The 71,501-nt window shown below is 48.1% G+C and overlaps 3 protein-coding genes across 6 annotated transcripts; 2 read left to right on the forward strand and 1 right to left on the reverse strand.

Annotated features, from left to right (window-relative positions):
* Window positions 1-12,957: 12,957 nt before the first annotated feature.
* LOC136527008 (cyclic nucleotide-gated ion channel 1-like) lies at window positions 12,958-29,801 on the reverse strand. 4 transcript variants are annotated; one of them, XM_066519605.1, is made up of 8 exons: window positions 29,611-29,800; window positions 28,830-28,931; window positions 27,252-27,789; window positions 26,043-26,255; window positions 16,611-16,894; window positions 16,406-16,517; window positions 14,654-14,890; window positions 12,961-14,241 (listed from the first exon to the last, which is right to left on the reverse strand). In XM_066519605.1, the coding sequence occupies exons 2-8, from the start codon at window positions 28,859-28,861 to the stop codon at window positions 13,543-13,545; spliced, it is 2,115 nt and encodes a 704-aa protein (XP_066375702.1). In that variant the 5' UTR covers window positions 28,862-28,931; window positions 29,611-29,800; the 3' UTR covers window positions 12,961-13,542. The 4 variants fall into 4 exon arrangements, with proteins under 4 accessions (XP_066375703.1, XP_066375702.1, XP_066375701.1 ...); XM_066519604.1 differs by having other exon boundaries at window positions 28,830-28,982; XM_066519603.1 differs by having other exon boundaries at window positions 28,830-28,987.
* Window positions 29,802-32,420: 2,619 nt separating this feature from the next.
* On the forward strand, window positions 32,421-35,905 carry LOC136528878 (pentatricopeptide repeat-containing protein At3g57430, chloroplastic-like). The gene is made up of 2 exons (XM_066521873.1): window positions 32,421-34,246; window positions 34,815-35,905. Exons 1-2 carry the CDS (start codon window positions 32,516-32,518, stop codon window positions 35,730-35,732), a joined length of 2,649 nt encoding a protein of 882 aa, XP_066377970.1. The 5' UTR covers window positions 32,421-32,515; the 3' UTR covers window positions 35,733-35,905.
* Window positions 35,906-40,008: 4,103 nt separating this feature from the next.
* LOC136526111 (uncharacterized) lies at window positions 40,009-43,374 on the forward strand. The gene has a single exon (XM_066518877.1). It carries the CDS (start codon window positions 40,009-40,011, stop codon window positions 43,372-43,374), a length of 3,366 nt encoding a protein of 1,121 aa, XP_066374974.1.
* Window positions 43,375-71,501: the final 28,127 nt, after the last annotated feature.

A 71,501-nucleotide genomic window follows, 5' to 3' on the forward strand; every position in this document is an offset into this window, starting at 1 on the left:
CTCCCGGCAGATGCCCAAGCTGTTCGATAGGCTCAGGCGGCCTGATGGCCTCTCCTCGATGGAGATTCTGTGGTTTTGGCTCGGGGTTAGAATCGAACGAGAAAAGGTTGAGACGTCCCTGTCCGCTTCTGAGCGGGGTCGGGTAGGGCCGCTGGGGCTCATCTCGGTTACTTCTCCCTGGCTCTTGTTTGGCGCGAGGCGGCCTTGAGCCCTTTGTGGGCCGGCCTTCAAACCTCAGCCTACTGCCACCTATATCGAATGAGGCGACGGCCGTTTCGTGACGCAACATGAAGCGTTGCAACGTTTTGCATATGTATAATATAATCGAAATGAAGGCAGGGTCGATAATGTTACCTTGGTAGTATGAGTGATGGAAAGCTCCTACCAGATGTGTCCGTGCGGGGTTCAGGCCCTGATGTTTGTGATGAGGTTGGAGTAACCTGCATAAGAATCGCTATTCTCTGTTTTTTGTATCTTGGTGGCGGTCCGAGCCGTTTAATTAACTTGGGCAACCTGACAGCTTCTCCTTTGGGGGAGATTCTATAGGCGGACCCCTCCGAACCCTTCTTGAGAAGGCAGACGTCGAAGCAGGAGACGCGAGGGGCATTGAGTATGATTTTTCTGGTGAACAGAAACACCATAGCTACCGAGGCGTAGGGTCTGCTAGTTCGTCTAGTTTTACTCAAAGTTCTATGCCCGTATTCCGCACCCCTGGTTTCAAGCGTACGGAGGGGTCGGGTGAAGAGGATGTCTAGACTGGTAGACATCCTTGGTAGCCCCCGAGTGATGTTCGTGTCCCCGCCGTTTGATGGGGTCGGAAGTTCGGTAATAAATCTTTAACGCGTAAAGTAAGAAGGCAGAGATGCTTATCTTTCTTTGGATATTCATTCGTCGTCTCTCCTAGGCCACATGGTCAACCCAGGAGAGCCGTTGGGCTCCCCTTTACAGAGGCCCTATCGTCGGATCGTTCCGTGGTCCTGCATGGGGAGGCGAAGGGTTGTCTGCCCATGCGGTCGCCTTAATTGCCGCATCCAGAGCAGGTCAGTGGCGGGCCATACCCAGGCAGTGTCCAGTTTGATCGGGGGGGGGGGGGACGCCTCGTCGACCAGGGCATGTCCCGTCAGTTCCGGTGCGTCCCCTCATGTATCTATTAGCATTGATTCTGTATTTAAGGAGGGGAAGGGAGAGGGTTTTTCGTCCAACCTTTCGCCTTTCCTTAGCTGCAGCGCCTCCTCTTTAAATAGGGAGGGGGAGAGGAGTTCTCATCCCACCTCTTCTTCTGCCTCTGAGCCGCTACTTCTCCTTCTTCTTCCTTTCCGCCAAATGCGTCCGTGCGTCGCGGCGGTTCCTGAGTGAGGAAGAGTAATGCCAGAGAGAGAGAAAACTCACAAATCTACTCGTGGATCTGGAGCGTGATGTCGAACCGGAGGTCATCCAACGTAGATGAGATGGTGCATGCCGCCCTTGCTGAGGAGTCACTGCTACCGAAGGAGAAGGAGCGCGGGTGGGCGCCGTACGTTGTCTACTTCACCGTCGTTTGTTGTGTTCCTCCTTTGGCGGGAGGCATTTCCTGCCCTGACGCCATTGTTAGGGTTATGGCTGGCGACGATGGCGTAGTCCCCGGACACCCTGGCAGAGGCATTGCAGATGGCGGCGCCTTTGAGGATCCCGCAAAGCGGCGGGATGTCGCCGATGGAGAGTGTGGTGCGGTGGCCGCAGTAGGCGAGCTGGCCCATGTGCACGCCCTGGGCGTCGCCGATGGAGAGCGTGGCGCGGTGGCCGCAGTAGACGAACTGGCCCGTGTACATGCCCTGGGCGTCGCCGATGGAGAGCGTGGCGCGGCGGCCGCCGTAGACAAGCTGGCCCATGTACGCGCCCCGGGCGTCGCCGATGGAGAGCGTGGCGCGATGACCGCAGCAGTACTTGTAGTAAAGCTAAGCAGGGACTGTAATTGAATAATTTTGTGGGGAAGCCCTCGAGTAATCAGTCCTCTAAATTTATAAGTATATTAGTCCTTTTTGTAAAGAAATCATTTTGTAAGTGGCGAATTTGTGCAAAAAATGAACAAATTTTCATATTTTGCTTATGGCAAGCAATCTTTTTATCTTTCTCTTTTTGGTAGAAACGGTTTTAGTGCCCTCCGACCCTTCTCACGGTCCAAGTCGTAAGAAACTAGGAACGTGGGTGAACTAATTCTGATTGAGCTGGTGAGCAAAGAGGTTGCAGCTGCTGGGGCGTAGGTCTCCCGCAGTCCTACCAATTGTATTCAGAATTTGTTCCCCAAAATCTTAGCCCTTAGGACTTGTTTTTGAGAAGAATGGAAAAATTAGAGAATGTTTGCAAATATATAACACAGGAGGTTTTTGCAAGCGTAATATTTGTATTACTCATTTCAGCCCTCGAGTGAGGTCTGACCCCTCGTGATTTGTAAGGGTCAGAAGTCACTAAGGATCAAGGTTTTGTAATTACAAAAACTGATAAGGAAGAGTATATGCTTATTTTAAGGGTAAAAGCGACGTAGCTGCTCAATGTTCTAGGCGTTGGTGAAGACCTCGCCGTTGATGGTTTTCAACCTATAGGCGCCCGGGTGAAGTACTTCCGCAACGACGTAGGGCCCTTCCTAGGGCGAGGAGAGTTTGTGGCGGTCCTTGTTGCTCTGCATAAGGCGGAGGACGAGGTCCCCGACGTTGAAGGCTCGACCCCGTACCCGTCGGCTATGGTACCATTGCAATGCCTACTGGTACTTAGCTGAATGGAGGAGGGCGATGTTGCGGGCTTCATCTAGCTAGTCCATGGCGTCTTGGTGAGATGCCTTGGCCCCCTATTCGTCGTATGCTCTGATTCTTGGTGCTCCATAGTCGAGGTCCGTTGGGAGAACGGCCTTGGAACCATAGACCATGAAGAAAGGTGTGTAGCTGGTGGCCCGGCTAGGAGTTGTCCTTAGGCTCCAGAGCACGGCCGGGAGCTCAGCGAGCCAGCGCGCACCGAACTTGTTCAATCGGTTGAAAATTCTAGGCTTGAGGCCTTGAAGGAGTATGCCATTTGCGCGCTCGACCTACCTGTTCGTCCGGGGGTGCGCGACGGCTGCCTAATTGATCCGGATGTGTTCATCGTAGAACCGAATGAATTTCCTACCGGTGAACTACGTGCCATTGTCTGTGATGATGGAGTTCGGTACTCCGAAGCGATGGATGATGTCGAGGAAGAATAGTATAGTTTGCTCGGATTTGATCGTGGATATTGGTCGAGCTTCGATCCATTTTGTAAACTTGTCTATGGTGACAAGCAGGTGGGTGAAGCCCCCGGGCACCTTTTTGAGTGGCCCAACCAAGTCGAGCCCCCAGACCACGAAGGGCCACGTGATGGGGATCATCTGGAGTGCCTGGGCGGGGAGGTGTGTTTGCCGAGCGTAGTACTGGCACCCTTCGCAGGTGCGTACAATTTGCTCAGCATCGGCTACTACGGTGGGCCAGTAGAAGCCTTGTCGGAATGCATTCCCAACCAAGGTTCTTGGTGTGGCATGATGACCATAGATTCCACCGTGGATGTCGCCCAGCAAGAGTTTTCCCTGTTCACCAGGGATATAGAGTTACAGAATCCCGATGTGACTTCGTTTATAGAGTTCGCCCTCTACAAGAACGAAGGACTTGGCACGTTGTGCGAGTTGTCGGGCTTCCGTCTTGTCTGCCGGTATTATGTCGTGGAGGAGGTAGTTGAGGTAAAGCGTTCTCTAGTCATCAGGAGGGTCAGACTCTGCTGTTGGGTCCTCCTCAAGCTCCATAACCTCAGGGTCGGGTGGAGCAGTTGGCGGATCGGCCCTTGGGGTTGAACTAGATAGGCCATCATCGGCTTGTTCCGACCCCGCGTAGCATACCGAGGGTTTGTGTTGATTGCTGGCAAAGACGCCTGTCGGGACTGGCTCTTGGCCGGACGCTGCTTTCGCGAGCGTATCGGCTGCTTTGTTGAGGCACCTTGGGATGTGATTGAGTTCGAGGCCGTCGAATCTGTCCTCCAGCCGTCGGACCTCTTGATAGTATGCCTCCATCTTTGCATCATGGCAGCATGACTCCTTCATGACCTGGTTGACGACCAGCTGGGAGTCACCCCTGACGTTGAGGCGTCGGATGCCCAGCTCGATGGCGATTCGTAAGCCATTGACGAGCGCTTCGTATTCTGCAGTATTATTTGATGAGGGGAAATGAAGCCAAACCATGTACCTCATGTGGACCCCGAGGGGAGATACAAAAACTAGTCCTGCTCCGGCGCCCTTCTTCATTAGTGATCCGTTGAAGTACATTGTCTAGTAGTCTTGATCGACGGCTGCTGGTGGCATCTGGACCTCGGTCCACTCCGTGATGAAGTCAGCCAGTACCTAAGATTTGATCGCTGTTCGAGGGGCATAAGAAATGCCCTGATCCATCAGCTCGAGCGCCCACTTTGCGGTTCTTCCCGTAGCGTCATGGCTACGGATGACCTCGCCGAGGGGGAACGATGTCACTACTATTACAGGGTGTGATTCGAAGTAGTGGCGTAGCTTCCTCTTGGTGATGAGGACGGTGTAGAGGAGTTTCTAGATTTGGGAGTAGCAGGCTTTGGAGTCGGATAACACCTTGCTAATAAAATACACAGGGCGCTGCACCTTGAAGGCGTGCCCCTCTTCCTCTCGCTCTACCACCAAGGCGGAGCTGACCACTTGGGTGGTGGCTGATATATACAGTAGGAGGGATTCTCCATTGCATAGAGGAACTAGGACCGGAGGTTTAGTTAAAAATCGCTTAACCATGTCAAGCGCCTCCTGAGCCTCGGCTATCCATTCGAAGTAGTTAGATTTCTTCAGGAGTTGATAAAGGGGGAGACCTCGTTCGCTAAGCTGCGAAATGAATCGGCTGAGGGCGGCCAGGCACCCTGTGATCCGCTGAACCCCCTTTATGCTTTAGATCGGGCCCATCCTTGTGATGGCTGATATCTTCTTTGGGTTGGCTTCGATGCCATGCTCAGAGACGATGAAGCCGAGCAGCATGCCCCTCGGGACCTCAAAAATGCATTTTTTGGGATTGAGTTTGATGTCGTTTGCCCAGAGTTTCATAAAGGTTTGTTCAAGGTCAGCGACAAGGTGGTCAACTCGCTTGGACTTGACTACGATGTCATCGACATAGGCCTCAATGGTTCGCCCGATGAGGTCTCCGAAGCAATTAAGCATACAGTGCTGGTAAGTTGCCCCAGCATTCTTCAGACCAAACAGCATTGAAATGTAGCAAAACGATCCGAAGGGGGTGATAAAAGATGTCGCGAACTGGTCAGACTCTTTCATCGCAATTTGGTGGTAGCCGGAGTATGCGTCAAGGAAGCAGAGGGTTTCATACCCTGAGGTGGAATCGACTATTTGGTCTATTCGTGGCTAAGGAAACGGATCCTTTGGACACGCTTTGTTGAGGCCGGTGTAATCGACACACATTCTCCATTTCCTGCTCTTTTTTTGCACAAGAATAGGATTTGCTAACCACTCTGGGTGGTATACTTCCTTAATGAATCCTACGACCAACAGTTTGGCTATCTCCTCGCTGATGGCCCTGCGTTTCTCCTCGTCGAAGCGGCGTAGGCGTTGCTTCACCGACTTGGAGCCCGGGTGAATTTTTAAGGTATGCTCGGCGACCTCCCTCGGGATGCCTAGCATATCTGAGGGTTTCCATGCAAAGATGTCTTTGTTATCACGGAGGAAGTCGATGAGCGTGCTTTCCTATTCGGAGGAGAGTGCGATCCCGATATGGACTTTTTTGCCCTCAGAGTTGCTAGGGTCCAAGAGGACCTCCTTGGGTCCTTCCACCGATTCGAACGACCCGGACGACCTCTTCGCATCAGGTGCCCCTTCAACGACCTCCTCCCTGAGGGTGGCGAGCTCTTCGGAGGTGATGACTGGGGATGCGTGTCTGCAGCATTCGACTTCGCACTCGTAAGCACGCTGGAAGGAGGTGCCAATGGTGATGACCCCGCGAGGGCCCGGCATCTTCAGCTTAAGGTACGTATAATTGGGAACAGCCATGAACTTCGCGTAGCATGGTCGTCCCAGGATGGCGTGGAAAGTCCCCGGGAGCCCCACTACGTCGAAGGTGAGGGTCTTAGTCCAGTAATTGGACTGATCCTCGAAAGTGACAGGCAGATCGATCTGCCCCAGTGGCACGGCTTGCCTACCAGGCATGACGCCATGGAAAGGCGCTCGGATGGGACGGAGGTTCATTCGGTCGATGCCCATCTCATCGAGCGTCTTGGCGTACATGATGTTGAGGCTGCTGCCTCCGTCCATCAGTACTTTGGTGAGCCGCTTTCGACCGACGATCGGATCGACGACAAGCGGGTACCTTCCCGGGTGTGGGATGGCATCCGAATGGTCGGTCCGGTCAAAGGTTATGGCGGATTCCGACCACCGGAGGAAGGCTGGCGTGGCCAATCCGGCTGTATAGACCTCGCGACGCACGACCTTCTGGCGGCGCCTGGAGTCATAGGCCGTTGATCCTCCGAAGATCATGAGGGCGCCGGTCGACGTTGGGAAGGCATCGTCCTTCTCCTCTACGTCGTCTGTGGCGGGAATAGGCTCCTTCCCTCTGCTCCCCTTTGTTAAGGCCCCCGGAAAAGTATTTGCGCATGAGGCCGCAATCCTTGTATAGATGCTTGGCGGGGAAGGCGTGGTTTGGGCATGGCCCCTCGAGCATTTTCTCAAAGTGGTTCGGAGTGCCCTCCGCGGGCTTCTGGCCACCTTTACGATCAACAGCGGCCACAAGCGAGTTGTCGCGCCGTTGCTTCTTATTTTTCCTTTTGGCAGGACGGTTGGAGGCGCCTTCGCCGGCGTCCTCATCCCGCCTCGTCTTTTCATCGGAGCGATCAAAGATGGCTCTGACCACCTCCTCTCCAGAGGCGTGACTGGTGGTGATGTCCAGGAGTTCCTTGGTAGTCCATGGGCCCCTGTGTCCTAGCTTGTGGACTAGGGATTCACAGGTTGTCCCGGATAGGAAGGCTCCTATCACGTCGGCGTCGGCGACATTAGGAAGCTCGTTGCACTGCCGAGAGAAGCACCGGATGTACCCGCGGAGGGTTTCATCGGCCTTCTGGCGGTAGTTCTTGAGGTCCCATGGGTTTCCAGGGCATTTGTACATGCCCTAGAAGTTGCCCATGAAGATCTCCGTCAGATCCGCCCAACTCTGAACGGCATTGGACGGTAGGTGCTCCAGCCATGCTCGTGCCGAATCGGCCAAGAACAGCAGGAGATTGTGAATAATGAAATCGTCATCACTCGCACCACCGGCCTGACATGCAAGCTGATAGTCTTCAAGCCAAAGCCCGGGATTTGTTTCGCTAGAATATTTAGGGATGTTGGTAGGCGGTCGATACCTTAGGGGGAACGCAGCATTGAACATGTGTCGACCAAAGGCCTGAGGACCTGGCAAGCTAGGGCTCGGGCTTCGGTCCTCGTTGCTATCGTAGTGTCCACCACGTCGGGGATGGTAGCCGCGGCGTGCTGCTTCTCCATCGTCGCCGTGGGCGCATTTCTGAGCGTCGATGATGCTGCGTACGTCGCAGCCATGGCCGAGGCGTTGATGCACTAGGACGGCAGAGGGCTGCCTGCCGCCTGCGTTGTTTGGTGGATGGACGCGTCCTTGGTGGGACGCACTAAGGGCATGTGCCGGCTGGTGTTGGGTTCACGTCGTCGAGACAACGAACTTTCCGCCTGCTACGCCGCCGCACGCTCGAGCAACGTGTGAATTTCTTGGCGGGCGCGGCGATCCTCGGACGTCGCAGCCTCTGGAAGGCCATGCAGCAATGCGGTTGCTGCGGTGATGTTTTGGCTTGCTCGAGCAAAGTGAGGAAGGGTCCCATCGTCGGTGAGGATCCTTTGGTGTATGGTGCGGGCCATGGCGCGCGTGCGCCCCCTGTCTTTGCGGCGTTCAATCTCACGATTGATGTCCGCGTACTCCCGGACGAGCCCTTGCCCTGCCTCATCGATCTCTTGCTGACGGGCCCTTAGCTGCTCCATCCTTAGGCGAGATGGGGCTGTCGTCTCTTCCCCGGATCTGCCGTCAGGATTGTTTGTAGGGGTGACCTCTTCCTCGGAGACACTTTCGACATGACCCTCGGGGGTCTGCGCCATGAAGCATTCCTGGGAAGGGTGGTGGCTCCCCCTATTGGAATCCGAGCTGGAGAACGATCCTGGCTCCTCATTGAGGAGCCCATAGAGAGTCTCCGTATCATGCTCAATTGTCCCCACGAACTCACTGTCTGTGGGCGACTGAACCATACGTGGTGCCAGAAGGTGGCCAGTGGTTGCCGCAGCGTTGCGGAGACCGAACGGAAATGTTGTCGGGGTGCTCCGTACGGGTCCTTCTAGAAATAGGGTGACATTGCGCGAGGCCTCCCTTGATGGCTGGGATCCAAGGGAGTTGCCCAACGGGCCCTCAAGCCTCAGACGGCTAAGGTTGATGGAAGGGAGAGACTGGGCGGCCGTGTGAGTCAGCGCCAGCTCTCCTCCTAGTGTGACGATGACATCTAGGTCGCCGAAACGCACGTGTGTGCCTAGGGCCTAGCTGATTGCGTGGGTGGCCATCCGAGGCTTAATTTGGAACGCGCAAGTCCCCTACCTGGCGCGTCAACTGTCGGTGTTTCGTACAAGCATCGGCAAGTAAATTTATAGTAATACGCGTTAGGCTCGGATGGTGCGCTAAAGGACACAAGATTTATATTGGTTCGAAACGAATGTCCCTACGTCCAGTTTGTTGCTGCTCGTGTTATTAGCACCGTGAATGGTTCGTAGTAGGAGGTATAAATGATCGAGAGAGGGACTGGTCCCAAGTCTCTGATGGAAGGGTTGAAAGGAGGCCAAGAGCTTGATCGCAGCTTGACTGTGTGAGTGTTGTGTGCTATGCCATCAAAGATCGGTCCCTTCGATGGAGGAAGCACCTCCCCTTTTATAGATGAAGGGGCTGGCTTTACAAGGGTGAGGGCTTTAGGATGCGTATTCTACCTAGTCTTGTGGCTCACGTCTACCCGGCCTGGTCCTTCATTCTGATGAGTGCGAAGGAAGATAAGCGCCTACAATACTATCGATGCCTCTGTAGAATGTCAGGTTGGTTACAGAATGCTGCCCTACACAGGGTATGGGCTGCAATATAGTGGTTTTGACTTATGAGTCTCCCTCAGCCTTGCTCCGCACGCCTTCTGGTTCCTATGAGTCTTTGTCGGAGGGATGAGGGGTCGGGGTCTGGAGTAGCGCCGTGGCCAAGGTCTTCTGACTTGGTGGACCTGAGGGGTCGGGAAGCGGGCACAGCTCCCTTGGGTCCATAGCATGGTGATGGAATATCCGTCGTTCGTGGAGATAGCAAATCCTTTTTTGGAGCGTAGCGGTTGTCGTATATCTTCATCGGGTTTCGTGTCCCAGGGCTGAAGGCGGTGCCTACAACTCTACAGGGCGAGGGGCACGCACCTGAAATACCTTTCGGACTCTGCGGCGCCCAGAAGGGTCTAAAGCACCTGTCCCATCGTTCCCTAGCAGTACTTTTCCTGCCAGGACGTAGGATATGGTCCTTGGAGCCATGGTTGACCCGGACGTCTTGTCTTGCCCTGTAACCATCACCATGAGGGAACGGGGAGAAGTTGTCAGGTAAGATGGAATCAGTCTTTAGATATCGAGCAGGGCGAGGCTCGTTCCTGGCCGTCGGGTGAAGCGGAGGCCAGTCCTTATCTCTTGATCGAGACCGAGCTCGCCCCTCTAGGATCGGGCGAGGCGGAGTCTATCCCTCAGCCCTTGGGCGAAACTGAGCCCGCCCCAAAGGCGTTGGGCGAGACTGAGACTAGCCCTGAGCCCTCGGGCGGGGCAGAGCTATCTCAAAGGCGTTGGGCAAGGCGGAGTCTATCCCTCAGCCCTCGGGCGAGACCGAGCTCGCCCCAAAGGTGTCGGGCGAGGCAGAACCAAACTCCTGTCATTTGAGCAAGAGACGTTATGGCGCCCTTATCCGTCCAGAAGTTTTTAACGCTCGGTGGTTATTGGTTCCACCTTCTGGGGTATCCCGGTATTAGGTCCCCGACAACTCCCTACCTCAACTCTCAATCTTTCGGCACTTGGGAAATTCGACTAATCGCGCGGATAAATACGCAAGCGTATCCATGGACCAATCTGAAGATGGAAGGACGTGGGAAAGAACAAAGAGCAGGACAGGATTTCTGATGCAAATATACAAGAGAGAGAGAGAGAGAGAGAGAGAGAGAGAGAGAGAGAGAGAGAGAGAGAATATAAAAATGGTTAGCGTGATTTATAAATAGTCTGGGATTGCTGATGTAAAATTGTCTTCTATATTTTAGAACCGAGATTTTGTGAACTGTTAGAGCAACCCAACAAATATGCTCTCTACTTTTTTTAGCCACATGGAAAACTCATTGATTTGCCAATTGTTGTTTTGGAACTATTGGAGATGTTCTTAGATATACACTATATCTAGAATTCTAGATATGTAATAAAAATATTGTATCTAGAAAAATAAAAATATCTTGTAATTTGAAACAGCAAGAGTAGCTTTGCTTGTAAGCAAGCTTGCTATTAATTCTTTCCAATACACTGAAGGGTCCATGAGATTTCGAGTGGAGTTTGATGATACAATGCAGACTCAAAGATGTTTACCGGTATGTTGTTTTTTTTAAGAGCCACCTACAAGAATACGCTGAGCATGTATTAATACGAAAGAAGAATTTTACAAAAAATAAAATAAAAACAACAACCTCACAAAAGGAGGCATCAACAAAACTACTGACGCAAGAAACACAATACCAATGATCCTCGTAAGCAACAGTTGTCTAACATCACTCTACACGGCATAGCAAGCAAGCGATGTAAACTAGTAGGGGAAGTAGGTTTTCCACAGTGATGCCTCTAATAAGGGGAACGACGTCCTAAGATGCCATCAACGCTGAAAGGAGAACCAAGGTTTCTGAACCAAACTCGTAGAGGGTAGGGGGACTCACCACAATGCCTCCAACGAGGGATGTGCTGCCAAAGGCGTCATCATTATCAGCCAAAGCCAAAGGCCTAGCAGGGACCCCCGACACCCAAGCCCAAACCAGCCACATCGTGGACGACCACAGCCCACCGCCACCAGCAGGAGATCATTGTAGCACCGACAAGGTCACTAACCTGCCGCTACCACGCTAGCCCACAAGGGTCGCCTCCATCCCACATGGCACCGGCCACCTTATTCCTGCATCATGCAAAGAGCGCCGCCAATGTCGTTGCATATCGATGCCCAACAAGCTTCTAGGGAAACCATGAGAATCCCCGCACAAGCCATCGTCTTCAACAAGCCACCATTTGTAGGTTGTCGCAGCAGCGGCGAGCCGACCACTAGCATGTGTGGCTAGTCACAACCACACCGGTCAACATAGACCATAGCCAACTAACAGATACCAACCCACTACAGATCGCCTCTGGTGGAAATACGTCGCGCCACTATCCACTTCTACCTAGCACCACAACCGAACCCTTCTGCAGTGGCTACGCATTGTTGCCACCATTGTAACCAAAGTACCTCACCAAGAATAGGAGCCACCGTGACCCCACCGAAACTGACCAACGCCAAGCGAGGCCAATCGTCGTGGCCACAGCCGTCATGAGTCGCCCTAGGCCAGCCGCCGCCACTGTGTCCAAGATGCACCGCCAACACACAGGTCAACTTGACGCAACGTCAATCGTCAGAACCGTCATCAACTTGACCAATGCCGGCCACCATGAGATGCTCTAGGATGGAACGAGGTAACCCCTGCGGAGTAGCCCCTTGCGCAGAGCTGCGCCACCTCTTCTTACAGGCTGGGTTGTGGCATCCAAGCCCCTCAAAAGCCACCGTTGTGCTATTGCTGCCACTGAGCCGTCGTGCAAGCCGCTGATGCGCAGACTGGCGGGGGCGAAGAGCTCACTGCTCCTAGTGCCAGCAGATGCAAGAGCTCCACTCCATCGAGCCCCATCCGCCGCAGCCCACCTCCACGTTGCTGCGCCCGCTAGGACCATTGCGCCATGCGCGCACCCCAAGCGCCGCCGCCCACCTCCATATCGTAGCTCCTGCAGACCGCCGCGCTACAACCCCTCTGCATGCGTAGGCCGGCAAGACCCTCCAGGGCGCTAGATTTGTCGCCGGAAGCGAGGGCCACCACCAAGGCCCTCGCCGCCGCCATCCTTGCGGCCACCCGCATCCGGTAGCACGCTTTGGTGACTGCGAGGTGGAGGGATGGAGGGAGGAGGGCCCCCGGCGTCGAGGACAATGGGTCTGCCCGAGCCGCCCAAGAGTGGCGTCGCGGGAAAAAGTGCTCGATGCGAGCAGCATGTGTGCCGGTATGGTTGGATCTTTAGATAAATCATATGTCCCGCCTTAAAACTTCTCTTAGATCTGTGCTTGTTAGAGCAACTCCAAGAGAAGACGTATCCTTACCGTGGAATTCATATTTGACTATTTAAAAAAAAGGGAATCCAATAAATATTATATCTAGCATTCTAAAATAACAAAACATCTATCCCAAAAGATCTCGCATACTAGATATAGCACACCGGCACCGCTAGCCATCCGCCTCCCGCGCGCATGGTGCCTCACGCCGCTCGCAGTTGGCCCTTTTGAAAACACATGGCGTGGCCCTTTTAAAAATATATAAAATCATAGTTGAAAAGGCTATTGGAGTTTTCTATTTTTTTAATGGGTTTTCTATTTCAGAGGCCAGCTAAATCATGGATTTAGCCATCTAATTTTACAAATTCTCTTGAAGTTGCTCTTAGCATGGCTCTTAGTGCGTGCCTACGCTTTTAGGGGGTGTTTGAATAAACTAAACTAAACTAAAATTTAGTCCATATTTTGGATGCCGAATAGAAGGTCTAAATATGAACTAATCATGGATTAATAAGAACTAATAAAGGCTAATTGATGAGTGAAATTCACTAGAAAAAAATAATTCGTCCATGTTTAACCTGTTATTCAATAACGGACTAAACTTTAGTCCGATGATACAAAAGGCACTTAGAAGACTTTCTTGGATTAGCTATTGAGCTAGTTCTCCGTTCTGCAGTAACTGTCTTGCGATGTCATCAGGCCAGTCAGGAAGAGGAAGCACTAATTCAGCCATCACTGGGGTGACTGACGATGTTTTGTAAAGATTTACTAGCACTCACCAGCTGCATTTACAATGTGCAAGCACGGAAATGGTCGCTCCCTATACATACTTTGGTGGATGTATATCACTACATTACTACTTCCTACGTTTCAAATTATAAATCGCTGTAACTTTGTTTGGATCATCCATTTTGCTACGCATCTAGACATAATATTATATCTAGATGCATAGTAAAATAGATGTAAAAAAAAAAAATCAAAACGACTTATAATTTAGAATGGAGAAAGTACTATCAAAGCACATACAAACGCCGCTTATGCAACGCTACTTGAACGCTCTTGAACGAGCAGTAGGACTCGGATGTCACAAACAATTTTACATATCTGTATCTGCACACGGGAAGTCAGAAGTGAAATGTTACTGCTCTTCTGCGGAAAAGTTGGGTTCTGCTGGTTTCTGCAGCAGTCTTGCAGGCACTCTTTCCTGCAGCCTGGCCTTGCGCGTGGCATTTCTCCTCAGGATCCGTATCATGTTTCCAGCGAAACGCGAAGCATATAGTGCTGCCATGAAGCTGAGCGAAGTGGAGCTGTCGTTGGCAATCGCGAATTGCAATCTCTTCTCCTTCTCACGCAGAGAATCTTCAATCTTCTTTCTGCAGTACCGGTGCCAGGCTGCTTGGATGAAACAGGCAGCCCAGGTTCTCCATTGCTGCGAGTAGAATCTGAAAGTGTGCTGGAGTTGTTTGCTGTGGAGTCGTCGGAACTGAGTTGCTACAAACCTTAAGTCTTCAGCCCTCAAAGCAAAAGCTTCGACTTCAGACATTGTCTTCACTGTCCGTGTTGAGCTGGGGAGGCTGGATGTTGATGTGGGGTCAAGAGCCCAGGTGAGGAGCTCTTCGCCACAGAAATCTCCAGCTTTCAGAACATCAGAGTTAAAGAAGCCAGTTCTTCCACCATTTGTCGTCATGCTCATTAGATTTCCCCTCATGACGAAGAGCATTTCGTTTACCGGATCTCCTTCACGAATAACACAGCTACCTTCTGTGTATAGAATGGGCTTTAGGCAGTCACACATGGCATCCAAAAGCTGATCGTCCATATTTTCAAACATTGGAACCTGGAAACGATGAACGCAGCAAGGTAAAACATTCAGGAAGATCAATACATACATCAAAATACAAAAAAAAAAGTTTTCTGCTGGGCTAAACTCGAGGGCCCCTATGGAAGTTATTGTCCAAATGGAGTGCTGCTAAGCTAAGACCAAGTCGTGCTATGGTGCTTGTAGATTTTACAGGATTGTGTAAAATCTAAGGAACAAAAATAAGATTACAGCATTGTATCTGATTAGCCCTTTGCCTGGAAACATCAGCAATATAGAAGCCATGAATTTACGAATCTAAAGGAGATCGTGAATTCTTAAAAGAACTGGCTCAGCCTCAGTTTTTTTTATAAGGAGCATCAGGTGAATGATTACTGATAAGTGATGGTCAATAGGGTACTATAGGGGGGAAAAACAGATGAGAACATACTCTCATGAGAAGCGATAAACAAAGATGTCGTTTTATATCCCTCCTAAGATCTTTGGGGAGGTTCATAAGGAGTTGCTCTTCATCAACACCGCTTGTTTCTTGCCATCTATACTGTTCATAACGCCGTATTCTTTCCTTGAGGTTCTCAGGAAGATGTCGATATGACATCCACTGATCTGTGTCACGGCTTTTCACTCTCATTTCTTCTATTCTTAGAGAGGCTGACTGCAAATAGGTCTGGAAATAGGGTTGAAACATTGTTAGAAACATTGTCAAGACTCAAGAGTAAAAAACAAACACATTAATTGTGAATTCTCTAAAGTAAGGATTCTTCTTCCAAACTCTTTTATTGCATAAAAAAAGGGCAGACCCAGTGCCGGGGGCTCCCACATGAGTGGGGTCTGGGGAAGGGAAAAACAAAGGCAAGCCTTCCCCCCGCAAAATCTTCAGAGAGGCTGCTTCGAACCCGCGGCCTGGTGACTCAGTGAGACAGCTCTCACCACTGCACCAGGCCTGCCCTTCTAAACTCTTTTATTGCATGATTCAATAATTTAGCTTCTCACTATATCCAATATGGAAACATTTTTGGACAAACACTATTGCTGGTGTTGGCCTCAAAGATTATGTTGGCCAAAGCCACTCTGCGCCAGTAATAGTGGCACAATTTTCTTAAAAGAATCAGTTGTGTAATTTAATCACAGATATATTCTATTTGTCCTAGTATATATGTTTTTGGCACCAGTCTAGCAGCCAAGTAATCTCCAATAGATCACGTGTCATAACATGTGACACAGTAAATTGCAAAAGGAAAAGGAAAACCATAAGACAAGTCACAGGGGTTCAAATTTATAGGAAAAGGAAAACCATAAGACAGATCATAGGTTTCAACAATCGAGGATCGATGGGCAGGTTCTATGTCTGTATGTTCGAGGAAAAAAAACAGAAATCAGTCTATTACAATGAGATAAGTTGAGTGCCCTATCAGTAGTAGTCCCTATTCCTAGTTGGATAGGACTCCTAATTTGAATGTATTGTAATTCCAAGTACTATAATAGATACGAGGTTCTAATGGCAGCTGCCAGCATGGTGGCATGCTATTTTCTCCAAAATTCTACATGGTATAACAGCCCAACTTCTATCCTAGGAATAACTCAATGCCGAAAAAGTTATCACTCACCACAACTAGACCCTCCTATCTAAATAACCTCTGAGTAGACCAACGTTCTCAACTCTCACACAATGTGGCACTGCCTCAGCACAGATCTGCATGCGAAATGCAGGGTGGTTATTGTTGCTAGTGTCATGCCGGCTGCCACAAGCTTCAGCGTCAGCTACCTGTAGCTACTTAGGGACACCTACATCACTAAGAAAAAGAAGGCAGGAGAGGAGAAAAGAGAGTTGCTGTTCTGAGCCTTTGGTCAATTGGGTACTTGTTGCCATTGATTGACAACCTGATTTAAGACCTGCTTTATGTACATGATAATCAAGGTTATGTTGAATGTTGCTTTGATTTGTTAATGCATGACTACCTAACAGAATCTGAGCTTTAAGTTTGCCACCAGAGTACATTCTAATTCGAGTCCATCATAATCTCAAATAATATAAATAAAGGGTGTGAGGATATGAAAGGCCAACATATAATTTTCCTCTCCTAAATATCTATAGCATTTTATTATCTCATTCCAGGATAAGTTCCTGCAAGTAAAATCAACACAATGGAAGTTCCAAACTATCAGTGTTCAATGTGTTCACCTGGACATTTCCAATCAGCAATGCAAACAGAACTAAGCCTGATATTGAGACAAAAACTGCGAATAAGTTCTCCCATGCATAAGTGCTTGTTTTCAGGTTTTGGCCAAGAGAGCTGCATTGATTATAGCAAGAAACAAATATAAATGTCAGGCTATCCATATCTTGGTTTAAAACATAAGTTTGAAGGTTTGCCCTTTAGACGCACCTAAGATTTTGAAGACCCCACCAAACACAGAAGAACAATTTGGCAAAGAAACTTTTTGACTGTGATACATTTTTTATAGCTGGTGCATAAATCCCAAAGTACGGATCTGGAAGGTTTGACTGATTACTTAGTAGGCAAGTTGTAGATAAGAAAGCATTCCCCTTGTTATCATGATCTCCACAGTACAAATATGCAAGATCACATCTCGAATTGTTTCTACATTGCTGTCTCCAGCAGGAATCTTGGCGTTGAATGGAAAGCAAGTACCAAAGAGCTCCAAGGACCTGAAACAGTTGAAAGATTGATGTCATTGTTGAGGTTTTGTTAAAATGCACTTCTGAAAGGTAGCCTACAGTATTTCCCTAAAAAAGAATAGCATATGCACAATGCTACAGATAGCATTATGAAAGGTGCTAAGCATGCAGAAGGGTGGAGCATAGCACCTAATCACCATATAGCAGTATTTCAAAAAGCACTAGGCAGGTGTGCCTACGCGACACCTAGGCATTGCTAAGTGTTTATACTGTCTATGGACAATTAGAGTAATTCCATGCCAAATAGAGGAAATTTAGCATGTCACAACAAAAATATTAATGGTATCTTGCATCCATGAGTAATAGAATTGTAGTTCATCTTCAATCTCTAATTGCCCCACTTTCATGCATACATCAAGCCCAAAACACCTCTATGCGGGAAAAGCCTAGAAGAAATGCCTTGGTGCTAGCAAGGGCAGGAGGAGCTAGGCATCACCTTTTTAAACAGAGCTACCTAGATGCACTAGATGGCCATGTTTTACATAGCTCGCCGGCCACACCCACAACACTGCCCCCTGTTGGCCAGGTAAACACAAAGTGGATCTCAGATTTGGGTAAGGCCAGAGGGCAGCTTAGCCCTAGGCCGCTTGGATTGAATTGAAATGCAAAATATCTGAATACAAAGTGGTCTATGCCACTGCTTTTATAGAGCAGATGGCTTCTCTCCCTCTCACCCACTCCAGCACTTTCCTAACCACTAAAGTGGGTGCTGAGCATATTCCTAATACTAGGCTATTAGCTGCCGAAAAGTAAATGACAGGAAATAGTAAGATACAAGCACTAGGCTTAACTATCAATCGCCCCATAAGCCTTGTGCTAAGTCTTGGAGATGATCTGCCTCAGCCCAATCCTCTGCCTCATCTCTTGGAACTTGGACATGCCTAACGACTTGGTGAGGGTGTCTGCTAGCTGATCAGTAGTGACAATGTGGTTGGCATTGATGCTTCCTTCTTCCAAGCAATCTCTGATGAAATGGTATTTGATTCGGATGTGCTTGCTCCTGTCATGGAAGACTAGATTCTTGGCCAGAGCTAATGCAGACTTGCTATCCACCTTCAGCTCCACCACATCAACCTTTCTGCCAAGGAGCTCTCCCAGCAACCTTGACAACCACAGTGCTTGAGTTGCTGCAGTGGTAGTGGCAATGTACTCGGCTTCACAGCTTGACAGGGCCACTACCTTCTGCTTCAGAGATTGCCAGCTGACCAAGCAGTCGCCGAGGAAGAACATAGTTCCGCTCGTGCTCTTGTTTGTGTCAATGTCGCCGATGAGGTCGCTGTCACAGTAGCCGATGAAGCGCGCCGTGCCGGGGGCCCTTGCGTAGTGCAGACCATAGTCGAGGGTGCCCGCCACGTATCGGAGTATGTGCTTGACCGCCTGTAGGTGCTCTACCAAGGGCCGCTCCGTGAACCAGCTGAAAAACCCAACCGGAACGCCATGTCTGGCCGGGTGTGCAACAAGTAGCGGAGGCTGCCGACGAGCCGCCGATAATGCGTGGAGTCCACATCCTCCGCCGTGTTGTGAAGGCTGAGCCTGAGCGTCTCCTCCATTGGGGTTTGCGCTGGATTGCAGCCAGCCATGCTGCCGAGCTCGAGGATGCGCTTGGCGTAGTGGGTTTGATGCCTTCATCCGCGCAGTAGGCGGCGAACTTCGTGGCGGTGAACTCCCCGCCGTTGTCGGTGCGCAGCACCCGGAGCTTGCGGCCGCTTTCCTTCTCCGCTGCTGCCTGCACTTGCTTGATGGCGTCTGCAGCAGCTCCCTTGGTCGGCAGAAGAACAGCCCACATGAAATGGGTGGCATCGTCTACCAGGAGGAGGAAGAAGCGCCGCCTACCTAGAGTCGCCGGCGTCACGGGCCCGCAAAGGTCGTCGTGGATAAGCTCGAGCTGCTCCTACGCGTGGTATAGGGCTTGGTGAGGGAAGGGGCGTCTCCTCTGTTTCGTGGTGACGCAGGTGTCGCAGGACTGCTCGACGTGCTTGATCATCAGCAGCCCGTGCACCATGGCCTCCTTGCCGAGCTTGTGCAGCGCTTCGAAGTGGAGATTCCCGAACTGCTCATGCCAGCGCCATGCTTGATCATCACCAGGTGCGGCGAGGTAGAGTAGCCGAGCCGTCTCGAGCTGAAGGACGTAGATGCGGTTCGGACCGCACCGGACCTTGACGAGAAGCCGGCCGTGCCGATCCCAAATCCTTAGGACTCCCTTGTCGATCTCCACCTTCGACGCGCCCTCGTCCAACTGGCCAAGGCTCATGATCGAGTTGCGCAGCGCCAGCATGTAGTAGACGCCGTGAAGCCCTCGATGCTCGCCGGTCTTGCCCTCGAACACGATCGACTCAATGCTTTGAATCTCCACCTTTGAGGCGTCGCCGAACTTGACCGAGCCACGGACATTGCAGTCGAGGTCGGTGAACAGCTCACGACGGCCGGTCATGTGGTGGGTGGCGCCGCTGTCAAGGTACCAGCCATCAAGCTTGTCTTCACCGGAGCCGATGTTGAGGAAGGCACGGGCTAGCGGTTCCTCGATGTCGAGGCTAGTGGTGGACTCGGTGCAAAAGCTTGAAGCCTGCACCTTGCCGCTGCTACGTTCTACGTTCAACTCCAAGAAGCCGTGCGTGAGAAATAGAGTAGCCTCCTATGCTTCCGCGACATTCGCCGCGCCGCCACACTCGCGCCGAGGATGAGGGCAATCCTTGGCCCAGTGGCCAGCCCGGTTGCAGTTGAGACAGGTGTCGTCGTGGTTCGCCTTGCGTTCACCACTGGCAGCGCCTGCCTTGTCTGCTTGACCGCTGCCGTCGCGATCACCCTTGGGCTTGCCTTTCTTGCTGCCACGGGGACGCCGGCGGCGCTCCTTCAACGTTCAGGAGCCTTCCTCCTCGAATGCGTGCCACTACTCCACCGTGTACAACAGCTTGCCGCTGACAGCACCCAGCTCGGTGTGAGGCGCCTCCTCGCGATCTTGCACCGCCTTCAGCCTCCCGGTCACCTCCTCGACGGAGAGCGCCTCAAAGTTGAGGAGCGTCTCTATTGCGAGCACGATCTGAGAGTACTTCTTCAGCATACAACACAGGAGCTTCTCCACCGCGCGTGCCTCCGTGAGGTCCGTGTCGCCATTGCGTGCCATCTGCTGCATTAGATTGGAAAGACGGAGAGCAAAGCCCTCAACTTGCTCACCGGGGTGAAAGGCGAGGGCTTCCAAGTCCTGACGGAGTCGCTGCAGATCACGCGGCGGACACAATTGTCGCCGATGCATGCTGTGGCGATGGACTCCCACGCTAGCTTCATCGTGGCCTTGTTGGCAAGGGAAGCACCGAGCTCTGGAGGTACGGCGGCGCACAACGCCTCGAGCGGTCGCCGATCATCGTGGAAGTCCACGCCTCCAACATCAACCGCCTCCCAAAGCTGCCAAGCTTGCATCTTTACCTTCATCAGGAGGCTCCACTCGTGGTAGTTCGACTTGGTGAGCATCGGCCATGGCGAGCTCACCCCTGACTCCCGGTACACTGTCTCGATCACCGGAGACCTGAGACGGTCTCCGCGTCCACAACGGCGCTTTGGTGATGGTGCGCGGCGCCTCCTAGGGCTTCGCAATCTGCGGGGCTCCCTCTCCATCTCCGCGCGCAGCGCTTCGGAGGGACTGCCTGCGCAGCCGCTGCCGCTGCGGTAGCAAGGCGCACAGCGCGGTCATCGGCTCCATCTCCTACCGCCCCGCCGGGGTTGATCCGCGCTGGTAGCGGCAGCACGACGTGCTCGCTCGCTGGAAGTGGACATGGCTGCTCTGCTCTCTCAAGAACCTAGGGCTCTAGATACCAATTGTTGGCCAGGTAAACACAAAGTGGATCTAAGATTTGGGTAAGGCCATAGGGCAGCTTGGCCCTAGGCCGCTTGGATTGAATTGAACTGCAAAATAGCTAAATACAAAGTGGTCTATGCCACTGCTTTTTTAGAGCAGATGGTTTCTCTCCTTCTCATCTACTCCAGCAGTTTCCTAACCACTAAAGTGGGTGCTGAGCATATTCCTAATACTAGGTTATTAGCAGTCGAAAAGTAAATGACAGAAAATAGTAAGATACAAGCACTAGGCTTAAGTATCACCCCCTTCGCGACCAGGAGAAGACAATCACTCATTTGTTGGTGGGCTGCAACACTTGTGTCAAGTTTGGTTCAACACGCTGAGCCTAGTGGGTTTGCAGATTGGTGTAGAACCGCGACTTAAAAGCAGCAAAAGAACAGCAGTGTATTCCACTCCTTGGTCATATTATGTGCTTGGCAAATTTGAAATTCACGGGAATGCTTGCGTGTTTGATGGAATGTCACCAAGCGTGCATGCATTTATTAGGGGCGGTCTGGATGAAGCTGACCACTGGTGTTCTGCAGGGGCAAAAGGGCTGGAAACGTTGCTGCAGTAATGTCATTCCTACATTGTCTTCCTAGTTTGTGTGTGGCGCACCTGCACTTTGCAGGAAAAAGTCTATATGACCCCACATTTTCTAGGGAGTCTAATTTGTAAGATAATCTGCTGCTGGGCTCTTTGATTTTGCTGCAGGAAGTTGGCAATATGTCAATTCCTTGCTATCTTTTCTTCTCCACTCTCTACTGCTGCTAGTATGGCAATAGGCCACTAAGTCAAGGCTGATGTAAGCCATGTAGAGTAGTTGAGGCTGATCTCAGGCATGGTACTAGTGTACCTTGTAGTTGTTCAACTACTACTCCTAGATGTATATATACTCTATGGAATGAAACAGAGAGAAACCAGTTCAGTTGCTCCACTTGTGCATGCTGTGTTCTGTGCTCAACCCTTCTACCTCCAGCCCAAGGTGTTGTGTGTGTGCGCGAGCTGCTGCTCACCTGTGCAGGTGCGGAAGGCAGCGGAGACAAGACCCGTCGCGGCAGTCCCAGTCGCCACAGTGACGGTAGATCGTGGTGCAGCGGACTGTCAGGGAGGTGGGCGGCGCCCAGTACCCTGTCCTCACCCGAACCAACTACGAGGAATAGGCGGTGCTCATGAATGTGATGCTGAGGGTGCAGAAGCTGTGGCGTGCCATCGACACCGGCACCGAAGGCGAAGATGAAGATTGCGCTACAATGGAGGCACCTGGCTACACTCACCATCGAGGACGTGACAGGCCCCTCAAGGCGGTCGACGACCAGGTCGAAGCCCCGGCGGCGACGACGGCCAGTGGCAAGCGGCTGCTGACCAAGGAGTGGGCGGCAGCTCGTATGCGCGAGCGGCAGTTCAAGGAAGGCTCCTCCAGGTCGTCCAACTACGGTGGCACCAGAAAGCGTCGCGGTAGGCCAAGAATCCCAAGGAGCAGGCACACCTCACGCACGCAGAGGACTACGAGCCAACACTCATGATGGCGCTGGTGTGCACGCTGAACGACGCGATTGAAGAACCGGAGCCGAGGGAGAAGCATAGCGTCTCCCTCGACAAGTCGTGCGCCTAGGTTCACAGGGCGGCGATGCGGAGCAGAGGTGGTAGCTGGACTGTGAAGCCAGCAACCACATGACCTGTTGTCGGTGTTTTCGGACCACCGACGAGTAAATTTGTATTTGCGCGTCTGGCTCGGATGGTGTGCTCGGAAGACACAAGGGTTTATACTGGTTCGGGCGGAACGTCCCTACGTCCAGTTCGCTGCTGCTCGTGTTACCAGCACTTGGTTTACAGTAGGGGTTACAAACAGGTGAGAGAGGGAAAGGATCCCAAGTCTCTGGTGGAAGGAGTGAACGGGTGCTGAGAGCTCGATTGCCGCTCGACCGTGTGCTCGTGTCGTGCTCTTGTGTATTTATCTCGTGGTCCGGCCCCCTTTCATGGGGCGCCCTGCTTCCCTTTTTATAGGTGAAAGTAAAGCGCGGATTACAGCGGAGGAAAATGGGAAGAACGAGAGAGAGAGGAGAGAGAGAAGGCTTCCAGGATTGCTGGGTCCTTCTCCTTCATGCGGGTCCCGCCGATCCTATAGATGTCAACAGGGACCGCTCCACGTCGCGGCCCTGTTCGTCACTGGCGCTATGCGCATGCGTCAACTGCAGGCCATGGCGTTCCACTCCGTCCCGGCGGACGTCGTGGTGAACTAACGCGGCTGTCAGCGTCCGTACGAGGATTAGGCAAAATAGTACCGGCACGCCTGACACTGTTCTTGAAGTGAATCACCAGGTATGACCCGTCATGGCCATGGGTTACATCGAGGCGTGCCAAACCTCTTTCTTGGTGTCAGAGTTTTGACCCAGGCCCATACGCTTGGACCTGGAGTGGTTGGCAGCGGTATGGGTCCCCATCGGAGGAGACGGAACCCGCGTCCTTAGGGTTGAACGAGACGGAGCACGAACCCAAGGGGTCGGGCGAGACGGAACCCCCACCCGAGGGTCGGACGAGATGGAACCTGCGACCTTGGGTGAGACGGAGCCCGCGGCCTTAGGGTCGCTCGAGACTTTTTAATACGTCTCGAGTCATCCGGGGGAGTCAGCGTGGGCACTAACCTCCTTCCTTTAGGTATCCCTAATAAGGATACCCGACAGTAGCCCCCGAGCTTGCGGAGGAGTAGAATACTCCTTTGGAGGCTTTTCCGGACAGGAGGACTCTGAGGGCTTTGGTCTTCTTTTTGTAGCCCGCGGCGTGTCCTAGTAGGACGGCGATTCCCTTTTGTCGCGATCGGTCTTCTTGGGGTGGCTACAAGGTTGGTAGCAAGGCGTACCAGCTCTACGATCCGCATGGAGGCAAGGTGTCTGTCTCACACGACGTCGTCTTCGACGAGAAGGCGGCCTAGGATTAGAGAAGTTCGGGAACGGGGGAAGCCAACGGCGTTCACGGCACCTTCATCGTCGAACACTTGGTGCTCCGAGGCGGACACAACGCGAGACAAGGGGAAGCAACCCCTAATGCAGCAAGCGCTAGCGGTGCTGGCACTCCTCAGACGCCGTCACCGCTCGCATTGGACGTGAATGTCGTGCACGAGCAAACACCAGTGTCGTCCCCTACTATGGAGCAAGGGGGGGTCCCCAGCCTGTCCACTTCGTGTCTACCCTGAGCAATGTGTCCTCGTACGTCAACGCCTATCACCAAGAAGAGATGGTACGCTTCCGCACGGTGGACAAAATCATCGGCGACACGAGCCCCGTCGGTCAAAGTCCTCGGCGACAAGGAGTTGCTGCTGATGAGCGTGAAGGAGCCGCCAACCTTTGCACAGGATGAGCTCGATCATCAGTGGCGGCGGGCCATGCATTGAGGAGATGGAGGCGATCGAGAATAACGAGACGTGGGAGCTCGTTGACTCGACGCTCAGATGCCGGCCAATTGGGCTGAAGTGCAACGAGTGCGGCGACATTGCCAAGCACAAGGTGCAGCTCGTCACGAAAGTCTTCGTGTAGAGGAAGGGCATCCATTTCGAAGAGCTCTACGCGACGATGGCCCAGATGGAGTCCATGCACCTCCTATTGGCGCTGGCAACGACGAAGTACTTCTGCATCCACCACATGGACGTGAAGTCTGCATTCCTCAATGGAGAGCTCGCTGAGGTGGTCGACGTCAAGCAACCACTAGGTTTCGGCGGCGGCAGCAAGGAGCACAAGGTGTTGCGGCTTCGCAAGGCTCTCTATGGGTTGCGACAGGCTCTTCCCTTGGATTCACCAAGCACACCTTGTACACACAGCGACGGGGAAGGAGCACCTCATCGTCAGCGTGTACGTGGATGATCTGATCATCACCGGGGCAAGCCAAGGCAACATCGATGGCTTCAAGGGCGGGATGATGGCAAAATGTTGCGTGAGCGACCTCTGCTTGCTCACTTACTACCTCGGCATTGAGGTGAAACAGGGGAACAGCTCCATCACGCTCTACCAGAGAGCATACGCGCTGAAGCTCCTAGAGCGGAGCGACATGGCGGATTGCAAGCCGTGGTAGACACCAATAGAAGAAAGGCTCAAGGTCTCGAAGGCAAGTATCACGGCCAAGGTCAACGCCACGCGCTACCTCAAGTCCGCAACATCGTCGGTGGGTTGCACTACCTCACACACGGCCGTACATTGGCTTCATTGTGGGCTATGTGAACAGGTTCATGGAGGATCCAAAGGAGGATCACTGGCCGCGATCAAGCACCTGTTGTGCTACATCAAGGGAAGCTCTATCGTTGTCTTCCCTATGGGCGCTGCAGCTCACTAGCTATAGAGATAGCGACATGGTGGGTGATGTCGACGGGTGGAAGAGCACCTCCGGTGTGTCATTCCTGCTTGGTTCATGCCATGTCGCCTGGCGGTCGCAGAAGCAGAAGGTGGCACCGCTTTCTACCTTCGAGGCAAAGCACATAGCGGCAACCATGGCGGCAAGCCGCGTGCCCATCGCCCTTACAAAGAATTCTATCCTCCATGACTGGAGCAAGCACATCGAAATCAAGTATCACTTCATTCGTGATTGGCAAGGGGGGGAAATCGACCTCGAGTTCATTGAGACCGGCCAACAGCTCGCAGACATCCTCACCAAACCTCTCGGGTGTCTTCGATTCTTGGAGTTGAGGAGCAAGATTGGGACGGTGGAACTCAAGCTCAAGGAGTAGCAACAGGGTTAGGGGAATTGTAAGATAATCTGTTGCCGGGCTCTTTGATTTTGCTGCATGAAGTTGGCAATACGTCAATTCCTTGCTATCTTTTCTTCTCCCCTCTCTAGTGCTGCTAGTATGGCAATAGGCCACTAAGTCAAGGCTAATGTAAGCCATGTAGAGTAGTTGATGCTGATCTCAGGCATGGTACTAGTGTACCTTGTAGTTGTTCAACTACTACTCCTAGATGTATATAGTCTATGGAATGCAACAGAGAGAAACCAATTCAGTTGCTGCACTTGTGCGTGCTGTGTTCTGTGCTCGGTGTTGTGTGTGTGCGCGCGCGCGAGCTGCTGCTCACCTGTGCAGGGAGCCCGGGTGCCAACATAATTAACCCCCCGACCTATGAAATCATGTATTGTGCAAATTAAAGTTTGTGACACCGTGTGTTGCTAATCAATTTACACCGGGTGCCAACTTAATTGATTTCTATCGTACAAAAAATGACTCGTGTGTTGCTAATGCAGTCAATTTACTGCAGTAATGACAACTGAAATTAGATACCATCAGAGTTTTACAAATAGAGCACTTACATGGCTGGCAAGCATGTAAAGCAAAAGGTTGAAAGCAGCACCAGCCCGTGCTGTCTCTGTAATTACACCAGCAGACCTTGTGATTTGGAGGTATAGTGGCCTTATCCGTATTAGCCGAGGAACATACTGGCATATAATTATAAGCATTAACACATTTTTGGCTTTCATAAGCTTCGAGCCTTGAAGATTAGGTAGCACAACCAAAATAATAACCTGTTAACAGAAAGTATCATTATTTTCCATTGAGGGCAACAGACATATCATTAGTAGAATCTTAACTACTCCCTCCGTCCCAAATTATAAGTCATTCCAACTTTCTTGGAGAGTCAAAACATCTCAATTTTGACCAAAATTATAGAGAAAAATAAAAATTTATGACATCAAATGGTTACATTATAAAAATATAATTAAAGAAGAATCTAATGATACTTATTTGAAATCATAAATGTTATTAATTTAAATTTGGTCAAAGTTAAGATGCTTTGATTCTCCAAAAAAGTAGGAATGACTTATAATTTGGGACGAAGAGAGTATATAACAAAATACAAACATGCATAAGCCTTAACTTAATGCATGATCAGGACAGCCAAAGTACAGAAGAACCATCAAATAAAAAGGCAATTATTTTCAGGATACAAATTTATGAAAACTATCATTTCCAATGCGTGGATTATAATGTAAACTAGCAGGGAACCCCGCGCTTTGCGCGGGTAATAGTGGGGAAAAAATATTTGTATTGCGTCCAAAAAAAAAAGAAGGAAAAAACAGGGTGGTACTGTTCCTTAACGGGTAAGTACTGTTCGTAGCAACCCGTCACTGTTCCAAAAACCCGGTTACTGTTTACGAAACCCGTTACTGTTCAGCAGCGAAAACCCATCGCGCGTTGGCTGTGCCGGTAACAGTGTTCTGTGAGAGGAGACGGAGTTTCTGGATTGCACGCTTACTATACTATTGTTCACTATACTATTGTATAGAATAGAATTATACTATTGTATAGATCTGTAAATTTTAACAGGTCAAGATAATTTCTTATTAAGTACTAGAAGTCCATCAATGGTAATAATTTGTTTCATGTATACCAACATGCTACCAAATGTAAAACACATTTCATATGATGCTATCAAAATGCTTTAGCAAAGAGCTTAACCAAAATATATTGCAAAGAACACATGTTATGATGCCATCAAAATTGTTCTGTAGACCAAGTACCTGAGGGATGGGTAGAATAGCAAAGACATCAATGAAAAAATATGTTGATAAGTAGCGCTTTGTTATTGCATATCTATCTTCGATTAAGACACCCCGCCCAAAGGTTGTAGGAGATGATGCAATAAAGCCTGTCCGGAACTGAAATATGATATGGAGTATGTAGAAAATATCTGTGAAAAAACGCAGGACACTTGCTGCCTTTTCCAACTTTCTATCCAAATACCAGCAAGGTTTTTCATCATTGATAACTGGGATATACAAGAACAATGGATCCACTGAAACTGCAAATATACATGATATCACAAATATCCTGTTCCATTTTTGCAGAAATGGCCCTTGAGGATGAAGTGTTCCTGTTGCAGACTTTCTTTCCTCAAGCATTGATCTATTTGAGGTTTCTGAGTGCAAAAGATTTCCTAGCAATGCAAAAACCCTGGCAGTCCTTTCTTTAAGTGAACTGAATACTGAAACATCATCTCTATGTGGAGCAACTATGTTCTCAGAACTAACAGACTGCTCTGATCTCCAGTCCTGAAATCTGCACATATAATAAACCAAACAAAACAATCAGTAGTCAGGACAATTGTTGCATGTTAAAAGTTCCCCAAATCACCCAGTTCCATTCAAAAAAACTGGGCTGGCACTTGCCTTTTTTATTTCTTCGTCTAATAAAAATCCCAGTGCCTTTTATTTTAAGTAATCAGGTTGCCAAAGGCCTAAAATTCTGTTCTTACTTCATTAGTCTAGTTGGGCCCCATCCATTAAATCCTGTGATAGACCAAAACTCCAATCTCCAATACTTGCAATGGTAGTGTGGTGTCGCATGCTATGCTTGCATCAAGCCCCTTGTGGTCCCTTTACGTTCGGGAATGGGAAGTCCGGTATCATCTCTCTACTTTCAGAACCACAAAACCTCTATGATGGTTTTGATGCACAGAAAACAATGTTGGCTCTATACAACTTGCTGACATGGATATACAGGGCATACAATTTCAGTCATCAAATGCATGGGTCAGGTTGAGAAATTTCAGGCACCCTGTGCCTTTCTGAGATGGATATAAATGACTATGCAGCTTGCATGAACATTTACATACATTGACATATGCACCCGTGCTTGGTTTTGCATTCTGGATCTTGGGGTTCACTGTTCAATTGGATCCTGCCTTGACCATGTGGCATGAGCCGTAGCAAGAATTGAATGTCAAGAGATGGGGATTGAACAATTCAGGAAAGAGGGTGCAGGTTAGAAGCTAGAAGCAAATGGTTGGTCACCAAAAGCACATATTTTTGTGGGCACTTTCTGATGGCTCGCATAAGAGACTTGGATAATTTGCCAAGTCCCTCTTATAACCATTCAGTCTGCATCTGATCAGATGGTCCATGTGGCCATCTCCATGATCTAATTCAAATGCTCACTTGCAATAGACATGTTCCTTACTTAGAATACTAACACATTATCCGAATGCTTTTGTGTTGCTAATAACATAACATGCTATAGACGCAAAACACTTCGAAAAAATAATGTACTCTAGAGTCTAGAAACTATCTCAACTTCTCAAGCAACAGGGGATGGCTAACCTCACATATTTGTCCTCTCTTCCCATCATCATTTTCTTCAAATTTAGCTGCTAACACGAGTAGATCAAATCTTCAAGCGTGATATCCACATACATCAAGGTCCTGGATGATTATAATCACAGCCAAGTAAGAACACCAACACTGGCATGCGAACTGTCCTGTGAAGTATTTTCAGTAATCAGAAAATAAAATAAAGAAATTTAGCAATGTCAAAACAGCCAGTTGAGATCCAGTATCAGAGAAAAATAATATTTGATAATCTAATTGCTCCCAAACATAGCCTGGGAGTAGCAGCATAACCCACAACATTCCAAAATAAGCCTCTCAGTCTCAGAAATTGTAATAACCTTTTATAAACTCATTGCCGCCTGAGCCCCTCCGTGTGCGGCCACACTTTATTTCTCACACTGGCAGAAAAAAAGAAGACGACTTGTATAACTAACAGTATGCCGCCACCAACGGCCTGAATTTGCCCCAAAATAAGGAAACCCCAAATCGCCCAAACACCAACCTACATGCCACAAGCTCCACCTAGACAACGGATCAAAATAAAGCATGGCGCTCTGAAGAAGAGAACAGCCAGCCGTACAGATATTTGTTCCATTTATCAAAACCCAAGCGAAAGCTAGGGCACAATCCACCAGTCACGCGACACCAAATTGCGCGGAAACCAAGCACCGCCCGCGTTGATCCGAACCGCAGAATTGAACGCAACGGCTTGGCCCAAAGCGGAAGTGAATCAAACCGGAGGAGCAGGAACATCAGGAGGAGGTTGATTTACCTTGGGTTTGGACTTGGGGGCGCGGGCGCGTCCTTTCCCCTTCGAGGCGGGGCGGGGGTAGGCGGGTGGTGTTGGGGGAGAAATGCGATGAAGCTTCGCGCTCACGGTCACGGGTATTCGCCGCATGATGGTGGTGCCGTGGTGGTCGACTGGTGGAGTGGCGGTGGACTGGACGTGGCGGGCTGGCGGGGGAAGGACAGGAGGAAAACAATGCACCGCCGGTCTTTAAAGTATCGCACCGATTTTATTCAGGATCTTGTAGTATCAAATTACATGTTTAACTTTTTAATATCGTTAAATGATCTCGTCCAGGTTCAAAATAGACACAAGGAGAATTAGAAGCTGACGTGGATATGATTTAGGCACAAACCCCCTTGGTGGGGGTGCGAGCGCCGCGAGATGGAACGCCGCGGCGGCCGATGGGAACACTGTGTGGCTCTGGGAGCAGAAGGCGCTGTCCTCACCGCTGCTAGTGGACGCGACAGACCCAGACCCGCCGTTGTAGTCAAGGGGCGACGCGGGGCTGCCGCGGGTGCCACGCCTCGTCGTCTTCTTCTCCTTTCTTCGCATTCGAGGAGACGGCGGAGCTTGAGACCAACGGGGACTCGCGCCGGGACTGCGAGCGCTTTCCGCGCGCCACCGCAGGCCAGGCCAGGTCCTGCGCGTCGTCCCCGCCACCGCGCCCTGCTCCTGCCACCGTCGCAGGCGGGCTTGTGCTTGCTCCTCCCTGTCGTTTTCGTAGTCCCTATCCACGAGCTGTGTTTACTGGCTTGCTGTCCACCGCCGCTGCGCCCCCCGTCCGCCCACAATCACGCCGCCATCCACGCCAGAAAGCGTGCCCCAATCCGCCCGCCACTAAACCGTCGCCGCGCCCCCGTCCGCCCAACACCACGCCGCCATCCGCGACAACCAAAGCCGGGCCCGGTGAGATTGACAGAAAAGCTCATCTCGTTGTACCAAGCCGGCAGAGAGAGCCCCTAGAAAAACATAGTAGGATGCTGTGGCGCCTCGTCGGCGGAGCGGCCATCGTGTGTCCGCCGACGCCGGCGGCGTTCTGTCGGCTGCTTCACAACGGTGGAGGAGGTGGTGGATGTAGCTCGGGGGAGCCGGAGAGCGTGGCGTACCGCATGTCGATGCTGCGGCGCCCCTCTTCCGTCAGGAAGAAGGGGCTCACCTGGAACTCTGCAACCTCATCGATCGCCTTGACGCACCGGTGAGGCCGTTCGAAGGTAGCTCCGATGAAGACCCCAGGGCGTACACCTTCCTCTGCGTCACCCCCTCGTCGCCTGCGCCCTCCTCGAGCTCGTCCAACCTCTCCGTTACCTCCTCGTCGCCCACGCCCTCCTCAAGCTCATCCAAGTTAACGTTGAGTCCCTCGCTCCCGGCCCCCCAGCCAGGTACTGCGTGTCGTCCCCGCCACCGCGCCCTGCTCCTGCCGCCGTCGCAGGTGGGCTCGTGCTTGCGCCATGGCGGAGTCTAGTCGCGCGAGGTCCGCGCAACTAAAAGAGCAGATGATGTCGGCAGCCGTCGCGACCACCGCGCAGCCCTCCCTGTCGGTCGCGGTCATGGCTGCTGGCGCTATTGCGGTCTGCTGCCTCGGCGTCCCACGGTGCCCAGCGTGGCAGTGTCCACACTTGCCTCGCCCGGCGGCGTCGTCCTTTACGCTCAGGTCGCGGCCACCATTGCCGCCTTGTGCACGAGCTCACAACCGCGAGCTACTCCTCTCCTCTCTCCATTTATAAAAGGCGCCTGAGCTCTGCAGTAGCACGCTACATACACCTCGTCCCTTCCTATGCTTCCTTCCTCTCTCCATCGCCAAAGTTCACCGCTGCTGCCATTGCCAAGCCCAACTTTAGCTCATGATCTCCCTGGTTCAACCACCTCTGCCGTCGCCTCTATTGGGCCCTGTGTGTTCGCAGGAGCACGACAAGGCCTCCCCACCACCTATTGGCCTCCATCCCCGCTGTTGAGCGCCTACGCCACCTACGCCGGAGCACCGAAGCCATGCTCCGCCGTTCAGCCAACCGCAACAAGTGGTGAAGTGGACGCAGGGCACCGTGGGACGCTGGCTCAGGGGTTCCCTAGTGCGGAGCAGAGGCAGCAAGAGGAGGAGCACAAAGCGCGCTCGAGGAAAAGGAGGCCGCTGCCAGGAACCAGCTGTGCCGGGCAGGTCCAGGCTGGGGCACCATCCACGCGGCGGCTGGATCATGCTTAAATCACGACCACGTCAGGTTCTAATCCTTCTCATGCATATTTTGGATCTAGATGAGATCACTTAAATATATTAGAGAGCTAAACGTGCGATTTTATAGTTTTAGGACCCATATAAAACTCGTCCAGTACTTAAGACTGGCCGTGTAATTTACTCAAAACAAAAATAGAGGCGTGGACTCCACTCCACAGCAGCAGGACGGCACGACCCGGCAACGGCATTCGCAAGCTTAGGCTGTCCGCACTGCTATCCCTCTAAATCCCACCTCTAAAGGAATATTCCCGTCCTAGTCATCCACTTACAGTATCATCTCCCGCACCCATATTCTCTCTATATCAAACTCTATCCCATTTTCTCTAATTTTTTAATCCCCCTCTCTCTCTCCCCTCCCTCCCACCGAGCACACGCATGGGGCCCACCTCGCCTTTACCGTTTTGCCGTACGTTCTCTGTATTTGGCGTTCCTCTCTCCTCCCCTTATTTCCCAGTGCAGGATACAGGCCTGCGCTGCGGCAATTTCTTCTGCTATGCGGACCTGCAGGGCGGCATACAGGTGCCCCGTGCGGACAGCCTTATCCTGTCGTCATCCACACCCAAACACTCGACTCGAATGGACTCGACGCTGAAGCCGAGCTCCCTAGCCGGCTCTAGCTGAGCTCCCAAATCCGAATCGGCCAATCCCCTCCGCCGCTCCATGGCCGCCACGCCCCTCCCTATCACCTCCCCACCTCCACCACCCACGCCACCCCTGCAGCAGCTGCCCACCGCCGCCACTATCCGCTCTCTCACTGCCGCGGGCAACCACGCCACCGCTCTCCACGCGCTATCATCCCTGTCGGCGGCGTCCTCCTCCCACACAGCGTCGCTCGACCGCTTCGCGCTCCCGCCCGCCGCCAAGTCCGCCGCCGCGCTCCGCTCCCTCACAGCCGTCCGGTCCATTCACGGCGCTGCGCTGCACCACGACCTCCTCCATGGGCACACCCCGGCCGTCTCCAACGCACTCCTCACCGCCTACGCGCGATGCGGCGACCTCACCGCTGTGCTCGCGCTCTTCGATGCCATGCCCAGCCGCGACGCTGTCACATTCAATTCCCTCATCGCCGCTCTCTGCCTCTTCCGCCGCTGGCTCCCGTCACTCGACGCGCTCCGCGACATGCTCCTGGAGGGCCACCCGCTCACCTCATTCATGCTTGTCAGCGTCCTGCTCGCGTGCTCCCACCTCGCTGAGGACCCGCGCCTCGGCCGTGAGGCGCACGCGTTCGCTCTCAAGAACGGGTTCCTGGACGGCGACGAACGGTTCGCGTTCAACGCGCTGCTCTCCATGTACGCGCGCCTCGGCCTAGTCGACGACGCGCAGGTGCTCTTCGGCTCCGTCGGCGCCACCGACGCGCCGGGCGGCGGCGTCGTCACGTGGAACACCATGGTCAGCCTGCTGGTGCAGAGCGGCCGCTGCGGCGACGCCATCGAGGTGCTTTACGACATGGTCGCGCGCGGGGTGCGCCCGGACGGCGTCACGTTCGCGAGCACGCTCCCGACGTGTTCCCAGCTGGAGATGCTCTCCCTCGGCCGGGAGATGCACGCCTACGTCCTCAAGGACACCGACCTCGCCGCTAACTCGTTCGTCGCCAGCGCGCTTGTGGACATGTATGCGAGCCACGAGCGGGTGGGCGTGGTGAGGCGGGTGTTCGACATGGTCTCGGGAGGCCACAGCCAGCTCGGGCTGTGGAACGCCATGGTCTGCGGGTATGCGCAGGCTGGCATGGACGAGGACGCACTGGAGCTCTTCGCCCGGATGGAGGCCGAGGCCGGCGTCGTACCCAGCGAGACCACCATTGCGGGCGTGCTGCCCTCGTGCGCGCGCTCGGAGACCTTCGCCGGCAAGGAAGCGGTGCACGGGTACGTCGTGAAGCGCGGCATGGCGGGCAACCCGTTCGTGCAGAACGCGCTCATGGACCTGTACGCGCGCCTCGGCGACATGAACGCTGCACTGTGGATCTTCGCCGCGATCGAGCCCCGCGACGTGGTCTCTTGGAACACTCTCATCACCGGCTGCGTCGTGCAGGGCCACATCCGCGACGCGTTCCAGCTGGTCCGGGAGATGCAGCAGCAAGGGAGATTCACGGATGCCGCAACAGAAGACGGCAAGAGATTCACGGATGCCGCAACAGAAGACGGCATTGCCGGGGCGGATGAAGAGCTGGTGATGCCCAACAACATCACACTCATGACCTTGCTCCCTGGCTGCGCGATGCTTGCGGCGCCAGCAAGGGGGAAGGAGATCCACGGCTACGCGGTGCGTCACGCCTTGGACTCGGACGTTGCCGTCGGGAGCGCGCTGGTGGACATGTACGCCAAGTGCGGCTGCCTGGCGCTGTCGAGGGCCGTGTTCGACCGGCTGCCGAGGAGGAACGTCATCACCTGGAACGTGTTGGAACCGGTGGTGACCACCGAGTTCACGATCTTGGAGCTGGCTTACAGCCGGCCCGGCTCGTTATAACGAGCCTGCGCTCCCACAGGTCCAGGTCCACTGGAGCTACAACATATAAGGCCTTGGCTTACTCAACCCAAAAGACTAGCCTGATAGGTGAGGGTTCTCCCGCCTTATATGTTGTGCTCGCCCACCATCGCTACACGATGTGGGACTAAACCCCAACAGTCTCCCCCTTAGTCACACATCGGGCTGCCCCCGCCATATGTGACGCTCGAGATTTTTTTATCGGGTTTAGCTTTTTCTGACCTCGGGTACCGGCTCTGATATCAATTGTTGGAACCGGTGGTGACCACCGAGTTCACGATCTTGGAGCTGGCTTACAGCCGGCCCGGCTCGTTACCACGAGCCTGCGCTCCCACAGGTCCAGGTACACTGGAGCTACAACATATAAGGCCTTGGCTTACTCAACCCAAAAGACTAGCCTGATAGGTGGGGGCTTCTTCCGCTTTATATGTTATGCTCTCCCACCATCACTGCACGATGTGGGACTAAACCCCAACAGAACGTTCTCATCATGGCCTACGGCATGCATGGGCTCGGTGACGAGGCCATCGCGCTGTTCGAACGCATGGTGGCGAGCGACGAGGCTAAGCCGAACGAGGTCACCTTCATCGCCGCACTAGCAGCCTGCAGCCACTCCGGCATGGTCGACCGCGGCCTGGAGCTGCTCCATAGCATGAAGAGGAACCACGGGGTCGAGCCAACGCCAGACCTTCACGCCTGCGCTGTTGACATTCTCGGTCGGGCTGGCAGGCTGGACGAGGCCTACAGTATCATCAGCTCCATGGAGCCAGGAGAGCAGCAGGTGTCCGCGTGGAGCAGCTTCCTTGGAGCATGCCGGCTGCACCGGAACGTCCCTCTTGGCGAGATTGCTGCCGAGCGGCTGTTCGAGCTGGAGCCCGACGAGGCGAGCCATTACGTGCTCCTGTGCAACATTTACTCCGCCGCCGGCCTATGGGAGAAGTCATCAGAGGTGCGGAACAGGATGCGGCAGAGGGGCGTCAGCAAGGAACCCGGCTGCAGTTGGATCGAACTCGACGGCGTGATCCACAGGTTCATGGCTGGCGAGTCTGCGCACCCAGAGAGCACGCTGGTGCACGCGCACATGGACGCACTCTGGGAGCGGATGAGAGACCAGGGGTACACGCCAGACACGTCGTGTGTGCTTCACGACATTGAGGAGAGCGAGAAGGCGGCGATCCTCCGGTACCACAGCGAGAAGCTCGCCATTGCCCTCGGGCTGCTGCGGACGCCACCGGGCGCCACCATCAGGGTGGCCAAGAACCTGAGGGTGAGCAACGACTGCCATGAGGCTGCTAAGTTCATCTCCAGGATGGTTGGGAGGGATATTGTGCTGAGGGACGTGAGGAGGTTTCACCATTTCGTGGACGGTGCCTGCTCCTGTGGGGATTACTGGTAGAAGAAACATTGCATATATATCGTTACAGACTTACAGGGCCTACTAATTAAATTGTTCATTACTAGCTCATAGCCTCATACACCACAGGAACAATCGCTCTGGCTATAAGGCCCGTTTCATTGAAGAGTTTTATGGCATTGTTTCAAAAAACTGTTATATTATATAGAATGAAATAAAATACGGATGAAACATTCACTTTCCCTGGAGAGTTTCATTATATTGTTTTATAGACGTTTAATTTCATATGATGACTCATAAAGAATTGTTAATCGTGCTAATAGAGTGTCATCCCTGTGAAACTCATTTTTTCTCTCTTTTTAAAAATGTTACCACATTATCAAAAATAGTTATGTGGCACCTTATTAAATGCAAATGAAACTCTAATGCAACTCTCACCGAGATTGGCCAAAAATGTTTGGAATAAACTTATATACATATATTATAGTGCATAATCTGCATATTTGTGCATACTAATTTTTAACTATACTAGTTAAATGCCTATATGCGTTGCTACGGGCTCTTTACTACATGCAACATCTAATATACGATCAATTAAGTTATAGATGCAGTTCTTGCATGACCATTTACACTTTTTTGAAAAAAGTAAAAATTGCATATGAATCATTGTATTAGCCACAGAAAAGATTCGAATCTATATAACCTTTTATTGATGGAATCCACAAAGGGTCATTTATTATGAATTCTCTACAATCACGTTAAGCCACAATAACATTATTGTTTCGACCATCCAATCTTAAGGTCCTCTTTCGTAGGTCCTTTGTAGGGGGCTTCTCCACCGGTTTAATTAAAGTCTATATATCAAACGAATACACAAGAGAACAGCTTCAAAGCCATGTAGCTTGAGTGTTATGGAGCTTAGCTAGTTGTTTATCTTGCTACTAGAATCGTGTAGGAAAACTTGCTTTGTTGCTAGGCTAGGCGAGTAGAATTATTAGGGACCACCCCTTTTGTTAATATTGTGCCTTACTTTGTTTGCATCTTTGAAAAAAATTATAGGCTATTCATTCCCCCTCTAGCCATCCAATTGATCCTTACAAAGAGAATACTTACTCGAGCTCTTGTAGATTGTTGATCGTCATTAACCCTCACAATCTGACCATCAACCATTGTATAAAATGACAAAGTTTTTATCATCAACATAGCCATAGGACTTATTTATAAATATTTCCACTAATTTTGGTGATTACGTGAATCTAGTGATCTCTATGCAGAAGATAGAAGAAATTTGGCCCAACAAGGGGTTGGACCACCATATTGAGGCCCATCTCGAGCTCCCCCTCACTCGCATGCATGAAAGCACACTCCTCATCATTGTGAGCCATGGATTCGATGTCATTTTGATCTAAGGAACGTGGTGAAGCCAAGTGGAAGATATTAGGATTCATGGACCCACCAACCAAAGTAAAACTACTCAAATACCATTATAGCCACTTGGGACACGCCTCATGGGTTGTGCATCAACGCATCAACAAAGTTTGGATGGCATTGGAGGCAGTAGAGAATCGGTCGACCCCTTATGTTCGCCTAACACCACCTTTGCACCAAAATTGCCTCATCCTCTGCTATAAGTACTCCTTTGGTTCATAGTCACTGTAAAGAGGGGTGATTGTCTCATTTCACATTTCACTACATAGCAAGAACGAGTACACAAGTGAAGATCCAGGTGAAGCTTTGCCTCTATAGTTCTTACAAAATAGGGAGAGAGTGTGGGAGAGACTGAAGAAGTGTCGAGTCTATTGGCATCTTTTCCATCCTGTGCCTTGGCGAATGTAATTTCATCTCGAGTGAACATCCGACGGATCTTTTATGGTAATTGAGTATTGATTGAGTAGGTTGTTTACGGGTTTATCGGTCGTACTAAGTGCTCTAATCTACTTTAAGGACCCGGATTAGAGTAGTAACCTATAGTATAAACATAGTGTCAGGGTTATGATACCTCGGATATCTCAGCACACTGATTAGTTAGCCACTCCGACGGCCCATGTTGGCCCAACCAACAGAGCCCCAGCTGCCACGGTCCACCTAAGCAGCAAAGGCCCCGGTCCAAGCACCAGGTGGTCCATCATGACCTCTCCCTGCTCCTTCCGCTGCATGCTTGGCAGCACCGCATGACCCCTCCTCTGTCTTGACCCCCCAGGAAGTAGCCCTGGGCAAAATTAACCGAGAACCAAAAATCAAACTAAAATAACCGAAACCAAAACCAAAAAATTCGGTTCCTTATTCGGTTCCTAATATCGAGGAACCGAAATAACCGAAGAAAATCCGGTTCCTACTCTCGGATAACCGAACTAACCGAAAGAACCGAATTACATAAAATATACTTCACTTACTTGTATTTTGTAAGATTATGTTTGGTTTATGTGTGGTGTTTTATATTTGATCTACTATATATTTGTGTTACTATATTGCTATTGTTTTCTTATAAATTATTATTATTAAAAATTAATATAGTGTTGCATAAATTTGCCTTACAATATGTATATTTATTGTTGTCTTGAGGTCTTCTCAAAAAATTCGGTTAGTTCGGTTAAAACCAGAACTAAACCGAAATAACTGAAAACCAAAATGGTCGGTTCTAAGAATTTTTGAGAACCGATCGGTTCTAATTTTCTAAGAACCGAATTTCTTAAAAAACCGAGAACCGAATGCCCAAGGTTACCAGGAAGGACGAGGAGGGATCGGGCTCCATCAAGTACGACAGCCCTGGCAGGGGCAGGCACGCTCCAATCACTCTGCAAGGACTGAGGAGACAACATCCCCTCAGTCAGGCCAGACATTATCTGATGAGGACACCACGAGTACATCTACACCAGCAGCACCTCAGGCGCCTCCAGTTGATCATCTAGGGCCAATCACTCGGGCCCGTGCGAGAGAATTAAACTTCATCATGCTGTTAAGGAACGAAGGGCCAGCGGAATAAGAAGATGGCCCAACAGGGCAGCCCAGGTGGGGCGCCTAGGGCTGGCAGCCGCCGCCTTTTCCCTGGTGGCGCCCCCCCCTCCTGCCGTCGATCTGGACTCCAGGGGCTGCGCCCCCTTTATTTAGTCGGAGTCCCTTTTGTTTACAACTCGAGTTTTGTTTTACATCTAGCTTTAGCTACTCTCGAACACGGCAATTCCACGCCGTCTTTGTGTGATTCAGAACTCCACCTTCGAGCGATAATTGTGATTGCTCGCGTCTTTTTCTTGTTCGTTTTTCGATTGCGTGCAGGAAACGATCTTCGTGATCAGGCTGATCTCGCACCGGCGAGGTTGGTAACCATCGGGAGTTGGTTCAGCGATTGCATTGGCGCTTCGGGTTCGCTCGTCGTAGTCGGATCGTGAGGGTCTACTTCCACCAGATCGAAATTATCTCCACTCACCGAAAGATCGGGCACTCCCCTTCTATCAAGTGGTATGGTATCAGATTTCCAGGTTGATCGGTGAGCTTTATCGAGTGTTTTCCCGATTCATATTTGTTCATTACCTAGAGTCCACAAAAGCCAAAAAAAAAAATTATTTTACTTTCCGCTGTCCTATCAACCTTTGTGCCTTTGCAATTTCGTTCCAGTTTCGCATTGTTGAGTTTGTTTCCGTGGTCGAGTCTTGTTGCTGGTTTAGGATTGTGTTCGTGCTCGTAGTTCAACCGCACCGTTGCTATTCTTTGTTTCCGCCGCTATCCCACCCACCGTTCCCAAACAACAAGTCGAAGCCACCATATTACTCGACTTGCCCCCGCTAGCCGCCTTGTGTGATCTCTCGCCGCCGCGCTAACCCTAGATAGGTTGCCAGCCGCTGTTATTTCTCCTGCATCGCAGCCCTCCTTACATCATCTGGCGCCTACCTACTGCTGTTAGTCACAGGGACGATTGATCCTGTGATCGGTGTTGGAGTTTAGGGACGCTTTGCCCTAACTGCCGCCGCCGTGTTGTGCCTTCCGAAAAACATAACTTGAGATACCTTCGGTAAAACAGGCATAACTTTTCGCTCGTTTGTCAGAAAAATCTGAAATTTTTTGTGGAGCATCTCGACACCATTTGGAGCCGACCCAAACTCACCTTCGGTCTGTTTGGTTTCGTCAAAATCCCCAAAAAAATTTGGGAAAATATAGAAAAAAAATTGTCAAGGGTTTTGCACGTTTTTCAGAGAACGTGTTGTTTTTCTGTAGGCCACATAACACCTCAGTTGTAGGTGCCACTTTTTGTGGTTGCATCTTTTGTGATCCTTGTTCAGAGAAAAATATAAAAAAAAATAGTGCAAAAAAAAAAAATGAACGGATGGATTCCACGGTCACTACGTCGAACGAGCGGTTCGATCAGCTAGACCTCTCGCAGACAGCCACCAAGACCACGCTCGACACCATCGTGTCACGCCTCGACTCATTGAGCACGCTGGTCGCAGATCTCCAGAACGATTATGTTGGTGACACGGAGCAGGACGGTGGAGACCGTCAAGGCCGCGCTCGCCGTGTGCCACGCCGTCCCAGTAATGATTCTTTTGCTAAGATAAAATTTAAAATTCCATCTTTTAATGGCAAATATGATCCTGCTGCATATCTTGATTGGGAATTAGAAGTCGACCAGAAATTTTCATGCCATGATATTCCTGCTAATTCTCAAGTTAAAGCTGCTATTAGTGAATTTACTGATTTTGCTTTAATTTGGTGGCGTGAATATAAACAAAAACATCCCGCTACAGTTCCAACCACATGGGATCAATTAAAAGTTGCTATGCGATACAGATTTGTACCTTCTTATTATGCTCGCGATTTGCTTAATAAAATGCAATGTTTTCAGCAAGGTTCACAATCTGTAGAGGACTATTACCAGGAATTGCAAAAAGGCATGATTCGGTGTGGGTTAGTTGAGGAAAACGATGCTGCTATGGCACGTTTTCGTGGTGGTTTAAACCGTGAAATTCAGGATATACTTGATTACAAAGAGTATTATGATATGACCACATTATTTGAATTTGCTTGCAAAGCTGAACGTCAAATACAGGGACGCCGCTCGAAGCCATATTCTAACTCTTTTGCAGGACGAAGCTCGACATCCGGTTCAGCACCCGCGCCCCCTGCACCGTCCACACCCACCACTACACCACGTGAGCGGGCAGCCACTTCTGCAGGTACTCCTCCGTCCACAGGTGCAGTTCCTTCCACACGCCGCACACGGGATATTCAGTGCTTTCGTTGCCAAGGATTTGGCCATGTGTCTCGGGAATGTCCGAACAAGCGTGCCTTGCTCATTCGTGACGATGGTGAGTATTCTTCCGCTAGTGATTCTGACGATATTCAACCCGCTATGCTTGCCACTGACCATGCAGCAAAGACGGACGTACATGTCAACCCGGACGACGCCGATAGATATGAAAGTCTTGTTGTGCAGCGTGTTCTTAGTACACAGGTCGCTACGCCTGAGATGAATCAGCGACACACTCTTTTCCATACCAAGGGCGTTGTGCAAGAGCGATCCATTCGCATCATCATCGACAGCGGCAGCTGCAACAATTTGGCGAGTACCGCGCTGGTTGAGAAGTTGTCTTTACCCACTCGTAAGCATCCACATCCATATCACATTCAATGGCTTAATGATGGTGGGAAAATTAGAATTACTCGTTCGGTCCGTGTTCCTTTCTCCATGGGTGCTTATTCTGATTTTGTCGATTGTGATGTTATTCCCATGGAAGTATGCTCTCTGTTACTTGGGCGACCTTGGCAATATGATACTGATAGCTTGCATCATGGTCGTTCCAATCACTATTCTCTCATGTTTAAGGGTCAAAAAATAATTATACATCCAATGACACCTGAACAAATTCTTAAAGATGATCTTGCTCGAGCTGCTAAAACTGCTAAACAACTTGCACCATCGACCTCTGTTAATTCTGAAATCAAGTTAAATGCTCCTGTTTTGCTTGCTACACGTGCTGATTTTGATAAGTTACACGATGCTACTTTGCCATGCTATGCCCTTATATGCTCTCGTGTGCTCGTTTCCCTTGATGATACACCGTCTTTGGATATTCCCCCTGCTGTTGCTAACATTTTGCAGGAGTACGCTGATGTCTTTCCAAAAGATTTGCCACCAGGCCTTCCACCACTTCGTGGCATTGAGCACCAGATCGACCTCATTCCCGGCGCACAGCTCCCGAACCGCGCCCCGTACCATACAAATCCGGATGAGACAAAGGAGATCCAGCGACAGGTACAGGCGTTGCTTGACAAGGGTTATATTCGTGAGTCTCTTAGCCCTTGCTCTGTTCCTGTGTTACTTGTTCCAAAGAAAGATGGCTCTTGGCGTATGTGTGTAGACTGTCGTGCTATTAATAACATTACCATTCGCTACCGATATCCTATACCACGCCTTGATGATATGCTAGATGAGCTTAGTGGTGCCATTATTTTTACTAAGATTGATTTGCGTAGTGGCTACCATCAGATTCGCATGAAATTAGGTGATGAATGGAAAACGGCTTTTAAAACGAAATTTGGGTTATATGAATGGTTGGTTATGCCGTTTGGTTTGACGAATGCTCCCAGCACTTTTATGCGTTTGATGAATGAAGTTCTGAGGCCCTTCATAGGATTGTTTGTAGTTGTCTATTTTGATGATATCCTTATTTACAGCAAGTCTATGGAAGAGCATTTAGACCATTTGCGTGCTGTTTTTGATGCGTTGCGTGCGGCCAATTTATTTGCTAACATCGAAATATGCATGTTTTGCACACAACGTGTCTCGTTTCTTGGCTATGTTGTTACTCCACAGGGCATTGAGGTGGATAGCAGCAAGATCGATGCCATTCGGGCGTGGCCTACACCGACGACGGTCACACAAATTCGAAGCTTTCTTGGCCTTGCAGGTTTCTACCGCAGGTTTGTTCGTGATTTTAGCTCCATTGCAGCGCCTCTACATGAGCTTACAAAGAAGGATGTCCCCTTTGCTTGGAGTGATTCGCAAGAGGTTGCGTTCAGCACCTTGAAAGATAAGTTAACCAATTCTCCTCTCTTGCAGTTGCCTGATTTTACTAAAGTGTTTGAGCTTGAATGTGATGCTAGCGGTATTGGGCTAGGTGCTGTTTTGTTACAAGAAGGAAAACCTGTTGCCTATTTTAGCGAGAAATTAAGTGGTGCTAGCTTGAATTATTCTACTTATGATAAGGAGCTTTATGCTTTAGTGCGCACTTTGCATACTTGGCAGCACTACCTTTGGCATCGCGAGTTTATAATTCATTCTGATCATGAGGCTTTAAAACATATTCGTACCCAAACAAACCTGAACCGTCGTCATGCTAAATGGGTAGAATTCATTGAGTCTTTTCCTTACATTATTAAACACAAGAGCGGGAAAGAAAATGTTATTGCTGATGCTTTGTCTCGTCGCTATACCATGCTATCACAGTTAGATTTTAAAATTTTTGGCCTGCAAACTGTGAAGGATCAATATGTGGATGATGCTGATTTTAAAGATGCTTTTGCCCATTGTATTCATGGCAAACCATGGGGCAAATTTCACATACAGGACGGGTTCCTGTTTCGCGCTAACAAGACGGGTTCACATGGTCGGTTCCTGTTAGCAAATTTCACATACAGGACGGGTTCCTGTTTCGCGCTAACAAGACAGGAACCATGTGAAATTTGCTAACAGGAACCCGTCCTGTATGTGAAATTTAGTGGCCATGGTCGGTTCTAAGAATTTTTGAGAACCGATCGGTTCTAATTTTCTAAGAACCGAATTTCTTAAAAAACCGAGAACCGAATGCCCAAGGTTACCAGGAAGGACGAGGAGGGATCGGGCTCCATCAAGTACGACAGCCCTGGCAGGGGCAGGCACGCTCCAATCACTCTGCAAGGACTGAGGAGACAACATCCCCTCAGTCAGGCCAGACATTATCCCTGCACCATGCTACGTGGACAAGACAACACCGTCAGGCGGTGACAACTGGTACGACATCCCATCGTCCAAATACGGCCCGATGAGATGGGCGTACACCCCACCTACTGCAGGATGGGGCACACGACCGTGACCTTGACTTTCAAGGTTAGCCAAGCCATCAGGGACCTTGACCCCATAGCCCAGGATCGAGGTCACCGAAATCACGACCAGCAAAGGTGACCGACAACCAAGGGGTGGCTACCTACTCCTGTACTATCACCACGACGCCACCAAGAGGATAGGACATGGTGACAAAGGCCACGACAAGCTCATGTCGCGCAGGATAGTTAGCGAACCACCACTATGCCAATAGTGCCGTCATGACCGGCACTGTAGCATCACGCCATGCCATATCGCAATGTGGGAACAAGACCATGATGACAACCATACTAGGACATGCGCTGATGCCAGGACAAGACAGTCTTCCTTGCCCAAGCTTACTAGTTTCTTCATTCCTCAGGCTCACAACCACTCGATCGGGAGAACCTATCTCTGTATGTAACCTAGCTCCCGGACTCTTGAAAGGTCCTAAATGGCTAGAGGGGGGTGAATAGCCTATAAAATTCTCTACAAAATCATTAGAGCAAATAGTTAGTAACCTAAATAGCGAAATGCAATTTTTCTCTAGCTCTACAAGGGTTGCAAGCCACCTATACCACAATTCTAGTTCTTTATAGTCTCTAGGCACACACAAGGGCTAAGTCACTACTCTTACTCTAGAAGAGCTAGCTAACAACTAACTAGAAGCTAAACAAGCTACTCAACTAAAGTAGCAAAAGAGCTACTCTACTCAACTACAACAAGTAAGAAAACAATGTAATACAAGGGAGATGAGTAGGATGATTATACCGCACGTAGCAAGAGAAGATCAATCACAATATGAACACCAAGAGAGGACACCAAGATTTATCCCGAGGTTCACTTGCTTGCCGGCAAGCTATGTCCCTGTTGTGTCGACCAACTCTTGGTGGTTCGCGAGCTAATTGGCACCACGCCAAGCCCTAACTAGGCGGTGCAAGAACCCACCCAAAGAGAGGTAACTCAATGACACGAGCAATCCACTGGAGTTACCTTTTGGCTTTCCACCGGGAAAGGTACAAGACCCCTAACAATCATCGGGAGATGGCCATGAACAATCACCAACTCATGCCAATGCTCCTTCGCTGCTCCAAGCCATCTAGGTGGCGGCAACCACCAAGAGTAACAAGAAATCCATAGCCACAATGATCCCCAAGTGCCACTAGATACAATCACTCAAGCAAATGCACTATGAATCACTCCCAATCTCACTATGATAATGAATCAATGATGGAGATGAGTGGGAGGTGTTTGCTTAGGCTCACAAGGATGTGTCACTGATGAAAAAATGTGTAAGGAAAAGAGCCCAAGGCACCCCAAGTCTATTTATAGAGCCCCTAAGACTCCACTAACCGTTATGCACTTGGGACCTCTGGACCCTGAGACCGAACCCATGGTCCAGACCGTCTATAGTGTGGGTCCAATTCATGGGATCGCACCACCTGTCCCTGAATTCAATCGCAGATGCTGGATTTCAACGGTCAAAATCAGTGCTAATAGAACCACAACAAGGGCTCTAGACTGGACTCACCTAGAGGGGTCTGAACCCATCACACCGTGGGTCCAAGGGAGTCAAGAGAGCTCAAGAGGCCAAATGGCTCCGGACCTAGTCCGCTCCTGGCTCTCGAACTACGCATAGTGTGGGTCTAGATCTCCTCCAAGCGCCATGTCGCCATCCTACCGAGCGCGCCATAGCCAAACCCTCGCTCCTGCGTGCGCCGCCGCCGCCACGCAGGGTCCGATGTTGAAAACTCTAGTTTGGTTTTGGTGAATTGATAAAACCCTAAGTGCTAACCCGTTGCTCTAAGTGATCATGAGATAGGGTAACACATTCCAAGTGGTGGAGCAAATGGATGAAGATCATGGTGGTGGCGATAGCCATGGTGATGATCAAGTGCTTGGACTTGGAAAAGAAGAAAGAGAAAAACAAAAAGCTCAAGGCAATGGTATATTTGATAGGAGCTTTTGTTTTTAGTGATTGAGACACTTAGCGAGTGTGGTTACATTTAGGATAGATAGCCATACTATTAATAGGGGTGAAACTCATATCGAAATACATTTATCAAAGTGCCACTAGATGTTCTAACTCATTGCATATGCATTTAGATTCTAATGAGTGCTAACACCCTTGAAAATGTTTGTGAAAATTTGCTAACACACGTGCACAAGGTGATACACTTGGTGGTTAGCACATTTGATCAAGGGTGGCAAAGTTGGAGAAGTAGAGGAGGCTTCCTGAGGTGATGGGACACTGCCTAGGTAGTGACCGGACTCGGGGCCTATGTCCGGTCAGTGGCACACTCAGGCTCAGGATCGAACGCTGGTCCAGTTGTTGGACCAGACGCATAGGGGGTGTGTCTGGTCCCTATTGACATACACTGACGTTAGTTGTGAAATTTTGTGCGTAGAGGAGAAGAAAGGATCAGACGCTGGCCTATGTTTGATCATGGTGGATTTGACGCGTCTGGTCATGTTTGGGTGGCTCTGGAACCTCTCTGGAGTCGACCGAAGTCCATGCTCGTGTGAGTTAGGTCATTGGTGTTGCATGTCTGGTCTCAGTGCTGCTGGGGTTGGCGTGTGCATGAGTGGACGCTGGGGAGCCACATTCATTTGGTGCAGCAGCGCGTCTGGTCATCACTTGACCGTTGGCGTGACTGAGCTAGCTGTTGGGGATCAACGATGCATGTTGAAAGGAAGTGACATGTGGATGGTGTTGGTTGACCGAACGCTGGGGTTGTGTGTTCGGTCATGCTTGATCGGCGCGTCCGATCGGCCTGTGAAAGCAGCTAGTGGGGGGCCAACGACTCTATTTCATTAGGGGTTCTATAAAAGGTGGTTGGCTAGCTTAGGCTCTCTCGCTTGGCCATTTTCATTGACATAGCAACCTAGTGAGCTAAGCCAAAGCCCTCCCACTCATATCCATCATTGATTCATCATCTTTGTGAGATTGGGAGTGAATCCAAGTGCATTGCTTGAGTGATTGCATCTAGAGGCACTTTGTGATTGTGTTTCACTACAGGATTTGCTTATTTCTCTTGGTGGTTGCTGCCACCTAGATGGCTTGGTGCAGTAAGGATCATCAAGCGGAGGGTGGTGATTGTCTCTAGCTTTGATTGTGGTGATTGTGAGGTGTTCTTGACCTTTCCTCGATGTTGGTATATATTAATGCACACAGAATAATCCACAAGCGCATGGATATTATACCGATATAGCACTTCACCGGAAGTATCCTTGTTTTATATCAAACTCAAGGAAACATGTGTGAGAATAACTAAATCTAACTCAACCCAACTTTGCAACAAGGCTTAGATATAGGGGTATAAAGGAGATCATAAAGGTCTTCTAGTTCTAACTTTGGTAAGCTATGTTTTCTATTGTTCAATTCTGGGGATATTACTAAAGAAAACATAGGCAAGAGTATATTTCCTATAGTAACAAGGTCCTGCTAGGCCTACAAACGAGAGGTGGACAACAAAGGATTCAATGAGGCTATAAGAGTCACCCTCGTGATCTACCACCGACCCAAAAAGTAGGGTATATCCATGAGTAACCGAGTCTAAGCACCATGCTTACACTATGAATACTACTTTAACCTAGGAGCTACAAGGATTAAAGTACTCAAAAGAGCATCACAAACCTAAAGTACAATATAAACAATGATACTTACTTGAATCAGAAGTTGATTACAAGAGAAATCTCAGAAGCAAACTCAAGAAGAACTTGATTTCACCAGGATACAAGCCATAGAGAGAGCACCGATAGGCCGACACTTCCTCCAAACTCTTCTCTCACACTCTATCTCTCTATCTCTAATACAAGACTAGATCCTATTGAGGACTAATCTTCTCTTAATTGCTAGCTCTGATCCTGGTGGAAATATAAATTAGGGTTTCTGGCCTTCAGGCTCTCAGGATCAATGCATGCCCTGAAGATGTGGGGTATAGATAGGTATATATAGGGGCCTTCAAGCATCCTAGACCCTCGGATCAAACCGACTTAAAAGGACGGCATAGATACAAACCCTAAGGCGGTGGAGAACCGACGTAGCGAGGAGGGGCTGCTAGGTAGGGCCCATAGGTCGTCCGGCCTATAGGTGGGGCTGGCCAGCCCCACATGTTAGAGTCACATGGCCTGCTTTGATGATTTGTCTTCTAGAGTCTTCTAGAGTCTTCCCATGTTGGTTATGCTATGGATAAACATGATTTATTTGACGAATAGGTCCTCCTTGGTAGTTTTTCTAATTAAATCCTGCTAAAAACATAGATTCACCAAAACTCATAGAAATTATCAGTTTAAACCCCTAAGTCTATGTTGGTGATCCATTTTAGTCATTTATGCAAGGTATATTGATGGTTTGTGATTAACATTAACTACCGTCAACAAACTCCCCCACACTTAGGCTTTTACTCGTCCTCGATAAAAGGATGGATTACTTAAGACATAACCTTGGGACAAGATATCAATATAAAACCATTCCCAGTCATACTTGCACTACAGGATTCAATGTGTCTACCACAAAACTTTGGGCGGTTGAAGAATGGAACAACTTGAAATAGATCACCATCTTCCTTCAGTCAATTCAATTGGAGAAACATTTTAAGATTTATGAAAACAAAACATAGCTTACCTTCTTCTTTTGTGGTACTCTCAAATCACTCATTGTATGTAGTATTTTTGGATCCTCACCAAGGCATTGATGTTTTTGCCTTATTTTACCTATTTCTAAAAAACTTATGTGGGGCTTAGGTAGGGATAAATATGAGAACATACATGCATTGCATATATTGTAAAGTTAAAACAAGGATCCAAGGAGAAAAATGTCACTCTTAGATCAAGATGTGCATGTGTGTGGATATGTATATGGTGGCTAACCTAATTCTACTATGCTCCTTGTGACATACCTCTCTTGTTTAGAACTTGGAACACTTGCAAGAGAACATGGACTATCTTATTCATCTTTTTCTCTTTTTTTTTCAGGCGGGCATCTAAGTACCCATTGTTTTCAATACCTCAGACACTTGTCCATTTTTTCCAATACTTTCTTTTTCTTTTATGAATAACTCTTGCATAGCCCATGACTCTTTTTCTACAATTAAAACCTTTTATGAGAGACATTTACAAGAACTTGGAACATTTATCCTAACAAACATATTTTTGTGTCTATTCCCGGTGTAGGAGTAGAATATTTTTGGGTGGATAGAAAACATATTTTTGCGTACTCCCAGTGTAGGAACAACAAATATCTATAGAGTGTACGTGATCTTGATCTTGAGAGCATGATAAATTTCTCAACAAGGGTCACAAGGTTTGACCAAACTCAATACGATAACAAGTAGCATGTGTAGAAGGTTTCCTAGTCTATCATACTTGGCTCTAGTTGGACATTGCTTACCATAAGGAGAGGTGTAGCTATTCTTTTTACTTTATGAAATAAAATTCTCCAATAACAAGACATCAAGAATCAACTTCTCATTATTCTACTATATCTCATTCTACAACAACTTAAGTAACATGGGGTCCCTAAAAATAAGTTCCCAATAGTAGCAAGATTTCTAGGAAGAGTGTTATGTGAGTCTATCCTTAAGTCATGACTGAAATAATCTTTTCTCAAATTTTAAAGTTGTTTTATCAAAGGATTTTCAATTCAGTTCGAAATAGAAAGCGAGATAGTGAAAATAAAACATATGGGACTCGAACCTGACCATGGACATAGCTCGGGGTGAGGTGGTGCTGTGATGGGCCAGCCAGCCCATGAGCTTGGTCGGGTGGCCCACTCTAGGGGCTGCTTGAGGCCCGCTTCGTAGCACATCGTCCTTGGTTCATTATTTCCTGAGTTTCATGATTTTTGTGATCGGTCTCATTTCGTTGTCACAGTGTGCTTCCCCCACACTTGTTTCCTATTTACCTTTATGCACAACATGTGGAGACAAACACATATACAAAAGAAATTGAGAGCAGGTAGTAGCAATAAGATTTCATTGATAAGACACTATTACACAATCCAACCTAAACACAAACTTTCAACTAGCTAGCACAAACTTTAACCAACCTAATAATTAAGCTAAGCAAATGACCTAAACATTGACCTAATTGTGCCCTATCGATCCTATGCTCAGAGCATGGGTGTACTCGGTGAGGGTCTTGATCTTATCCTACAGCATAGCAATGGTCGGCCGTTGGCGTTTCTCATCATTTTCTAAGGTAGAGGTAAAGTTGGCCATGTAGCCCGTGGCCTGCCGGCCTGACCTGTGGCCCACTGGCCTAGCCCGTGGCCCGTCAGCCTAGCCCATGGCCCAGCGTTTTGGCCTGGCATGGGCCTGGCACGGCCCGAGGCACTAGGTCATGCCTGGGCCGCCACCCTAGCCCGTGGCATGGCACGGGCATGGCTCGGTGCAAAGAGGCGGCCCGATGGCAGCCCAATGCCCCAATGGCTTCATTTGGCCCAGCAAGGGAGGCAGCCCATGAAGCTAGCCCACCCCACCGCATATATAAGCTGCTGCTCGCTGCCTCCCTCTCCATCCCTAACCCTAAGTCCCTAATCCCCATTCCTCCCTCGCCGCGCTGTCTACTCTTGCTCGCTGCCTCGCTCTCGCTCTCACATTAGCGATCCACCGCCACCGCCGCTCTCCATCGACCATCGTCGTCCGTCCTCTCTGGCATCGGTGACCTCACCGATGCTCCTCCACCTCGCACTGAGTTCGCTAACCCCATCTCCTCCCTCCTTTTCCTCTCCTGTTTCCTCTCGCTCTCGCTCAGAATCGGTGAACCATGTGAGTTCATGTTCATGTCACTCCCTCCTCCCCCACGTCGCTGTGAATCTGATGTGAATCTGGTGGTTTTGAATCTCTGAGTTGTGAATCTGGTGGTATAATCATGTTGAAAATGATCAAGTCCTTAAAGACTTAGTTATTTTTGCAGCTGGGCTATGGGCCGGCACGGCCCAGTGAAAATGGTCATGCCCAACGGGTGGCATGGCATGGCCAAATGGCACACGGGCCATGCCTTGGGCTGGAGGCTAGGCACGAGCACGCCATAGGCACAGCATGGCCGGCCCGGTGGCCCGGTGAGGCACGACGCCGCATCAGGCCGGCATGGCCCGATGGCCATCTATAGGTAGAGGGTGGTGCCCTCTTCTTCTTTTCCTTCGGCGACACGACCTTGACTTGCTCAGGAGCAGCACAAACACCATCTATGGTCAAGCGAGGCATGACCGACTTGTATTTAGCAGAGGTGACATCCCTGAACTTCTTGGTCTTCACTTCGGTCAGCGTCTCGTTCGCCCTTGGAGGAAGAAGGTTGATCACCTTTGGGACCTTGATCTTCGCACTTCTACAGAAAGTCAATTCACCACCAGGACCTTCACCAATGGTTTTTAGATAACTAACAGTGATACGTATCACCGCCGGCTCAGGACCTATGGGCCCCCTCCTGGCCAAATAACTAGCGATGATGAATGCTTTCGCTGTTGGCTCGGTGTATGATCCGGCGATGAACAGAATCTGGTCCTTCACCACCGTGTCATCTGCCAAACTAGTGGTAAAAGGGTTCTCACTGATAGCTGCTCGTCCTATGTCCGACACTGGTAGAAATCAGTAGAGATAATATTTGTTTTACCGCCGATGCCAAGATGGGCATGTGTGCTATAGTATGATCTGATGGTGATCACATTATCACTATCGGATTACCATATGAACCAGCGGTGATGCAGCCAATTATTTGAATGGACACGTTGGGTATGCTGCCAGGCGAGGCGAGAATTGATGTCTAATTCCATATTCATCACATAACAGAGTTCATCCAATCAAGTCTAGCGTTACATTTTTTGTGAGGAATTAAATTAAAAGCCAAGCAGAAGATAGTACACATCACCATGTCCCTCTATTAAAAGCCAAGCAGAGGAGCCATTGGTGTTGAAATGTTATTGTAACACCACCGTAATGCATGTGCGCACCAAACAAATAATTCAATTTGCAAACAAAATAAAGATGGCACACTAGTTTAGCTAAAATAATGACAACATCCATTATTGAGGAAATTAACATGTCCATAGACACGCAAATAATATTGGTCCATTTAAAATGCATGACAGAGAGATACATCAAATGCAGCTTTATTTACCGCTCTATCCAATTTCCAAAATCGTTGACATGTTTCTCCATTTGGTAGTCGTGCTTCACATTTATATAGCAAGTAGGCAGTCTTCACCATTGGGCCGTTTTCATTGGCAAGGGACGTTGCAAGCTCAGAACATGGGCAAGTGGTCGGTGATGGGCCAGCAAGAAGATGGACTTGCGAGCCCATTAGGCCTTGTTGAACACAAATTGTTTTTTCTTTTCTTTTTTTGTTGCAATTTCTTGTCTGTTTCTTTTCTCCATCATGTTTATTTTTCTCAGATGGACCTACGAGCCCAATAGGCCTTGTTGAACACAAATTGTTTTTTCTTTTCTTTTTCTGCGGCGATGCTGGTCTACCATGCAAGTCGCTGTTGCTTTCATGGCTATGATTCAATTTCCTGAGACACGTTTACACGGACGCCTAGAACTCGAGTGAGGCAGAGTTTGGTTGCTCGAGAAAGAACCATCACATTGGATGATTCACTTCTTTGAGACATATTTACATGGTACGCGATCCTTTAAGAACACATAGTTTCCGTCGACATAAACCGCCAGCACTAGTTCCCCAGCGCTCTCCGTCTCATCGTCGTTGCACCTTCGTACTCCGCTCTGACGCCACATTCATCATCATTCATCACATGTGTGCTCCGACTCTGCTTCTTCCTCAGCTATGTCATGATGGATCTACTCCCTATGGAGGTGTCCGAGGACCTTGCTAGCCATGTTGCTGAGTAGTCATATGCCCCCATGGATGACCTTGCTTGCCATCGGGCAACCTACTCGAACATGCACAGGGTGTGTGGCACCGCTAGAGTCGGCCGGTGCATACCACTATGCTAGGTGCTACAGGGTCAAGGTTTCTGGGAGCCCTACTACTATGACACTGACTATCACGCCCTGCTCACCACTAGGCTGGCCATGGTGGGCAACCTAGAGGCCTACTTCCTTGTCGGCTTGCATCCCATATTCGTGGAAGCCCGTAGGTCCTTGACACCGCCGATGAAATGGCTTCAGCACTTCACTAAGGCAGGCTATAAACTTGGTATGTACGACTACGCTCTCATGCTCTACAGGTCCAATACCAGTGGCAGCAATGATGACATTGCCCGACGCCTATTGAGGGAGCTCGAAGGTGCTGACAAAGCGGGGCTGGCTACACTGCCATGGAAGAACCAGACCTATACGCAGTTTTGCCAAGACGTGTACTAATGGTTGTAGGACATGGTGCCACATGATGTAGTGCCCATTCTTCGCCCCGTTCTTTGCCAGGACAGGCATCATCAGTGCACAGGCGACGGCTATAGCGAGCCCATCGGATTTGAAGAATGGGACTTATGGTCTAGGTTCTATAGCGAGGAGTGCATGATCTCACGGGAGTGCTATAAGTTATTCACATCAGTGTGGTAGATTAATTCTAAATTAGTGCATGTTAACTGAAAGCATCTAGGCCTCTAGTTGGGTTTCGATGATTAATGACAATATGTGATTACTGTGACTAACGTGTGTTTTGTAGAAACAATTAAGTTAGGTCACGATAATGGAGATCGAATGGGCAATCAAGGTTGTCAAACCCCTACAATGGAAATCATTTCAGTTTTCAAAGGATGGACAACAAGGTTAAAGATGGACTAGTTCTAAGTGTCGATTGGAGTTGGAGAGACACTTAGAGTAGTTTAGGACTTTGTTTTTCCTTTGGCCGTACTATTAAGGGGGGTATGAATGGGTAGCTTGACCTAGGTGAGTCTAGTGAGTTAGGTGTGGTGCACACTTGTTAAAACTAGCACTAGGTAGCTCCACAACAGCCCTTTGATCCAATGGAGCAAACTTCATTCACATATGATCAAGAGTTGGAAGTGAATGGAGGGTCAAATACTGACCGGACGCTGGCTTTAGTGTGATCGGACGCTGGCTTAGGGTCCGGTCAGTTCATTTGACCAAGGTGAAAGCATCTAGATGTGACCGGACGCTGCGAGGTCAAGTCATCGAATGCTGAGGGCCAGTGTCTAGTCAACTCTAGTAAGGTCCTAGAGAGGGAGATTCCTGATCAGACGCGTCTGGTCAATATTGACCGAATGCTGATCAGGTTCCGGCTACTGACCGGATGTTGCTCAGCAAGTGACCAGACGTTGGGGGTCCAGAGTCTGGTCGACATCAGTAAGGTTCCAGTGAAGGGAAAACATGACTGGACACGTCCGGTGAACACTTAACCACTAGAGTTCAGGGTGTACTGATCGGTGCGTCCGGTCAACATGACCGGAGCGTCTAGTCACCCCGCAGAGGCACATAACGGTTCATTTTTTAGCCGGTGTTATAAATACAACCTCCACTCGTATGTGGGGGTACTTTTGCTCATTCCAACAGCTGAGAAACACCTTAGAGAGTGCCAAGAAGAGCAAGGTCCTAGTGAGGTGATTGAGATTTGAGAATCCCAAAGAGAGCCCTCATTAGTGAAGATCAAGAGGAGCAAAGTGTGCATCCACCATTCTCATTAGGCTTGTCATGGTAAAGTGAGAGTTAGTGCTTGTTACTCTTGGTGATCGCCATCACCTAGATGGCTTGGTGGTGATTGGGAGCTTGGTGATCATCGGGAGAGCTTGTGGATGACCCAACTCAAGTTGTGAGCGGTTGTGGGTGATTCACCGCGATGGAGTGTCAAAGAATCAACCCGTAGAGAGCACTTGATCCTTGCGCGGATCAAGGGGGAGCTACACCCTTGCGCGGGTGCTCCAACAAGGACTAGTGGGGAGTGGTGACTCTCCGATACCTCGGCAAAACATCACCACGTTCCTCCTTCTCTATTTACTTTGAGCATTTACTTTGAGCAATTCAATTCTTGTCTTTACATTCATAGAATTGCCATGCTAGAGTAGGATTGGAACTTAGGTTGCAAGTCTTTTGTGCGGTAGAACAATTAGAAACACTTTCTAGGCACAAGGGGTTAATCGGGCTAACCATGGGATTTAATTATTGCAAAGAAATTTAGAATTAGCCCAATTCACCCCCCTCTTGGGCATCTTGATCCTTTCAATTGGTATTAGAGCCTTGTGCTCACGTATTTAGGCTTAACCACTTAGAGCATGATGTCTCACTGGGATGGACCTCCTCCTATCTTTGAGAGAGATGATTTTCCTTATTGGAAAATTCACATGGAGGCGTATCTAGAGGCTCTAGATGTTGGTATACTTAGAGCCGCCTCACATGGCTTCTCAAAACCTTGGGATGCTACTCACCTACAAGGCAATGAGGTGAATTATGAGAAGTGGAATGCAAAGGCTCGAAACACCATCTTTAGAGGCCTTTGCAAAGATGTGTTCAATCAGGTGAGGAACCACAAAGACGCCCATGCACTATGGTCGGACGTTTGTGCACTCCATGAGGGAACTAAGAGTGAGCATGAGGAACACTATCATCTTGTCATGAAAAAGCTCAACTCTTTTGAAATGCTTCCTAAAGAATGTGCTAATGAAATGTATTCACGTTTGAATGTTCTTGTAGAGGAAGTCAATGGGCTTGGACTCACTCAAATGCAACCATCCGATGTTGTAAGAAAGATCTTGAGTGTCCTCCCTATTGACAAATATGGGCATATTGTGACCATGCTACATCAAGGTGATCTTTCCACCGCTACACCGACATAAATCTTGGGAAAGATCAATGCTCATGAGATGTACATGCACATCACACCACAAGATGGCTCATCCTCTACCAAGAATAAAGATAAGGACTTCGCATTCAAAGCTAGCCAAGAGAAGGGCAAAGCAAAACTTGAGTATGAGAGCTCAAGTGATGATGAAAGTCTTGCTCTCATGGTGAAGAAGACCGCCAAGATGCTAAAGAAGCTCAATAAGAGTGGCATCAAGTTTGATGGCAAGAAGAAGTTCTTCACTAGCTCTAGAAGGAAGCCAATCTCCAAGATGGATTGCTTCAATTATGGAGAACTTGGTCATCTAGCACACCAATGCACTAAGCCCAAGAAAGACAAGTTCAAGAACAAATACAAGGGCAAGAAAGATGACTCAAGTAATGAAGAAGAAGAAGAGAAGAAGAAGAACAAGCCATACAAGAAGAGAGATGGCAAGAAGAGGGACTTCCACAAGAAGAAGAAGAGTGGAAAGGCATACATTGTCGGTGATTGGCTCATGGACATTGATTCATCTAGTGTCTCATCCGATGATGATAGTGACAACAAGAAGGTGGCCACAATTATTATCAACTCTTCATCATCTTCATTGCCACCACCACCATCATCCTCTACACACCTATGCCTTATGGCCAAGGGTGACCGCAAGGTATCTAACAATGATGATAGTAGTGATGATGAGCATGCTAGTGATGATGATAGCGATAGTGATGATGATGAATATGAATCACCTTCTTATGATGATCTTGCTGGATTGCTAAAACAATACACTAAGATCATTATAAAAACTAGAGCTAAAAATGAAAAGCTAGAAGCTAAAAATGACTCTCTTTTAGCCAAATGTGATATAGCGGAAAAGGTTAGTGTTGAGCTTAGAGAAGCAAATGATGCCATATCATCCAAACTCAAGGAGCTCAAATCTTCTAAGAAAGAGCTTAAAGAAAAACATGATAAACTTGAGAGGACACATAATGAGCTCATCACTAGCCACAATAAACTAAGAGAAGAATATACTACTCTTAAGGTTAATCATGATAATCTTGTCATTGCTCAAGAATTCTTATCCGATGAGCCACATGATGCTACTAACGATGTTGTTAAGATTGATATAGCTACATCATGTGATGACTTGATTATTGAGAGCATTGAGAAAAGTTCTAGTAGCAAGGGCAAGCAAGTGGTTGAAGCCAATGATTATGATGAGTTTGTCAAGCTCAAGAATGACAATGAAAAGCTCAAGAAAGATCTTGAAGAACTCAAAACCACCAAGTCTATTGTGCTAGAAACTATTGTTCATGATGATGGTTTGATCCTTGAGAATGAGAAGCTCAAAGATGAGAACAAGAAGCTCAAGGAAGAGAAAAACAATGATGCTCTCAAGGAAGAAAACAAGAAGCTTAAGTTGGAGAAAGAGCATCTTAAGATTGGATTGAGCAAGTTCACTAGAGGCAAGCATCTTCAAAGTGAGCTACTAATGAACATCGTCATGAAGATAGATAGAAGTGGCATTGGGTACATGCAAACAAAGAGAAGAAGGCTCAAGCTCAACAGCAACAAAAGCCAAAGCCAAAGAAGTGTTTTGAGTGTGGACAAGAAGGCCACTTTGCTCATGAGTGTCAAACTCCACCACCACACCCCTTGCCCAAGCATGCTAGACCTTTTGCCTTCAATGCTCACTACATGCTTAGAAATGATTCTAGTGGAAAGATGAAAGTCATGTTCTTAGGTCCTCCCAACAAGAATAGGCCTAAGAAAATTTGGGTTGCAAAATCACTTGTTGAGAAGGTGAAGGGCCCTCAACAAGTTTGGGTTCCTAAAGCTTGTTCTCTTGTGTGTAGGTGAACTACAAGACCGGTGGAAGTCATTGGGTTATTGATAGTGGTTGCACACAACATATGACCGGTGATCCTCGTATGTTCATCTCACTAGATGAAGAAGTAGATGGACAAGAAAGAATCACATTTGGAGATAACTCAAAGGGCAAGGTCAAAGGATTGGGCAAAGTGGCTATATCAAATGATCATTCCATCTCCAATGTGCTATATGTTGCTTCATTGAGTTTCAACTTGCTATCCGTTGGTCAATTATGTGATCTTGGCTTCCAATGCTTGTTTACCGAGAAGGAGGTTGTTGTATCCAAGAAGGATGATGATCATGTGATATTCAAAGGATTTAGGTACAACAACCTATATCTAGTGGACTTTACCTCTGAAGATGCAAACTTGAAGACATGCCTATTCACCAAAACAACACTTGGGTGGCTATGGCATAGAAGACTTGCTTATGTTGGGATGAGCTCACTCAAGAAGCTAATGAATAATGATTTTGTGAGAGGGTTGAAGGATGTGAAGTTTGAGAAGGACAAGCTTTGTAGTGCATGTCAAGCCGGCAAGCAAGTTGCAAATACCCATCCAACAAAAGCTTTCATGTCAAGCAAGTTCCAAGAAGGATGATGATCATTTTGATGATGTAGGTGATGAACCATTGAGGGTGGCCATGAAGAATATTATAGTTGGAGACATCAAGCCTAATGATGATGAAGATGATATACAAGTGATCAATCCACCTTCTTCATCAAATGTGCCACAAGATGGTGATAAAGATGAGAGTAGAAAATGAAGACACTCATATATCTCATGAGCAAATGGTGACACAAGCACCAGATGTTGATGCTCCACAACCTCCCCCTCAAGTGGTTGATAGAAGAAATACACCTCTACTACAAGCTCATCCACAAGATCTCATCATAGGGAGTCCATCAAAGGGTGTAATGACTCGATCTAAAAAACTTGCTTCATTTATTGAACATCACACTTTTGTCTCTTGTTTTGAGCCTACTAAGGTAGAAGAAGCTCTTCAAGATCCGGATTGGATAAACGCCATGCATGAAGAGTTGAACAACTTCACCCGCAATGAAAGTTTGGACTCTTGAAGAGCGACTACAAGGTGCAAGAGTCATTGGAACAAAGTGGGTGTTCCGTAACAAGCAAGATGATCAAGGCATTGTTGTGAGGAACAGGCAAGACTAGTTGCAAAGAGGTTCTCTCAAGTTGAATGTTTGGATTTTGGAGAGACCTTTGCACCGGTTGCAAAACTAGAAGCCATTTGTATCCTCCTTGCATATGCATCACATCATGAAATGAAACTATATCAAAAGAATGTGAAAAGTGCATTTTAAATGGCTTTATTAATGAACTAGTCTATGTTGATCAACCTCCCGGGTTTAAAGATCCTAGATATCCTAATCATGTTTATAGGTTGTCCAAGGCATTATATGGGCTTAAGCAAGCCCCAAGAGCTTGGTATGAGCGCCTTTGGGACTTCCTCATTAAGAAGGGCTTCACTATTGGGAAGGTTGACACCACACTATTCACCAAGAAGCTTGATGGATATATCTTCATTTGTTAAGTATATGTTGATGATATCATCTTTGGATCATCAAATTAAGATTCTTGCAAAGAGTTTGGTGAATTGATGTTGAAGGAGTTCGAGATCTCAATGATTGGAGAGCTTACATTCTTTCTTGGTTTTCAAGTCAAGCAAATGAGAGAAGGGATTTTCATCTCTCAAGAGAAATATACAAATGATCTTCTCAAGAGATTCAACATGGATGAATGTAAGCCAATCAAGACACCAATGCCAACTAATGGACATCTCGACCTAGATGAGGGAGGTAACGTGGTTGATCAAACTCTCTACTGCTCTATGATTAGTAGGTTGTTATATTTAACCGCATCTAGGCCCAACATCATATTTAGTGTGTGTATGTATGCTAGATTTCAAGCTAATCCTAAGGAAACTCATTTGATTGCCGTTAAAAGAATCCTTAGGTATCTTAAGCACACACCAAGCATTGGCCTTTGGTATCCCAAAGGAGTTAGATTTGAATTAGTTAGCTATTTTGATTCGGATTATGCCAGTTGCAAAGTTGATAGAAAAAGCACATCTGGAGGGTGCCATTTGCTTGGTAGATCACTTGTGTCTTGGTCCTCCAAGAAACAAAATAGTGTGGCTTTGTCCACTGCCGAAGCACAATACTTTGCCGCGGGTGCTTGTTGTGCACAAATACTTTACATGAAGCAAACTTTGCTAGACTATGGAGTAGTTCTAGAAAAGGTACCTCTTTTGTGTGAATATAAGAGTGCGGTAAAACTTGCTAATAATCCGGTTCAACACTCTCGCACCAAGCACATAGATATCTGCCATCACTTTCTTAGAGATCATCTTGCTAAGAATGATATCTCATTAGAAGGTGTAAGGACCGAGGATCAATTGGCGGATATCTTTACTAAACCGCTAGATGAGGCAACATTTTGTAGGTTGAGGAATGAGCTCAATGTGCTTGATTTTAGCAACTTAACTAGAAAATGAGCTTGTGTTGTCCCTTGCATTGCATTGTAATATACAACATGTTTACTTTATGGTAATGCACTTATGGCTTGTCTAACATGGTTAAGATAACCACCGAAAAGCGTGTGAAGAAGCTTAAACTTGGATCAAACTTGACAAGCAACTAGAATTACTTTCAAGTATTGCATTGCATATGCATGAATGTTGTTTTGTCGTTTCTCTTCTATCACCCTTTTATTGCCTATTTTCTTAAAAAATATAGCCTAAGGCAAAATACATTGAAAAATTTGAGGGTTTGAGAGAGGTCACTCACATCAGTCCCAATTGGTGTTTATTTGAATCTTATTAAAGTTGGGACTTGATTGGGAACAGGCAGCATGAAAGAACTTTGAAGATTTGCTAAAGAAGAGTGACCAGATGCTGGACTAGACTTTGCTCCCCTATGTTCAGTCAGTTCACAAGAGGTGAACCATTGCTGCGAAGGAGTGACCGGACATTGGAATAGTGTTCTCCCTATGTCCGGTCAGAATGTGATCATGCGTTTAGTCAAGCGAAGAAGACGAAGACAAGATCGACCAGACTCTGGCTGCATCTAATCAGTTGGGATCGGACGTGTCCAGTCGCGATTCCAGGAGATTTGGACCTCTTTGGAATCGACCGGACTCTAGGTGGCAGCGTCCGGTCGTTGCCACCGTAGCGTCCGGTCAGTGAAAAACGTACGGGATCTGAACTCTATTCCTTTTCCTTTTCTATTCCATCTGGGGGCCACCATATAATCCAACATGTCGTGACCTAATCCTCATCCACCCGCACCGACATCGCTGATTCCTGAGCCACCGTGCCATCCTCCCAGCACCGCATTGCTTTGCAGCCGTGGGCCTGTGCCTCTAGCGCCGTCTCCCACGCCGCCGTGTTGCATCACCGCGCCCACACCATCAGTAGCCGCACCTCCCCACGCCAGCGCCGCTCCTGCACCATCTGCCCATGCACGCCCCGCTCCTGTGCCACTGTGCTCATGCCCTGCTCCAGCATGGCCATCGTGTCTGCATAGCGGCGCCATAGCACCAGCCGCACGCAGCTCAATAGCACCACCAGAGACACCTCAATCACATAGTTCCTTGCATTGCATTGTAATATACAACATGTTTAATGTTTTGTAATGCATATAGGGCTTGTCTAACATGGTTAAGATAACCATTGAAAAGCGTGTGAAGAAGCTTAACCTTGGATCAAACTTGATAAGCAACTAGATTTACTTACAAGTGTTGCATTGCATATGCATGAATGTTGTTTTGTCATTTGTCTTCAAATTGCCCTCTTATTGCCTATTTTCTTAAAAAGAATTATAGCCTAAGGCAAAATATTTTGAAAAACTTGAGGGTTTGAGAGAGGTCACTCATATTAGTCCCAATTGGTGTTTATTTGGATCTTATTCAAGTTGGGACTTGATTGGGAACAGGCAGCTCGAAGGAATTTGAAGATTTGCTAAAGAAAGAGTGACCAGACGCTGCACCAGACTCTGGAGTCCAGCGTCCAGTCAGTTCATAGGAGGTGAACTTGCTATGAAGGAGTGATCGGACTCTATGTTTTAGCGTCTGATTGAAGGCGTCTCAGCATCCGGTCGTGTGGAGAAGACGAAGACTGTATTGACCGAACTCTGGCTACATCCGGTCAGTGTCCACCGGACGCGTCCAGTCATGATTCTAGAGGAATTGGACCTCTCGGGAATCGACCAGATGCTGGGTGGCAGCGTCCACTCGCTGCCACCGGAGCGTCTAGTCAGTAGAAAGCGTGTGGTTTCAGGACTCTTTTTCTGTTTCCTATTTCGTCCTGTGGGGGACCCCTCTATATATCGAGCATCACCGTGTCCCTTGACCGGCATCTACGCCACCGTCTGCCCTAGCCACCGTGCCCTGCTTGCGCCAAGCTCGCCCCACCGCAGGAGCTCCCGAGCACCATTCCCATAGGTTCCTATGCCGTCGCAGCCACCCCCACGCCCGTGCGCCACCCGCCGCAGCGCCTTCCTGAGCCGCCCCCATACTGCTGCTCCCCGCGCATCTCCTCGTGTCGTCAGCACCGCCGCCACTGCCCTAGCCACCGCCACCACTGCCCTAGCCGTTGCCACCACTGCCCTAGCCACCGCCGCACCACCGCAACACTCCTGCTAACCCTAGCCATCGATTCACTGCCATTGCATCTCTAGTGCCGATGACCAGCGCCTCAAGTTCGTCAGAACCCTAGCCTCGCCAATCCGGTGGTTCCCCATTCGTACCTCTTCTCGCCGTTGAAAGCTCTAGTTTGGTTTTGGTGAATTGATAAAACCCTAAGTGCTAGCCTAGTTTATCAAGTGATCATGAGATAGGTAGCACACTCCAAGTTGTGAAGCAAACAAAGATCATAGCATGATGATGATGACACCATGATGATGATCAAGTGCTTGGACTTGGAAAGAAGGAAGGGAAAAACAAAAAGCTCAAGGCAAAGGTATAAACCATAGGGGCTATTTTGTTTTAGTGATCAAGACACTTAGAGAGTGTGATCACATTTAGGTTTGATAGCCATACTATTAAGAGGGGTGAAACTCATATCGGAATATGGTTATCAAAGTGCCACTAGATGCTCTAACTCATTGCATATGCATTTAGGATCTAGTGGAGTGCTAACACCCTTGAAAATGTGTGTGAAAAATATGCTAACACATGAGCACAAGGTGATACACTTGGTGGTTGGCACATTTAAGCAAGGGTGAAGAAGTTAGAAGTGAAATGGAGTTGGTCGCAATGATGCTGGCGTCGGTCAACTGACCAGACACTGGGTCGCTCTGCGACCAGACGCTGAAGGGCTGAGTCTGATCGTGTTGTCGGTCGGCACAGTGATTAGGGTTAAGCACCGGATGCTGGGCTGTGTCCGGTCGGCAAAAACATGTTTTGGACCCTTACTGTAAATGACTGGACGCTGAGGGTTCAGCGTCCGGTCAGCTCTGTCGGAGCATCCGATCAACATGTCGACCATTGAGATCAAACGTTCACTGTTGAACATAGGAGACACGTGGCCACCATCGGGCGACCGGATGCTGAGGAGCAGCATCCGGTCAGTTGGACTAGAGTGTCCGGTCAGCCCATGTTATGCCCAGTAAAGGGGTATAACAGCTCTATTTTGTGGAGGCTTCTATTTAAGCCCCATGGCCAGCTGTAGCTCATAACGTTTGGCCATTTTCATTGACATAGCAACCTTATGAGCTTAGCCAAAGCCCTCCCACTCATCTCCATCATTGATTCATCATCATAGTGAGATTGGGAGTGAATCCAAGTGCATTGCTTGAGCATTTGCATCTAGAGGCACTTGGTGTTCGTGTTTTGCTGTGGATTTTGCTTGTTACTCTTGGTGGTTGTCGCCACCTAGATGGCTTGGAGTAGCGAGGATCGTTGAGCGGAGCGTGGTGATTGTTTCCAGCTCTGATCATGGTGATTGTGAGGGGTTCTTGACCTTTCCCCAGCGGAGCACCAAAAGATACTCTAGTAAATTGCTCGTGGCTTGTGTGATCCTCATCTTGTGTTGGTTATGCGGCACCCTATTGAGGGTTTGGCGTGTGATGCCAATTAGCGTGTGAACCTCCAAGTGAGTGAATCGCCACAACGAGGACTAGCTTGCCGGCAAGCAAGTGAACCTCGGTAAAAAATCATTGTGTTCATCATTGATTCTGAGGTGATTGGTCTTCATTGTTATTCATCCTTGTGATTGATTGGTTCCTTCATCTACACGGCGGTATAATCTTCTTGATCACTCTCTTTACATTACCGCAAACTAGTTGTCAAGCTCTTTAGTGTAGCTAGTTGTGAGAGCTTGTTTGCTTGGTTAGTGTGGCTCTTTAGTTAGCCTTTGAGAGTACACTAACATAGGGTAGTGTCATAGCTATTATGTGAATAGATATTATCTAAACTAGAATTGTGGTAGGTGGCTTGTATTTTTAGTAGGCTAGCGCAACACTTGCTTCGCCTCATAATTGTCTAACCTTTTTGTTAAGTGTTGTTGTAGAAATTTTATTAGGCTATTCATCCCCCCTCTAGCCATTAGGACCTTTCAAGTGGTATCAGAGCCAAGGTTACCATTATTTGAGGCTTAACAACCTTCGTTGTTAAAATGGCTCAAATCAACAACACTAAGAAGCCACCCCAATTTGATGGCTCCAACTATCCCTATTGGATGGCCAAGATGACAACTTATATCAAGTCAATCAATAGGAAGGTTTGGAAGGTGGTAGAAACAAAAATTGAGATTGAAGATCCGGAGAATCCCACCATGGCCGAAGAAGTACTTCTCCAAAACAATGACATTGCTCTAAGTGCTATTCATGATGCAATTGATGAAAGAACATTTGAGCAAGTCAAAAATATTGAGATGGCTCATGAGGCATGGAAGAAGTTGGAAGAGTCATTTGAGGGCACTCAAGCCGTGAAGGGTGCAAAGGCTTACATTCTCAAAGAAAAGTTTGCAAGCTTCAAGATGAAGGATGATGAGAGTGTGCCAGAGATGTTCCATAGGCTTCAAGTGCTTATCAATGATCTCAAAGCACTTGGAGAAGAAGTGAAGGATAAGGACTTCTCCCACAAGTTCTTGAGATGCTTACCCTCAAGATTTGGTACATTGGTCACTATTCTAGTGAGGAGTGGTTTGGACACCATGACACCAAACCAAGTGTTGGGAGATATAATGACCGATGATACTTATAGAGATGATGATGAGAAGGAAGAAAAGAAGGAGAAGAAAGATGAGAAGAAGGATGAGAAGAAGAAGAGCATGGCATTCAAAGCCACATCATCCAAGGGCAAAGCAAAGCAAGAAACATCAAGTGAAGAAGATGAATCATGGGATGATGATGATGATGAGAAGATGGCTCTATTTGTCAAGAGATTTGGCAAGTTCATGGTGAAGAAGGGCTACCGTGCTAGAAGAAAGAAGTCTTCATCCAAGAACAAAGAAGAGTCAAGAAGGTGCTTCAAGTGTGGAAGCAAAGATCATCTTGTCGCTCAATGCCCATACAATAGTGACAATGATGACAACAACAAGAAGAACAAGAAGGAAAAGAAAGAGAAGAAGGACAAGATGGCCTTAAAGAAGAAGAAGGGTGGTTCATATGTAGTCACTTGGGATAGTGATGCTTCCTCTAGTGATGATGATGATGATAGTGATGATAACAAGACCACCAAGAAGAAGGTTCTTGCAAGCATTGCTATCAATGAGAAGCCTTCTCTCTTTGAATCTTCATCATGCTTCATGGCTAAGGCCACTAAGGTACAATCTTGTGATGATGAAAGTGATGAAGAACATGTTGATGATAATGAACATGAAAATGAAAATGATAGTGATAGTGATAATGATGAACCTACTAAGGATGAATTAATTGACATGCTAGAAGATGCTAGAGAACACTTTGATATCAAGAGAAGGGAATGCAAAAGCTTGCATAAGGAACTAAAAGCCCTTAAGCAAGCCTTTGATGAGCTCAATGCATCTCATGAGAGGCTAAAGGAAGCCAATGAGAAGCTTGGCAAAGCTCACAAAAAGCTTGAAAAGGCTCATTCCACTTTGCTTGATGAGCAAAATAAAAAGAAGCATGTTGAAACTTGCAATGTAGGTTTAACTTGCAATATAATTGATGAATTATTATCTATGTCTATCATTGTTGCTCCCACTAACCCTTCTTGTAGTACTTCTACTTCCACCTCATCTAGTAGTGATGGTCTCACTTGTGATGCCTCACTAGTGGTTGAGAATGAGAACCTCAAGAAGGAGGTCAATAAGCTCACTCACACCTTGGCTAAAGCTTATGGTGGTGAGGACCGCTTGCTTATGTGCTTGGATAGCCAAAGAGCTTCTCTCTACAAAGAGGGATTGGGCTATACCCCCAAGAAAGGCAAAGCGGCCTTTGCTCCTCACAAGACTAGTTTTGTGAAGAACAATGGTCGGTTTTACACTAGTTGCAAGCAAGTGGGTCACAAAGAGCAAGAATGCAAAAACAAGAGTAAAAATGCTAATGTATCCTCCATTAAGCTTAATTCATGCTATATGCTTACTAAGGGTACAAATGGTGTAAAGGCTAAGTTCATTGGTAAACCATAGATGGGCTCAAAGAAGAAAGCCATTTGGGTACCAAAGAGCCTAGTGACTAACCTTCAAGGACCCAAGCAAGTTTGGATACCTAAAAAGAATTGATCTTCTCTTGTAGGTCAATTACAAAGCCGGAGGAAGGCATTGGGTTCTTGATAGTGGGTGCACTCAACACATGACCGATGATGCAAGAATGTTCAACTCAATCAACACCAATGGCAATGATAGTTATGATAGTATCACATTTGGTGATAATGGCAAAGGCAAGGTCAAAGGGTTTGGTAAGATTGCAATATCAAATGACATGAGCATATCCAATGTGTTGCTAGTAGAAAGCTTGAACTTCAATTTGCTATATGTGGCACAATTATGTGATCTTGGATTCAAATGCATATTTGGGGTAGATGATGTAGAGATCATAAGTGTAGATGGCTCTAATTTGATCTTCAAAGGCTTTAGATATGAGAATCTATACTTGGTTGATTTCAATGCTAGTGAAGCTAAATTATCTACATGCTTGTTCACTAAGTCTAGCATGGGTTGGTTATGGCATAGAAGGCTTGGTCATGTTGGAATGAAACAATTGAATAGATTGGTTAAGCATGACTTAGTTAAAGGCTTGAAAGATGTTGTGTTTGAAAAGGATAAGCTTTGTAGCTCTTGTCAAGCCGGCAAACAAGTTGGAAACACCCATTCTAAGAAAAGCATGATGAGCACTAGTAAAGCATTTGAGTTATTGCACATGGATTTATTTGGGCCAACACAATACACTAGCATCGGTGGAAATAAATATGGCTTTGTGATAGTGGATGACTACACTAGATACACATGGGTATTCTTTCTAGTGGACAAAAGTGATATATTTGCAACATTCAAATCATTTGTCAAAGGCATTCACAATGAGTTTGAAACAACCATGAAGAGAGTTAGAAGTGACAATGGTAGTGAGTTCAAGAACACTAGAATTGATGAGTTATGTGATGAATTTGGAATTAGACATCAATTCTCGGCCAATACACACCTCAATCAAATGGCCTTGTTGAGAGGAAGAATAGAACACTCATTGATATGGCAAGGTCTATGCTTAGTGAGTACAATGTGAGTCAATCTTTTTAGGCCGAAGCTATCAACACGGTTTGCTATTGTAGCAACCGCCTCTATTGTCACCGATTGAAAGAGAAGACACCATATGAGCTCTTGAATGGTAGAAAGCCCAACATTGCATATTTTTAGGTCTTTGGTTGCAAATGCTATATCTTGAAGAAAGGCACAAGATTGGGCAAGTTTGACAAGAAATGTGATGAAGGATTCCTACTTGGCTATTCCACTACAAGCAAAGCATATAGAGTTTGGAATTTGGATAGTGGTACTCTTGAGGAAGTTCATGATGTTGAATTTGATGAAACCAAGGGTTCACAAGTAGAGAATGAGAACTTGGAAGATGTTAGAGGCATTCAACTTTCAAATGCCATGAAGAACATGGATATTGGTAAATTGAGGCCTAGACAAGTGAATGATGATGAAGATGATCAAGTGCAAGTGCTCTCTAACTCAAATGTGCAAGATGATACAAATCAAGTTAGTGCAAGTGGCTCTCATGACAATGAACAAGATCAAGTGGCTAGTACATCATCTCAACCCAATGATCAAGCAAGTGCAAGGAATCAAGTTCCAATCCTCCAACCAACCAATGTTGCAAGGGATCATCCATTGGACACTATCATTGGTGATATTTCAAGAGGTGTACAAACAAGATCAAGATTGGCATCATTTTGTGAACACTTCTCATTTGTGTCATCCATTGAACCAAAGAAGATAGACGAAGCTTTGAGGGATGTTGATTGGGTGAATGCTATGCATGAAGAATTGAATAACTTCACAAGAAATCAAGTATGGGAGTTGGTAGAAAGACCAAAGGGACACAATGTGATTGGAACCAAATGGGTCTTTAGAAACAAGAAAGATCAAGATGGGATAGTAGTAAGGAACAAAGTAAGACTGGTAGCACTAGGCTATACACAAGTTGAAGGTCTTGACTTTGGAGAAACATATGCCCCGGTTGCTAGATTGGAAGCAATTAGAATCTTGCTAGCCTATGCTTGTGCCCACAACATCAAGCTCTATCAAATGGATGTTAAGAGTGCATTTCTCAATGGCTACATCAATGAAGAAGTATATGTTGAGCAACCTCCTGGTTTTGAACATGACAAGAAACCCAACCATGTGTACAAGTTGAAGAAGGCATTGTATGGCTTGAAGCAAGCACCTAGAGCATGGTATGAGAGATTGTGGGATTTTCTACTCTCTAAAGGGTTCACAATGGGCAAGGTTGACACCACTCTTTTCATCAAGAAGATTGGAAAAGATCTATTTGTATTGCAAATCTATGTTGATGACATCATATTTGGATCAACAAATTATGAATTTTGTGATGAGTTTGGAAAGATGATGGCTAATGAGTTTGAGATGTCCATGATTGGAGAATTGAGTTACTTCCTTGGTCTTCAAATCAAGCAATTAAAGAATGGTACATTTGTGAGTCAAGGCAAATATATTAAGGACATGATCAAGAAGTTTGGCATGATTGATAGCAAAGTCATTAGCACACCAATGGGAACAAATGGCAACTTGGATAGTGATGCAAGTGGAAATATGGTGGATCAAAAGTTGTATCGGTCTATGATTGGAAGCCTACTCTATGTGACCGCATCAAGGCCGGATGTCATGTTTAGTGTATGCATGTGTGCAAGATTTCAAGCCTCACCAAGAGAAAGTCATTTGAAGGCTACAAAGAGAATATTGAGGTACTTGAAGCATACACCAAATGTTGGTTTGTGGTATCCCAAAGGAGCAAAGTTTGAGCTAGTTGGTTACTTCGACTCAGATTATGTGGGATGCAAGGTTGAAAGGAAGAGCACCTCGGGCACATGTCAATTGTTGGGAAGATCACTTGTTTCATGGTCATCAAAGAAGCAAAATAGTGTTGCATTATCAACCGCCGAAGCCGAATACATATCCATCGGTAGTTGTTGTGCACAAGTACTTTGGATGAAGGCCACTTTGAGTGACTTTGGAATCAAGTTCAAGAAAGTGCCATTGCTATGTGACAATGAGAGTGCAATCAAGCTAACCAACAATCTGGTTCAACATGCAAGAACAAAGCACATTGTTGTCCGCCATCATTTCATAAGAGATCACCAACAAAAAGGGGACATTTGCATTGAGAGTGTAGGCACCGAAGATCAACTTGCCGATATATTCACCAAGCCATTGGATGAGAAAAGGTTTTGCAAGCTAAGGAATGAGTTGAACATATTGGATTTCTCAAATATGTGTTGATGCACCCCCATTCATATGACATGCCTCTCCTTCGAGCAATCCATGGTAAAAGTTGATTGGCATGACATACATCTTTGCTAAGGACATGATTAGTGCATATAGTCACATTTTCAATTTTATTAGGACCTTTCAAGTGGTTCTATTTTATTAGGCTCATTCATGAAAATCAAATGATTTTGATGTCTATATGGTATCACTATTGCTTCTATGCTTGACTTGATCTAGTGGTAGCATATGACATGTTTATGGGCTTGTAAACCTAGTGTTTGATCTAGAGAATGAGCTCTAAGTGTTTAACTCAACATGGTACAAGATAACCCTTATTTGGAGGTGTGAAGAAGCTTGTCCTTGGATCAAACCGAGTTAATATCTTTGGTAAATGATCTAGATTGGACCAAATTTGGGAAAATAATCCTCACCCCCATTGATTGACATTGATAATCTCGACCCTACAAGTAATACTATCTATATTTTGAACCTTTGTGGTCATTGATGACAAAGGGGGAGAGAAACAAAGATAGATAGTAGTAAAAATAGTGAAAAGGGGAGAAATATCATAAAGGGAGAAAAACATAAAGATATCTTGATATATGACATAGGGGGAGAGATATGACAAAGGAAAGGGATTAACTAAAATTTTGAGCACACAAGTAGGGGGAGCAAGCTCATGAACTTGTATGGTGCATTTGAATGTGCATTTCATATGTTTGCTTGCATGGCATAAGTTCTAAATTTAAAATATCCATGCTTGTGTGATGTATGCTAGTTGTTAGATTGAATGATGAAATGAAATCACTAGATAACTTTCATTTCCAAATATTTCCAAGTGGTATTGAGCTAACCATGGTGCTAAGGATGGTATATTGGTGCACTCCGATTGGTATCACGCTTCAAAGGTCCATCTTTTATACCTTAGCATCATGTGGTAGACATTGACTCCTATATTTCCTATCTAAGCATATGTGCAAGCTACAATCCAAACTCTTAGCACATATGTAGGGGGAGCAATTGCTACCATTTAGGGTTCATGAAACTTGTCCATATCCTTTTACACATGGTAAATATGCTTGGGCAAGCAACATGGATTCAATTGAATTTCAATTCATATCTTTGTATAAGGGTTGTCATCAATTACCAAAAAGGGGGAGATTGAAAGCTCTAGTTTGGTTTTGGTGAATTGATGAAACCCTAAGTGCTAACCTAGTTTATCAAGTGATCATGAGATAGGTAGCACACTCCAAGTTGCGAAGCAAACAAAGATCATAGCATGATGATGATGACACCATGATGATGATCAAGTGCTTGGACTTGGAAAGAAGGATGGAAAAAACAAAAAGCTCAAGGCAAAGGTATAAACCATAGGGGCTATTTTGTTTTAGTGATCAAGACACTTAGAGAGTGTGATCACATTTAGGTTTCATAGCCGTACTATTAAGAGGGGTGAAACTCATATCGGAATATGGTTATCAAAGTGCCACTAGATGCTCTAACTCATTGCATATGCATTTAGGATCTAGTGGAGTGCTAACACCCTTGAAAATGTGTGTGGAAAATATGCTAACACATGTGCACAAGGTGATACACTTGGTGGTTGGCACATTTAAGCAAGGGTGAAGAAGTTAGAAGTGAAATGGAGTTGGTCGCAATGATGCTGGCGTCGGTCAACTGACCGAACGCTGGGTCGCTCTGCGACCGGACGCTGAAGGCTGGGTCCGGTCGTGTTGTCGGTCAGCACAGTGATTAGGGTTAAGCATCGGATGCTGGGCTATGTCCGGTCAAGCGTGATCGGACGTGTTCGGTCGGCAAAAACATGTTTTGGACCCTTACTGTAAATGACCGGACACTGAGGGTTCAGCGTCCGGTCAGCTCTATCGGAGGGTCTGGTCAACATGTCGACTGTTGAGATCAAATGTTCACTGTTGAACGCAGGAGACACGTGGCCACCATTGGGCGACCGGATGCTGAGGAGCAGTGTCCGGTTAGTTGGACCAGAGCGTCCGGTCAGCCCGTGTTAAGCCCAGTAAAGGGGTATAACGACTCTATTTCATAGGGGCTTCTATTTAAGCCCCATGGCCAGCTGTAGCTCATAATGTTTGGCCATTTTCATTTGCATAGCAACCTTGTGAGCTTAGCCAAAGCCCTCCCACTCATCTCCATCATTGATTCATCATCATAGTGAGATTGGGAGTGAATCCAAGTGCATTGCT

The sequence above is a fragment of the Miscanthus floridulus genome, chromosome 19 (assembly GCF_019320115.1).
Source record: "Miscanthus floridulus cultivar M001 chromosome 19, ASM1932011v1, whole genome shotgun sequence".
Taxonomy (NCBI): domain Eukaryota; kingdom Viridiplantae; phylum Streptophyta; class Magnoliopsida; order Poales; family Poaceae; genus Miscanthus; species Miscanthus floridulus.

Bases quoted from the DNA above. Each gene is read 5' to 3' on its own strand.
- LOC136527008 (XM_066519605.1), bottom strand. From the start codon at position 28,861: ATGATGATGGGAAGAGAGGACAAATATGTGAG. The intron at 16,895-26,042 runs GTAAGTGCTCTA...CAACTGTTTCAG, and splicing joins TTTACATGCTTGCCAGCCAT to GTCCTTGGAGCTCTTTGGTA. The intron at 14,242-14,653 runs GTATGTTCTCAT...CATCGTTTCCAG, and splicing joins GTTTATCGCTTCTCATGAGA to GTTCCAATGTTTGAAAATAT.
- LOC136528878 (XM_066521873.1), top strand. From the start codon at position 32,516: ATGGCCGCCACGCCCCTCCCTATCACCTCCCCACCTCCACCACCCACG. The intron at 34,247-34,814 runs GTGTTGGAACCG...AAACCCCAACAG, and splicing joins GGAACGTCATCACCTGGAAC to AACGTTCTCATCATGGCCTA.
- LOC136526111 (XM_066518877.1), top strand. From the start codon at position 40,009: ATGGATTCCACGGTCACTACGTCGAACGAGCGGTTCGATCAGCTAGAC.